Source organism: Artemia sp. Qi Xiang Cuo, chromosome 13 (assembly GCF_049724085.1).
Source record: "Artemia sp. Qi Xiang Cuo chromosome 13, ASM4972408v1, whole genome shotgun sequence".
In the NCBI taxonomy this organism is placed as follows: Eukaryota; Metazoa; Arthropoda; class Branchiopoda; order Anostraca; family Artemiidae; genus Artemia; species Artemia sp. Qi Xiang Cuo.
This window is the reverse complement of record NC_142806.1, coordinates 59,560,877-59,632,965: the sequence shown is the minus strand read 5'-3', so window position 1 is coordinate 59,632,965 and position 72,089 is coordinate 59,560,877. Positions and strand designations below refer to the sequence as shown.

Sequence of the window (72,089 nt, the reverse complement as noted above, 5' to 3'; positions counted from 1 at the left end):
CTGATACTTAGATGTTGTCAATTTTATCCGATATACCCGACAAATGATGTTGATAATGCATTTATTCACTCTGATACTTAGATTTTGTCAATTATATTTGATGTATCTGACAAAAGGTGTTGATAAAAACAAAATTATTCACTCTGACACTAAGATTTTGTTGATTTTATCCAACATATCCGACAAAGGATGCTGATATAGCATTTATTCACTCTGATACTTAGATTTTGTCAACTATATTCGTTGTATGTGACAAAAGATGTTAATAAAAAAAATTATTCACTCTGACGCTTAGCTTTTGTCAATTCTATCCCAAGTATTCGAGAAATGGATGTTGATATAGAATTTAATCAATCTGATACTTAGATTTTGTCAATTTTATCCAATATACCCGACAAATGATGTTGATAAAGCATTTATTCACTCTGATACTTAGATTTAGTAAAGTTTATCAGATGTATCTGAGAAAGGGATGTTGATATGGAATTTAATCACTCTGATACTTAGATTTTAATCACTCTGATACTTAGATTTTGTCAATTTTATCCGACTTACCCGATAAAGGATGTTTATAAAGTATTTATTCACTCTGATATTTACATTTTGTCAATTTTATTCGATGTATCTGACAAAGGATGTTGATGGAAGCGAATTCAATCGATAAAAAATGTTAATAAAGAATTTGTTCAATTTTTTCCATAATTTCCTGAATTGAATTTCTGTATTGTGTATCCAAGAGGTGAATTCAAGAAAGAGCTTGTTACTTACGTACTTACAATTTTTCATAATGACATATCCAACAACTGATGTTAATAAAGAATTTATTCATTCTGATACCTAGAATTTGTCAATATTATCCCATGTGTCTGACAATAGATGTATGCAAATTCCTCTTCTTACATCTCCGATGTTTTAATAGACATCTAAACGTTTGATATGATAGCTTACTCTAAAAATAATGAACACATAACAATGTAATGCATAATATAGTTCTAATGAAATAATCCTATATAGAATATTAATACAAAAATATATTACGATACATTATTAATATCAATGATCAACTTTGGACATTTTGAATCTGTTCCATAAAATAGTTCACCATGTTCTCTCTTGATATTGTAGCTATTGTCTTCTCTTAGTTCGTAATCAGTAGAATAATCATTATTCCATTTTGAGTCATACACAACTTTTACTGGCGTGTCATCGACAGGCTCAATATGCTTTTTGTCTTTGATATTATTTGGTTCATTGACTGTTTGATCAATGGCAGTAACGTTTGCTGGTACTTTGTTTTTCATCGATTCATCTTTATATTCCATGGTGATATATTCTGCCAATGCCCTTTTTATTTTTCTGGCAATTTCACTCTCTATTATTACATTATTTTTACACAGGTAAAAGTTTCGGCACGTAGACAAGATACGGTTTATGATATTAGTAGAAGAGTAGGTCTTTCTTTTTTTTATCTTCCGTTGAATGCTATTACCCCAAAGCTGACGATAGGATGTATCAGTAGGTAATGTGTTACCTGCAACAGAAGCAAGGAGTTGTCCTCTATCATCAACGAATATTTTATTGTTGGCATTCTCTTTAAGTTCAATCATCTCTGGAGATCTCAATCTCGCATATCCTCCAACATAAGAGTTGAATTTTTTTCGGTACTCCAAAGAAATTTAATTCCTTACTGCCATGACAATCCATGCATACAATTCCAATAGTACTACCACTTGTACTTGTTTCATAGTTTAAATACTTCTCCTTGTTGGCATTCAATGCTACAATAACATTGTCGTGTGAACACACTTTATTAAAATGCTCCATCTTCACTTTTTTTTAAAGATATGACTTATGTGTTTATCGTTCCACTGCGTAAAAAATACTGATTTAATACAGGCAATAAACTAGATAGTGTCGATAATCGGCCATAAAGTACCAGCGGGAAAGCTGCATCATGTCTTTGATCAAGCATAGAGTACAATTGTTAGAGCCGTAAGCATATTTTATGTCATTTTAAGATACGTAAAAAAAGTTGAATAATTTCGGTCAAAAAAAAAAATTTTCCAATTAAAAAAAAAGTGCTACTACAAACATTATTTTTATAATAGTAAAGGACATGAATAACATGTCTATACCATTTTCATTTTGAGTTTGGAAAATATTAAATGTGATTTTTTTGTTTTAAGTATGTTTCATCTCATTTGAAGACATGTTAAAAAAAGTTGAAAAAAATATATCATGTTAAAAAAAATAATAAAAAAAAGAAAAAAAAAACTTAAAAAAAAGGGGAGGAGAGGCAAAAAATCTGGGTAGGGAGGGGGTGCCCTTAGATTTTGGGTATCGAGTACCGTTGGGGGGTTGATGTCTCTGATAGTTTGGGTCATTGATGATTATGATCCATGATGGTTCATACTTACATACGCCTTACTACTTGATTTGCAAGGATTTCTAAGATTTGTTCTGAATTTCATTATTAACATTCTTTTCTTGCCATCTACATCTCTCTTAGTATCAACTTTTTAGTATACTATAACGTTAGACTCTATTTTAAACTGACAACACTGTTCAAACGCCACTTGTGTATTATACTGAACACATCGAAGAAGTAAAGCTATGTCAAGTCACAAGGCCATTTTATCATTGTTAACCATTTTTATAGATTGATATTGTTCCAAATTTATAATAATTAAGTTATGAGTTAACAACCCCGAGGGGTTACCTTAAGTGATAATCAGTTTAACCCTTTTTTCTCCACCTTCATACGATCCAATTTGCAAATCCTATCTAGCTCTGTTTTTTCCCTATTATTCAATTAATATCGTTCGTATAGTCCAATTCGCAAATGCTATACCCTTTTTTTGCAATTAGAGTTAGCTTTAGCAGCGACACATTCCTGTCAAATTAGTCTTGACTAAAGGGAATTGTCCAAAAAATTAGAAACCAGTCTGATAGCTCATGCTTCAAAGAAATGGAACAGTGGATAACGCAAGGGTGATTGACAGATTTTTCTAAAAAATTACTTCTAAATACGTAATTGGACAATTTCTAGTTTTTGGTTTAGAAAAAAAATGTTATGAAGAAAGTGTTTCAAAAACCCGTCTGGCTGCATTTTACAATCTCAACTTTAGTTTCAAAACGTGTTTGATCACTTTATAGGTATATAATATAAAAGGTTTGGTCGCTTTTTGCAATGTGCTCGTCAAACTGCTTTGTATATTCTTGTGCTCGTGAAACTGCACTATACATTCTTATTCTTGTGATACTGTGTATATGGTTACTACTAATGTTAAAATTACGATGCAAGCATAAATAATATTTTATTTATTTATTTATTAATCCACATAAAGGTAAGCTAAAAAGCTTGTCGCATAAATATATCATAGGAATTAGACAAGCACACATATTTAACAGATCTAATTTTGATCGTTAAGTATTTTGAAAACTACACTTTATGAGTAATTGCCAAAATTTGGAGAATTTAAGGAATAGTTATTTTGGTGAGGACGCACCACTATTGCAGTTGCAGTTGCTATAAATGGAACCAACACCTGAACTAATTTGTCAAAAATGAAAATGAAGAGACAAGACACAGGCGGTTAGAAGATATGCGAAAACGACAATTAGGGCGTGTTAAAACGAAAATGAAGAGCAAAGACACACGCGGTTAGAAGACATACGACACCGAACAAGTGAGGGAGTCAAAAATGAAAATAAAGAGCAGCGATTCAATGAAAATCAAACAGGACAGCGAGAATAAAAACGTGTCAAAATTGAAAATGATAGCGATGATGATCGGGTTTGGGATTTTGACATGGATAAGGTCATCAATACCTACCATACCTTTGTTATAAAAAAAAATGTTCGGGGAAATGTATTTCATAATGACGAAAGATAAGCCGAGATGTAACGAAGCAAACAAATTGATAATGATAGCAATGATGATTCAGTTTTGGATTTTGACATGGATAAGGTCATCAATACCTACCATACCTTTGAGAATCAAAAATATAGACTCGATATATCGTTGGAAGAAAAAGAACTTTTTGTCCCCCTCCCCCCTGAACAATTAAAACAGAAACAGGTTCTGCGATATGTCTTTCATAATGACAAATAACAAGACAAGGCAAAAGAAGAAGTTTTCTTCCCACCACCTGAACAATTAATAGAAACAAAGGTGGTCGTCAGTGCCTTCCTTACCTTGTAAAATCAGAAACCTGGAGTAGATAAATCGTTGGAAGAAAAAGAAGTTTTTGTTCGGCGATATGTCTTTCCCAATGACAAAAGACAAGCCGAAGCTAAATTTAAAGGTCCAATAAAAAAAAATAATATAATTATACAAAGGCACCACTTCTAATTTAAGGTCCATTTGGGCGTCATGTCATCAAGAAAAGGCTAAAATTATCTGCGTTTAGAAGACAAGCGACAGGGAAAATAAATATATAGAAACCAGCCGCGTGCCGAGTTCGGATTAGCATTGAGAGCGTGTTCTTAATTATTATTATTTCACTCGAATAGATTGCCTCTTTTCATCTAACTTTATGTATCAGTCCTGGTTTAACTTCCATAAAGTATGGATGCTAGAAATATTTTTAAAAAATATTTAATTTCATTGGTCGTATTTTAAAGGAAGTTCCTTTTATTTTTTCATTTGTTGTTTTATTGAGGACGACTCAGTGTCTTACGAAAAAATTCCCTTTTGTTCTACTTGTTGTTTGTCTTAATGGTCAAAAAGGTACGCACATATGGCTGGAAATCAAAGTATCTTCTTCATCTTCATGGTCTCGCATCTACTTACGTTTGGTTTGCATTAATGAATGTATTGCGACAGTTATTTCAACTTATATTAATTTTCCATGAGTGAAAAAAAAGAAAAAGGAGATTTAAATGAATCTTGGCTTAATGGGATTTTTGTAGCTTGTTATTCTGTGTGATTGTTTTCATGTTTTCCTTCTTTTCTGTTGAATTCTAGTTTTACAAAAAAAAATCTTGTTCTGCTCATTTTTTCTTTCTGCAGCTAACAAGTCAGATGGCCTCCGAGTTTGGTGAGTCCAAACAACTGCATCGCTGCTCTTTAATTGGAATCTGTTCCGGCAGCCTTCTTACTCCTCTCATACTTGGAATAATCTGATGTGCTGCTTTCTGCTTATTAGCCTATCATTCCAGATTGATTTTGGTAAGTTTTATGTTTATGATGATTTGATGATAAGTGTTAAATAAGGTAACATCTGACCAGCTCCGAGATTTTGAGAAAAATCAACTTGACCTAAATGAATTATTTAAATCGGTGGGATCAGCTGGTGATGAATATTCTAATCTTTTTGTCCAGCCTTTTCCTCCCAGAAAATATATAAATAATGACCAAATACCTCCATTTAATCGGTCACAATCATCCCGTAGCGCGTTTTGGAGTTGTCGCGTAGTGCTTAGTAGTTTTGATTTTCTTTCCAGTTTCCTTTCTAGTAATCGCATTGGAATTCTAGGACTATGTGAGACATTTCTTAGTGATAGTAATAGTTCTTTAGTTGGTATTAATTTAAAAAAAATATTTTCCACAAAATAATTTTTTCAAAGAAAAGTAAAGAACTCCATTAAACAAAAAATGAGCAAAAATAAAATCAAATAATCTACCAACCGTGAAACTACCCCAAATCAGCATCGATAAATAAATGAAACCCAAAACGAACAGAAATTGCAATAATTAACCGATTCAAACTCAAAACGAGCAGAAATTAACATGAGTTGGTCACAAAACCCCTATGCCTTCCCAAGGACAGAACAAAATTTGCACTTTACTTAAAAAATATAAATATTTTTACTTTTATAACTTAAATAAATCAAATAGTATTAACATTTTGATTACTAAATGTAAGTATATCTATATTAAACTGATAATACACATTCATTTGTATTTTTTCAGTAAAGTGCAAATTTTGTTCTGGCCTTGGGAAGGCATAGGGGTTTTATGACCAACTTATGTTAATTTCTGCTCGTTTTGAGTTTGAATCGGTTAATTATTGCAATTTCTGTTCGTTTTGGGTTTCATTTATTAGCCCCCCGACGGCCGTCGTTTCCCCAAACAGATCCAATCAAAATTTTGAGATAGTCATTTTGTTCAGCGTAGCTGATTTCCAGATAGAAAACATGCTTTTGAGGAGGACACTTCCCAACAACCTTCTGGGCAAGGGTTTTAAGTTATGCCTTGAGGACATACAAGAACGATGTTGGCACAATGTACTATTTATTATTTTTCCTTTAGAGCTGGGCACTTCATATGGAACGGGTCGTCGGAGAAACTTTAAAAGGGGCTAATTCGATTGGAAATTGAGAGCTATAGGGCCCTTTTTAATATTCTAAATTGACTGGAGGGCAACCAGCCCCCCCCCCTCTACGCCCATCATTCCCCCAAACACATCCAATCAAAATTTTGAGATAGACATTTTGTTCCGCGTAGTTGATTTCCAAATAGAAAATATGCTTTTGAGGAGGACACTCCCCCAGAACCCTCAGGGCAAGGGTTTTAAGTTATGCCCTGGGGACATATAAGGTTTTTATAGAAGGCGTTGTCGTAGAAACTTCAAAAAAGGGTCTTTCGATTGGAAATTCAAAGGGCTACTGCCCTTTTTAATAGTCGGAATTGATTGTAGGGCTACTAGCCCCCCCCCCACGCCCATCATTTCCCCAAACACATCCAATCAAAATTTTGAGATAGCCATTTTGTTAAGCATAGTTGATTTCCAGATATAAAATATGTTTTTGAGGAGGATACTCCCCCTCAGCCCTCAGGGCAAGGGTTTGAAGTTGTGCCCTGGGGGCATATAAGGTTTTTAAAAAAGGTGTTGTCCTAGAAACTTCAAAAAAGCTCATTCGATAGGAAATTCAAAGGACTAGTGTCCTTTTTAATAGTCGAAAGTGATTGGAGGGCAACTAGCCCTCCCCCCACGCCCATCATTCCCCCAAACACATCAGCGTAGCTTATATCCAGATAGAAAATATATTTTTGAGGAGAACACTCCCCCACAACTCTCAGGGCAAGGATTATAAGTTATGCCCTGGGGGCATATAAGGTTTTTATTGAAATCTTTGTCGTAAAAACTTGAAAAAGGGATCATTCTATTTGAAATTCAAAGGGATAGTACCATTTTTAATAGTCGAAAGTGATTTGAGGGCAAGTAACCCCCCTTTCACGCCTACCTTTTCCCCAAACACATCCAATCAAAATTTTTAGATAGCCATTTTTTTCAACGTAGTTGAAAGTTTTGGAAATTAGGTCTTTAAGGATGACAACCCCTCCCCCCACAGCCCTCAGGGCAAGGGTCGTAAGTTATGCCCTGGCGCATATAAAGTTTTTATTGAAAGCGTGTTGGTAGAAACTTCAAAAGGGCTCATTCAATTGGAAATTGAAAGGGCTGGTGCCTTTTTTAATAGTTGAGAGGGATTGGATAGCGACTAACGCCCCTCTGACGCCCACCATACACATCCAATCAAAATTTTTAGATATCCATTTTGTTCAACGTAGTTGAACGTTCTGGAAATTAGGTCTTTTAGGATGATAAGCCCTCAGAGCCCTCAGTGCAAGGGTTGTAAGTTATGCCCTGGGGGCATATAAGGTTTGTATAGAAAGTTGCTGCATAAATCATAGGCAGCACGATCGCGCTGCCTAAGTAAAGAACGGGGACACTCGAGAACGAGACAAGAAACGGGGACTAATAAAGAGGAGGACACTCCCCCACATTCCTCAGGGCAAGGGTTTTAAGTTATGCCCTGGGGGGATATGAGAACGATGTTGGCGCAATGCATTATTAATTAATTTTTTTTACAGCATGGCACTTCGTATCGAAGAAGTTGTCGTAGAAACTTCGAAATGCGCTCATTCAATTGGAAATTGGAGCGGCTTATGCTCTTTTAATAGTCGAAAGTGATTGGAAGGCGACTATATGAAAATTTTATATGCCCCCGGGGCAAAACTTACAACCCTTGCCCTGAGGGCTGTGTCCTCCTCAAAAATATAATTTCTATATAGAAATCAACTACGCTGAACAAAATGGCTATCTCAAAATTTTGATTGGATGTGTCTGGGGAAATGGTGGACGTGGAAGGAGTGTTAGTTGCCTCCCAATCATTTTCGACTATTAAAAAGGGCACTAACCACTCCAATTTCCAATCGAATGAGCCCTTTTTGAAGTCTCTGCGACAGCTCCTTCAATACGAAGTCCCTGGTCTAAGACCTAGAAACAAAAAAAAAAAAAAAAAATAATAATACATTGTGCAAAATCGTTCTTTACTTAAACAGCGCTAATGCGCTGCCTATGATCAGGATCTGCATGTTCATGAAATCATTGATTTCAGTGATTTATACCTAGAGACTGAGTTTGAATTCTTGATTGTTGAGATTATGTCTGGTAAAGAGAAACTACTGTAATGCCTGTTTTTTCGACCTCCGGGATCAAGCGTCTCGAGTTTTACTGGTAAGTTGAATCATTTTACGTAACGGCTGAATTTTAGGAACCAGAAAATAGTATTTATGGGAAATTTTAACATAGACTTAGAACCGGTGAATTCTGAGTCCCATGTCTCAATATCTCAGCCTATGCATTTACTGACTACTTGTTTTTCTGCGGGTTTAGTCCCAACAGCAAGAATACCATACGTATTGGTGGGCAGTCTGCTTCAGTTATAGATGACATATTTACAAATATTAATCTACATTCTAGTTACATTGTCTTAATTGATGCTTCGGATTACTTTATCCTATTTGGTGAATTTTTTTATTAACCGTGGAAAACCAAATACGAATGTAAAAGTAAAAAGGACTATTGATGATAAATCTATAAAAAAAAAGCCTTGAGAGCCACATTAGCTTGTACCGATTGGAACTCAGTTTATGAAGAAACAGACTCAGACGCAATGGCTGCTCTATTTGCTGAGAAATTCTCATCTGCTCTTGACTCCGTCTGCCCTTTTTCGAAAAGGCGCTCTGGTAGGTATGCGACATTAAAAATGCCATGGATCACGCAAGGATTACTTACCTGTACTGAGCACAAAATTATGCTGTTCAAGCAATATATTGATAATCCTGATAAATTGGAGTAGTATCCATCTTTTGAATTCTATAGAAGCTATAGCAATTTGAAATATCATATGGAATTCTATGGAAGCTCTACACCTTTTCAAAGAGAGTCAGTACTCCCTTATCATATAGAATTTGTGTGAAGCAATAGCAAATTGAAATATCATATGGATTTTGGGTGAATCTATAGCAATTTGAAATATCATATGGAATTTGCGTGAAGATATAGCAATTTGAATATCACATGGAATTTGTGTGAATATACAGAAATTTGAAATATCACATGGAATTTGGGTGAAGCTATAGCAATTTGAAATATCATATGGAATTTGGGTGAAGCTATAGCAATTTGAAATATCATATGGAATTTGCTTGAAGCTATATACTTTGCGTACGCCCCCCGTACCAGACAGGTTTTTCTGGTAGTCCTATTTTACAGGTCATTACACCTTTGCAAAGAGGAACGAGTATAACTTGATTGGTGATTAGGATTTGAATAAAAGGAATAGTTTTCTTTACAATTCATATTAGGAAGAGAATTTAATTCAAAGAGAATAGTTTTTATTTGCAAGGATATTAGTGGAGAAAAAAATGAGTGGTGCATTTCCATTATTGGAGATTAATGATTGAACCGACAGCAGAAGCAGCAATGATATGCGAATACCTAATGTGGCTGTGGAAATAACTGCCGGCTGTAGAATATGTCTTGAATGGAACACTATGTATGCTAGATACATGATATCATTAACGAAATTTAAGCAGGAGGAACAGCTGTGTTTTGCTGGAAAAGGAAAAATTCTCCATATAAATAAACTTCGGTCAGCATTAGATGTCCTATCGAAATATATTGATGAGAACAAAATGCATCAGTGAATATTATTATTGTAATTATGATCAATGAAACTGTTTCTAAATCAATGGTATTTTTTTTTTCTATAGTATACTAGCGTATGTTTTCTAGATTAGAAAAAAGAAATTATGTTTAGTCTGAAGTTGATTGTGAGAGAGTTAGGACTAAAAAAAAATGGATAGATTCGAGAAAAATCAAATCATGAGGAATCTAGTTCTTATGGAAAAACATTTTATTCTAGATGATGAATTTCTGGAATTGTCTATTCAAAGGAAGATATTTTCTCGAGGAATGCTTGTCGATACAATGAAAACTGATTCTCCATCATTAGACTATTGTATGAAGCTTCTACATCGTGGTCCAAATGCATTTACACAATTTATTGATATATTGATCATGACACGACAAAATTATATTGTGGATATGCTTTTAAACATTAGTTTAGAAATTTAGGACTTTTTTTCATAAGAAAAATGGTGCTCAAGGATGATTTACTCCTCTCTCTCTCTCTCTCAGATAATTTTGTTTGTTGCTAGCTCAGTTTCATTCTGGCAGTGAGAGCGTCAATACATGACAAAATGTTCCATACGTGTCCATTATTTATGTACACACACTGCAGCTGGTCATCATTTGAGAACTGCAAAATGATTTATGATTATGATGAAAATTTTATATTATGCAACCCATGTAAATTGCATAGAGGATACGCTTTACAAATTAAAGGATTTACGTACTGTCTTGAAGAGGTGTGTGACTCTCAACCTAGAGGTTACCTATGCTCCAATTGTCTGTATGATAAATGTAATCAGTGGGAAAATACAAATCCACGTATGATTGTAAAGAATTTTGACCGTTATTTTGTTTTATTGCTACGAGATTGGTATCGTCGTGGTTTTAGATTTTTCTGGGAGGAGGAACCGGGTCAACAATTCAACTGTTGGAACAACAAAAGAATATGGTTTCTACGCCATCGTTGTGAAAACACTGGGTGTTATGATTATAAACCCACTGATTTTTATTTGGCTGTAACGGAATGTGATTCGACACTTGAGGACACTGTTTGTGAAATTGCTTCAAATAGGCAAATTGAAACATGTGAAATCTATAGAATGAATGAGAATAGTATCATTGACTATACAAAGAGATATGACAAGAGTGAAGTCACACTCTACTGTAGAAAATGTGACCCTGACATTGCAGTACATCAGGATCAGCACACTGCGAATTCACATAATCTACCTGCACTAGTTGTTGTCGACAAATACCTAGTAGTAGTGGATGAAATATAAAGAGTAGAAAAGTCATTTTATCATGTATATAAGTTTTTTTTTTATTAATAAACAATTTCACATACACCTTTATAACATTTTATTCTTAGGGCACTAAAATCAATATTAAATACACTTGTAAGTATATTCTCCACTTGAAAGTCGTTCAATTGAGGTAAGTCAACGTAGATGTTGAGAAACTGCTTGTAGGTGTAACCACGACTTGTGAACATGAAAAAGAGTAGTGCATGAAAGCCACATGTCTTAGTCGTTAAATCCTGTACTCTTCGTTGATTTTGAATAATGGTTTTCCCACTGCTTTCCATAGAATTTATACTATAGGCCAAGAGGGTCAAAAAATTCAATATTCTTTGCTGTTTTAAAGATGCATAGCCAATGACCGGTCTTCAAAGTCGATAGACTGATATTAACAATGATAAGGGTGTTGTTAACATTTGGGATTTTTTCAATGAAGTCCGAGGGTATGCAATAGTACTTTTACTGGGACATGTATGGATCCATATTAAATACGTTTATTATTTGGTTTGTGTTCATGGTGCTAGGTCTAGTAGAACACTGCCGTTAGGTGTGATTTCCCAATAGGTTTCAAATTGACTCAGTGATATTAGCGTGATACTCTCAGTTTGAGCATTGGCAAATGTACACTCTAAACGTACATTCCCTGTTCGTACTATGGTCATATCCTGTGTGCCTGACAAATCCAAAACAATTACCCCATGATTTTTTGAAAACATTGAATCGGTTATTCCATTTTCAAATAATTGAGAGTCATGATCTAGGGATTGCATAGCCAACTCGTACAGAGTTCTATAGGATTTTTTGTCAAATGATAGAGTGTACAGTGGAATACCATTCACTTTGCACACTAGGCTAGATAGATCGAAAAAATTAAAATCATGGGGGGATTCAGTACAAGATCCAACAGCACTCCCACTCTTTAAAAAGGCCAAAGCCAATTTTGATGGGATCTCTCCATTGATAAATTATGAATCTCAAAAGCCACGAGAACCAGTGACAATATGACGTTGATTGGTGATCGTTTTGAAAACAAGAAGTTTAATGTTGTTACCATTGGCTCTTAGCTTTTCCACTGCCACTGCAACAGAGCTCATAACCTGTTGTTTTCGGACGTGGAGAATTGCCGCTGTGATACTAACATTTGCATCGGGTGCTGCAGGAAGTGTTTTTCTCAAAATGAAATTCGATGGGGCCAGCGGTAGCTTTATGTCAATCTTAACATTGGGGGGTGACCATTGGGATATATTGAATATCTCATGATTTAATTTTCCTATCAAATGACACTCCTGGTCACTGCATTGGTCAATACACTGTCAATATCTATACCTGATCGATATTCAAAGCCCAATGACTGTCCTCTCATCTCCTTGTATACCATTGGCTTCATAATCCTAAATTGCATTTAACTGTTATAATTGGACAAATGGTTGCTAATACTCTCCGATACTCTATTAGTGAATAATGTAAGTTGTGTGACTAGGCTGTTTAAACTGCAGTTCTTATCGGATACACCCACACCGGCAGGTGGCGGTGGCCTATCTGACTTTTTCTTCACCACGACATTTAAATCAATAAATGTTGATGACAAATCAATGAAATAGTCTTCATTGGAAAATATTTGAAAGTGTATATTTTCCGAGAGGGGTTGTTGAGGGTGAAATTGTTCATAGTAGCGATACTTGACACTAACATCAACATTTTTAGCATTGAATAGATTCAATGAGGAACTGATTGATGGATATGATTTCTTGTGGGGGAGATAAGTCATCTTAAGAGAAGAAATCCTTCTTTGATCTAACAATCTTTTTCTTTTTCTTCTTCTGCTGCTTATTGACCTTCGTTGTTTTATTTCTCAAAGTCCTTGTTGATGTCCTTTGCTTCCTGCCTGGGAGGAGACTGATGAGTGAATGACGCGAACGCATCCTTTTCAATCCCTCCCATTTTGTCGAGATTTTAATTGTTCACCAACGGCTCTTGCTGAAGATCTAATATTTTCTTTAACACTCTCCTTGAAATTCTTGCCCGACCCCCAGTCCTCTAGTGTGGAGGCTGCAAAATTCGATGCAGCAGATACAAGATATTTTCTGGCAAGGGGTAGTGCAGAACGAAATGGCCTAGCAAATCAGCTACCAAGACCATAGCCAGACATTGTAGTACGCCCCTTGTAGTAGTCCAATCCATTGCCTATTTGACGTGGACTCAAAGCACCAAGATAACACTCGATATCGGGACAGACAAATGGAATTCTTCTATTGTTCATTTTTTAGGTTATTGTACCGTCGTCGTAGTTGACAATGGGTCGAAAATGACATGTAATCACTGCTAAGCCTTTTGAAATTGCTAGAGAATCAACTAATTCAGTTCTTAGTGTTAACTGACAGAGTTCCAAATAGGAAGTGTTTACGGGAATATACTGAAGATGCTTTATATTGTAGTGGTGAATGTGTTCTTGATTGATTTTTTGTTCAAGAGCTCGTAGGAGGGGAACATTTGAATTACCAACCCGAGATATTTCCGCAAATGAAGCGTAAAGAAATATACAAGTGTCCATAGAGAAGGCAGTTGGGTAGTCAGAAAAAATGAAATTAGTGTTTCCAGCACTTCTGCCATTGATTATATTGAGCTTAAAGTCAAGAACATCCTTTAAGTTATCATTAAGAATAATCTTCTCATTGGCAATAGGTGAACTAATGTAGATCATTCCCTCCTCCTTTGAATAGTTGAAATGAAAAGCTCCTTTTTTACGAGCAGAAATTCTTTTATTGATAGTACGACATAAATCATTCATGCAGGTGAGCTCCTCGTAGGGTAATTCAATATATGGATAATCCATCCAATTGATTTTTTTAATTTGTTCTTGATCACCTGGTGATGGCGGCCAATCATAGGGTCTAATTTTTCTTTCTTATTTATGATCCTTTCTCAGGATGTCATAGGTATTTTTGAGGATACAGTCGACAAGAGCCAATTCATATCCACCGTCAAGTTGGATGGCAGATGAAAGTTATGTACAAAAATCACATGTCATATCCAAGTCATTGTGGAGAGGATCAGAAACGTTGGACATGAAAGTTGAATAGAAATCTTGGGGCATTGTCAATATCTTCAACACCGATCCAAGAATAAAAATCAGACTTGTATCTTAGCCATCAAACACGTAACTGTTCCTTACCCCCGCGAGTACGTGTCTTTAATATCTTTTCAATTTGATAGATTTCACTAGCATTTTTAACTTTTTGCAATTCATAGTCATAAAAGCCGCCGAGAATCTCTTCAATCCTTGGTGTCTCGTAGACGATAATTTATTGCCTTGGTGTATATGATTTTGGCCGCTATGAAAAGGTAAGTGGACAAAAAGACAGTAACCTTTTAAAAAACATTACTTGTTCTATGAATTCTGACCGTATCGCAAAACTGGACTTTATTTTTCTTTTTCTTGATCTTTGATTCATTGGAATATTGTTTAAGAAAAGTGTTAATTTTATTATGATCCGAATGATGAACCTCCGTTGGTGTAGAGTTGGACAATGATCGATGAGGTTTTTGATTATAAATCAAATTGATTTTATGTTAACCATGTATAGAAGCTTGTGTATTTTTTAATATGCACTATGTAAAAAGAATAATTCGAAAAGATTTTATCAATCTATTAGCCATTGGGAACTTCATTTGACTACGCCTATTATGGTCCCGCGTACGCAATTTGTATACTAAATTCGTAATATGAAAATTAACAAATTCACTACAACACTCCGGTTGATTTTTTTTTATACAGATACTGTTCGAGAATAATTTCAACGGCCTGAACAACTTCAACACCTCTCTTTGATCGCAATGGACTTGCATATGCATAGCGACTAAAAACACTGATTGCAAGTAGAATGTACGTGTACGGTGTATTGTGACGTCTTTGAAGCTCATCTAGTCAGGAGATCTGCTTGCATTATATGCAATGGGAAAAAGGCTTTAGTTGTTCGATATTGATTAGCACGAAATCTATGATTTCTATGCAGCTTGTAACTTGGTTCATTTTGTAGATAGTCTTATACATTTTTAGTGTGAACACAAGGGACATTGGAAAGAGTGGTGGGGGAACTTAAACTCCCCGCCTCACCAATATTTTCATTAACACCTTTCAGAACTTCAGCCATTTTGAACGTAAAAACGTTGTGTAACGTCCGCTACCCTTTTGTATACTGGCTGCTGCTGGTGGGGACGTTGACTTGATACGTCTTCGCTTTTGTCTAGCTATCAGTGGTGTGCTAGTATTTTCCAAAATTGATTTAAAATCTTCTTCTTCTTCTTCTTCAAGTTCATATTTAAATGTTGATGATGATGATGGACGTTCATTTAATTTTTTTAGAATTTGTCTATTGCTAATAAGACTTTTGGAGAAGTTTAATGTATTTAGAAATTCGTATAGACGAGTGTCAAATTTAAATTGTCCTCTAAGATTTTTAACCATATCTTAAATTAAACCAAGTAGATTATAGCTCTTGCTCTGAATTATAATCCTTTACACTTTTCTTTCAGTTTCAATTTGACCTTTTTCCATGAGATAGGTTAGGAGTCGTTTACATTGTTCACCATATTATTGGGGGCATAGATTTAAAAAATTAAATAAAAATTAAAACAATTAAACCTTATTTTATTTTGCTCCAGCAGCAGCAGCAGCAGTAGATTCTTGAGAAGATGATTCTTTTTTGGGATCAGCAGCAGCAGTGGGCTTTGATTGATATTGTTTGTCCACTCGGCGAAGTGCATCTTGAAGTAAAATCAGTTTTTTATCATCCTCAATAGTTTCATTGTCGAGGAATTTACTCAGATTGTCCACAAAGTGTTCGATGGGTGAGAAAGCGAGTTCTATTGGAGTCAATTTATAGGGTTTTGCCATTCTCACTAGAGAAAACCGTTTACAAGTCCTGCAATTACCGGCAGTATCAGCGTGAAAAAGCGGCTATCTTTTTTATAAAGATGCTTCCATTTAATATTCTTTCCTTTCTTTTTAGAGGCAAATGCGCGTAAACTGAAGCAATGTTGCTTTGCCTGTAGCTTGACATCTCCTGGAAGCAGTCCATGGACCTCAGTCAATTCTAAACACTGTTAATACATAAGACTTATTGAATCAGGGTTATTACAGATTTTGAGTACTGCTTTTCTAAGCGGAGGTTTTGAAGTGCTTTGAACTGAAAACAAATGTCTATTTTCATGTAGTTTCTTCAGTGTCATGATGGCGACTAATAGGTCTTTTTAGTGTTCACAGGGAGATATACTGTAATCTCATTGTCGAAAATATCTATGACTACACGCATATCCTCGGATGTATTTTGATTAAGATCCAATAGGATGTAGCCGTGGGGTTTATTAGTTGCCTTATTGTTTGCTGAGAGCAGAAATTTAGGGTCTCCTGGATAGATTTGTTTATTGAGGGTTATTAGCGAGCTAGAATCACGAACAACTCTGTAGATGATATAATAAGTACAGTTCAAAGCAAGTGTTCGCATACATTTGCTCTGATGAAAGAGATTGTGTAGAACCAGCGTAACGGAAATCTGTTCATGATGAGAGCGAACAGTGAACAATTGCAGCATTTGCTGGGACCATTGTTCAATAGATTCAGCCAGATTATCAATGATCAATCGATAGCTGGTTTCAATAACTTTTAAATCATCAACTTCCTGTATGAATTGTATCTGCGTCAGTCTCATGGCGGCAGCAATAGCTTGTATTCTATCTCATGCCCCTAGCAATGTACAACAGCGCAAGTGTATTTTTTTTGGCTTTTCGGCAAACATTTCATCACAATTTTTTATTATTTCATTTAAGAATGTTGTTTTGCCCGACATTGAGGGCCCAGACAGAAACGATCTGAATGGTGTTTTAAATTGATACATGTTCCTTTCAACAGTTCACCTGGCCAACTAACTGTAGACCCTAATTGTCTTATGACTAAATAATTTTTCCCTACTACTACTACTCTGTTCTACAAGAAGAAGAAGAAGAAGAGGACAAAGACAAACATAAATAAATAATCATATTTTTTCTTTTATTATATGCTCATAAAAAATCAAAAATAAATTGAAGAAAAAAAATACACTTTTTTAAATTTATTCATAATAAAAAATACAACATTTACATGGGGATACACAGAGAAAAAACACTTTTTTTTTGTTTATTTATAGAGAAAAAAATACAACATTAAATTAGAGAGAGAGCACTTGAAAAAAAAAATACACTTTTTTAAATTTATTTATAATAAAAAAAAACAACATTTACATGGGTACACACACACAGAGAAAAAACACTTTTTTTTTGTTTATTTATAGAGAAAAAAAACATTAAATTAGAGAGATGGCACTTGAAAGAAAAAAATCTGCTCTAAGTCCAAAAAACAAAGATAACTTTGGTGACGGAGCGCCCCCCCCCCCGCGCTGGCGGCGCCCCCCCCCCCCCCAGGGCCGCGAGGCCACCCCCCCCCCCCCCCCCAAAGGCCGCGAGGCCCCCCCCAAAGGTTTTTAGGAAATAATTTACAGGACTTTATTTAAACCGAGACTTTCTCTGTGGGCAATACATTCGATCCGGTCTGATGTTAAATAGTGACCAAGGGGGAGGGTGGTCACACCATCTTGACAAACATAAACCTTGTCGGAAATGGTACTCATGGCTATTTTTTCTACATTTACAGTAAAGTTCCTGTAGTTCAACGAACGAATTGCCAACAATTTGGCTCGTGGAATTGTATTGTTAGCAATACAATTCCTATAACTGTTCATTTCGATATTCTTGTTCACATAGCGCGTGGGTACTCCTTTGCAACGTTTCTTGATTTCCTCGTCGTATGTCTGTATAAAGTACACATTCAGACCTACAAACATACCACGGGAAATCATGACGCTTCCTGTTTCATATTTAAACTAATAAATCTGATTTAGTGCCCGACATTTCACGAGCTCAGGGTAAAGACCACTACTCTCAATGGTGTAGTCCATTCGTGAACAGATAATTTCGCCGTGAGCCATATTATAAATTAGAGTTGGTGTTTTTACTTTGAGCAGTAGAGAATCCGTGTCACCGTAGCAGACCTCTACTTGCCCCTTTTCCGGCAACCGTACCGTAGCCACATTGTAGTAGAATTCCAACATGAGCTTTTTTGAGATCTCCAAGATAGCACTGCCTGCAACAATATTTTTATTCAAGACAATGCGTCTTTTGTTCCTATTCAAAAGTACCATGTCCGGGCCAATAATTGTAAAGGAAGTGTGATTGGGATCGGCAATAATTCGAGCACATTGTTCTGGATCGGTCACTACGTCACAACAATTCCTATTGCGAACACTCTCACACATTTTGCCGAAAGCCGAATTCAAAATGAGTTTATAAATTTCTTTTTCTGCTTTCGTCTAGGCTTCAGAACATTTGCTGACAAAAGTGTTAACAAATGTTTTCAAATAGGGTTTTTGACTAAACTCGAGTCCTCGGTGAACCTTTGTGACGTTGAAACCGTTGTTGCACATCCATTTTAACGCTACATGATGTAAAACTATTTTTTTTTTCTTCAGAAGTTCATCAATAAGTTTTTGTTTTGAATGTGACGAATGCAATCCGTCCACCTCGACTAAACGCCTATTGCGAGGACTCAAAGAGTCCTTAGTCACAGGTCTATTGATACATGGGAAAACAAAATCCTTTACTGAATCGTGAAGCTCGACTGGTTCTCAGCCCATTCTCCTCAACACTGTTAATGTTGGGGAAATGGAGAGCTTGAGGGTCATTGAGACATTTATATTCACAGCAATGTAGTGAATAATTGGACATAGCTGAGGGATAGAGAGGTTTGATTTCGAGGAAAACTGCATTCGTTTTTGTCCCTGTCTTCTCTCCTGTTGTATCAGTTTCCAAGATAAAGTCTCCGTGAAAAACAAAACCCCCCCTCATTGACCTCTCGATGAACAGATGCTGATCAATGTCAGTGATTAGCCCAATTTTTTCCCCACTGATTTTCAGAATGAGGTCCATCACTAGATGAGGCGAAGGAAAATAATACCCCAAATCAAGATTAAATTCCTCATAGATCTTATCCGTATTTTTACACATAATGTCTAACAGAGTTAACCCGTCACTCGACAAATACATCTTGCAGTAGTAATAGCCATTTTTACACCCTCCCACTGCCCAAACTTTTTTTAGTAAAACTGTGTTTCTCGGGGATACAACTACGATCGTGAAGACTCGTAAAACAATTTACTATAGAAATTACCTCCTTTGGTACCTATTAACATTGTAACGTGAGGAACACAAAGAGATATTTTCGTGACTGATTACCCCTAGTAAAAATAAGATGGACATTGTTTCTAGAGATGAAAAGCAGCACGATTAACACCCTCATTTTTCTGCGCCTGTTTAAAATCGCTAAATGATGTGGGAAAAAAATTGTAGGACTCTAAAAAGCGAAATTTATTCGTGTACTCAACGCCGTCTTCTACAAGTTTCCACATAAATTCCAAAACAAGCTACTTATCCGATGATTTAGGTATGATTTTGTACGTAATGCTGTCTATCACCCATGCATCATCTACTGTTCCATTTCTTTGAAGATGAGCCAATGCTGTAGCACATACTTCAGATCATAGTTAGATTTATGTCTAAAAACCGGAAGAAAAAGTTGTTGTTTAATTTTTAAATTACACAAATTGTGAGCCCACCCACGAAAGTTACTTTTTCCCGTTGAATTGGGGTCAATAAGGTGATTGTGGTCCTGCACCGCATCTTTTGGGACAAGGGCCCCCCTACACACCCAGCAAATTGTCCCCTTTTCCAACGCCAGTTGCTCTTTATCCGACAATGTCATTGGATAATTGGTATGACGTAATCGTGAAATTGCCTTGTTTGCCGTTTTTATTAAAGAAACCAATAACTTTTCCATACTGCCCTCCTCGTCCATAGACAAAAAAAACACTTCCATTTTCATTTTATTGATGGCGTTGCGACGGGCATGTGCGTAGGAACAGGCAACTAGTTTGTGTTCCTTGACTATATTTGGCCTTGATGAGTTCGATACCTCAACCAGTCTTGTTTCACAGTCCGAAGACATTTTACCAGATTGTAGGAGGTAATTTTGAAAATTTTTAAACCGTAAAATGTCTTTGCCTTCTGCAGGCAGGTCTATTCTCTGATTTCCTTGAAGTTTGCAATGGTTCATGTGATCTGAAAACTTCCACTCAGATGTAAATGGGGACATGCACCTGGAGCACTAGAAACTTTCCCATATTTTTTGCCTTGAGATAGGGGTCGACTTATCGCTCTAACGGGGAAAAATGACCATAAGAATTTACATCATTGGGAGGTTGGTAAATAACCCATACAAAATTGTTAACATTATTCACCATCGGTGTCCTCACTGAATACAAAACTCCTTTTTTATTTGGTTTTTTTCTCCCATCTATAAATTCTCTGTCATACCGGAGAACACCCAACCCCCCCCACACAAATTACATTTGGTTCTATAAAATTCGTATTTATTTAAATGCACACCGCAAAATTACCAATAAAAAAAACAAAATTAAATTAGAAAAATTTTTACCAACCGTTAGTTCCAGTTATTCAATAATTTTAATTGTTGATTCATCTTTTAATGTCTTATGGGCTGCTGCTAAAAACTCATATTTAAAACATTGCAGTCCAGTGTCAAATCTGAAACCCTGAACTCCTTTGGTAGCCGTAAAATCTGGGTGGCATTTTATTTTGTTACCTTGTCCTCCGCTTAATATAAAGTTTTTTTTAAATCTACTGAGATTCAGATCCATGCGTTCGTGTATAAAATGTTGGACCCACTCCCCATATAATTAATTTTATCAAATTTTTAATTTTGTTTATTTACCCTTTTTAAAATGTTGTATTAAAATTCGTTTAGACCTGGTTAGAATGTCTGGTTGCCTTTCGAAAAATGAAAATTAAAAACGTCTCCAGATGTCCCCTTTTGTAAATAAACTTTTTGATTCACCGATGCTTTAATTCCCCCTCGACCTCCCAAATTCTGAATCTGAATCTCAATAAGTGCTCGAATTCTGTCGATATAGCTATGGAGAACTTTCACAGGGTCATTTAAAATAATGCTCGCGTTTTCCTCGGGGGAGCTAAAATCTACCCTGTATGTTTGCAAATGGCTTAGAGCAGATTCTAACAGATAAAAATCAGGCAATTCCAGGGACATTGCACTCTTTTTATGTCCTGACCATGTTTCTTCAGGACTCAATTCACTAATAGTAAAGTTGCTGTTAAAAATGTCCCCAGAAAAATGAGCTGCTGTTGTATTACTACTACTATCTATACTATTAAGTGGAATGGTGGAGGAGGGTGACAGGGAACTTTCAATAACACCACCACCATTCCTAGTCTGTTCAATCACATTGGGGGGATGTGGCATGAGGTCTCCTAGTACATATTCCAAGTTGTTGGGGGACAATTGATCGATCTAGCCTGTACTGTCCTCTGATGGAATTTTGTTATGAGGACCCGGTTCAGATTTACTTGTAACATCACCTAAATGTTCACGCATAAAATTATCTGCCCATTTCGGATCCTCAAGCATGTCAATATCGCAGGTTAAGTCTTCCAGGCTAGCCATTACCCCCAAAACATCGTTAAGCAACCCTCTATGCCACTTCAAATTCTCTAGAACCAGTGTAGGTTAATCCCTGAACTCTGCTGGCGGTGAAGGAATTGTTTCTGTAAATACACTTGCTTCATCACTCAAGGGTGTCACTGGTAGTGCTATATTTTCAATCTGTAGAAAAAAAAGTTTTTATTTTTTATGTAAAATAACCATTTTTTTTTTATAGTTAATAAACTTTGTCAATTAAAATGTTGGATGGTCCTTTTTAGAGCCCCCCCCCCAACCCCTCCCGGGGCGGACCCTTGGGACCTGGGGACTTCCGTCGTGGGAGGTGGCTCGATACCCTTTCGAATTGGGGGTATCGGACTTCACAACCCTGTTCAAATAGAACAGCCTCAAATTCTTTCTCGAAAACACCTAAGGGTTTCAATGAAATGAGGTCACCCACAAATAATGTTTCTTGACAACACTGTGATGACATATTTGGAAATTACTAAAAACCTTCTTCCTATGTGTTAATATATCTTATCGGAAATACACATCCTGTCACAAGAAGCCCACTTAGAATTCAAATTATAGCTATCGAGCGGAATAAAATTCAAATTTAGCGATGGGAGATCTGATAAGGAGCGGATGCACGCAAAAGTTTACTGCAAAACATACTCCAGTTTATGAATGCATGTCAACTGTGAAATAGCAAATCGTTTTTTTTTTTCAAATAGTTAGTTTTTGTTTAAAAGGAATATTGGAATTATTGCATTAGAATGTATCGTTTTTATAATTTAAGATGTAAGGTTTTTTGTTTTTTTTTATAGAAATGCGTGATAAGCATTAATTTATATACCGCAAATTTGGTTAATTAAAAAAAATGAAATATTTTAGAAAAAAATGTTAAGTTTTAATCATCAAAAGTTATGCACCTGAGAAAATTTACCTTATTTTTGAAAATAGGGATAGAAAAAATTATGTATATACTTACAAATTCTGACTGGGTTTCTACATCTGAACTCTTTGGCAAAACATTAATGGAGTCAAGCTCATGATCTTCAGTAGGCTAAGCTGAGGCATTATGAAAAGCAGTCCATTCTCTCTTAAACTTCCTTCCAGCTTGGATGCAGCTAACACTGGGGCTAGAGGGCTCTGTCACTATAATTAGGGTACTTTTTGGATGGTCCAGATTACTTGTAATTCTACCGGCGTATTTGATACCAGAAGTTTTTGCATCTTTAAATACTGTACATTCTATGCATCTTTATTTATTGTAAGGATGTGTGTTATTGCATGTATACGCTTCCTTTAAAAAAAGGCAAAATTTAGCATGTAACAAAAATGAATTTTTTGTTTTTACAATAATTAATTTTATTTTATTCATCTAAATTATTTTAAAAAACATATTGATTTAAAAATCAGAGGTTTTCAATTACTTTTTTGAGCAATTGAATCTTAATTCGACAAAAACCGGGTTTGCCATAAAATTTTTACAAAACTTCACTTGAGTCTTTTTTTTTCTGCTTTGAAAAAGTGGTACCATGCTTATCTTTCTGCTAAGAAGCTGGCAGGGGGAATGTGACTATTTTGGTCCTTGGGTCATAAACATTAAGAATCCACGGATTATTCTGATTTAAACAGGGTGCAATATGTGCTTATTTTTTGCATTAAAAAACTGGTGTTAAAATAGGGGGAGCTGGAAATTTTTTTTTTCAATTAAATAAATATTTATATTTTCCTTTATTATCAAAATAAAATACTCATTGTTACAAATTTAGATTTTTTAGAATGATTTTCAGCTCTTAAACTAAGGTAAGCAGCATAGATTCTAAATTGTTTTGGTTCTTCTTCTAAAGACTAAAAGCGCCATTAGACTACTATGATCTAAAATATCACTAAAATACATTTTCCAGCAGTACATGGTAACGAACTATAAGTAAGGAACAAATCAGGTTAATAGTAGCCGAAACTCTAAAAAGGCCCACTGATCTTGATAAAAATCGCACCGTAAATTTCAGCCTATAAGAGAACTATGTAAAGGTTTCAGCTCCTAAACAATAGGCTTCTAAGAACATAAGTACCCTTAATTCTAGTGTCTGTCTTAAGTAGTCAAAACTTTTTAAAAGAGGTAACCACACAGTGTAAGGAAAGAATTTCTTCCTTAACTTAATTACAAGACAATTTCTTTTTATTATAATAATGAGAAAATTTTACTCACCAGAAATTGCTTAGAATTATCCATTTTCTATGTAAATGTTCACAAAAAATGTCAGTAGTGTTAAGTTGAATAAACTATTCAAAACTGTTGAAGAATCTAATTTGAAACCTGAATATATACAAAAAATAATTGGCAGCTAAAAAAGACACACCGGTTTTTCCGACACGGATTTAACCTAAAAAAAAACTTGTATATCATGAAATAGAAATTCAGTTAATTGTGTCAGAAAAACTTGAACCAAAACAGATTATACCCAACCTGTTTGGTACGGGGGTCCCTTAGAAATGGTACCTCTTACCAAAATAGCATAGGAAAGCCCCAAATGACATAGGAAGGAACGTAAAGGACCAGAACCTTGCTATATGTCCCGTAGAAATGATACCTCTTACCAAAATAGCATAGGAAAGCCCCAAATGACGTAGGAAGGAACGTAAAGGACCAGAACCTTGCTATATGTCCCGTAGAAATGGTACCTCTTACCAAAATAGCATAGGAAAGCCCCAAATGACGTAGGAAGGAACGTAAAGGACCAGAACCTTGCTATATGTCCCGTAGAAATGGTACCTCTTACCAAAATAGCATAGGAAAGCCCCAAATGACATAGGAAGGAACGTAAAGGACCAGAACCTTGCTATATGTCCCGTAGAATCCAGAAGGCGCATTCTACTAATTTGGTACCGAACTGTAAAGCAATAAAAGCACTTCGACATCCCTGCTTAGGGAAGCTAAACAGGCACATTGCCATGAACAGTTTCAAGAAGCTGAAGGATCACCAAAGAAGACATGGGCTCTAATAAATGAATGCCTAAATAAGCAAAAAACCAACGCATTTCCTAAGACCATGATGAATCCATCTGAAACACTTTCAACATTGCAACAAGCTCAACGAATGTTTTGCAGGTTTTGGAGAAGCAACCGTAGAGAAAGCTCATGACCGGTAAACTACCTGCAGAGATAATTACAAAAATACCTATCATCGCGATCTAGCTCCTCTATGTTACTGTCACCTGTCTTTGAAGACAAACTCCTGAAGATTTTGCAAGCCATGAAAAACGGTCACTCCGAAGGTCCAGATGGGTCATCAACTTACCTCATCAAGAAAATCATGGGTTTCTATGTCAGCATTATCGCCCATGTCATCAATTCTTGCTTTAAGGACAGAATCTTTCACACTGTTTTCAAGTCGGCGAGGGTTATACCCCTCCACAAAGGTAGCGACCCCAAGCAGCCTTCGAACTACCACCCTATCTCCATTCTCTCTGGTTTTTCGAAAATTATGGAGCGTTGTATCTACAACAGAGTGATGAGAAAGCATTTGATACAATTTGTCATCTGATTCTTCTGGGTAAGCTTGACAAATGCGGAATAAGAGGCAATACTCTCTTACTCATCCAGTCTTACCTTACTGGTAGGAATCAATTTGTGGATGGAGGTATGGTAAGATTGGTAGAAACCACATGTTCAGGAAAGGAAGGAGTACCGCAAAGTTCAATTCTTTGACCATTTCTGTTTCTCATCTATGTCAATGACCTTATGGACGCAATCGCAGGTGACGGACTTGTTCTACTATTCGCAGTTGAGGCAGTTAATTCCATTACAAGTACATATGAACCGTCGGTCAGAAAAAACATCTGTCGTAGTCTAATGAAGCTATTGCAGTGGTTTGCTGACATCCGCATTGTTTTACATTCATCGAAGACCCATTTTATCATCTTTTCTCGACTTTCTCATGCCCTGCTGTCGCTTTCTCAGATATCTGTCAATGTCAATGGAGAAATTATTACCATGACTAGAAAGGAATCTTGTAATTACCTAGGTCTTATAGTTGACGAAAATTTATCTTGATAGACTAAGGATTCAGCTAGCAAGTAATGTAGGGTTACTGCGGTATCTAAAATTTTACCTCTCTTTCCCTACCGGTGTTGGTGTTTATTTATATTATGTTTTTTATTTGATTTGGAATGTGGGCTGTGAGTTGAATATGGTGTCTTATTTTCTTTTTTAATGATGTGTATTTTTACTGTTTATTATTATTTATTTTTCATTACTTTTATAATATTTTTTTTTTCTTCTAAGGGTGCCGGTTTTCGAGTATAACTCACTTTGTAGACACCTTCTTTAAATATTTTTTTTTTCTGTTGTATAACGTATTACAGTGAGTGAAATTGGTTTAAAATTAAAAGAACTTGAACTTGAACTAATAATGTAGATCTCTAAAGTACAGAGATCTATGAATTCGCAGAGACTCGCACAGCAATTCAATCATTCAGCAATTTAAGGGAAATTGGAACTTCTTGGGAGGGTATAAAGAGGAAAGCTTTGAATAGATTTGGACGGAGGACAAGCACAAGCAGCAAGTGGCTTTGGTATTCAAGTGGCTTCAACAAGTGTATTCAATTGGCTTTGGTAGAGCTACAAGTTACTAGTAATAGTAGGTAAATCCTTTTTCAGCTTTCATTCAAAATTACCCTCATAAATTCTATCTTGCACCGCCAAAAGGGTTGCACACCCATAGTTATAAATACATGCTCTCAAGTAACTAGGTTTTATCATAGGGCCAAGAGAGTATATTTAACATAAAATCTTAAAATTTCAAAGAGACATTTTCGACATAATGAATCCGCAACAAGTGTATACATGCAGACACATTTCACCATAATAATATACTTTTTGGAGTATTCAAGGTACATAATCATCTAATATTACGGAGAAGAATATATATTTCATACGCGGAAGTAGAATAAATCATAATAAAAAGAATAGAACTAAATAGTAAAATAGAACATTTTTATTTTTCTACAAAAATATAACAAAGCTCATCAACTTTACAACAAGGAAAGGGACATGAAAGTGAACAGCTACAACCAAAATATAATCTACAAGTGCAACAAATAATAAAATTTATTGAATCTCTATACAAGGAATCCCTGTCGCTTTCAGACTTTCTTTAGATTACAGCAAAATTTTGCTATATAATTAAAAACAAACTAATTCAATGTTTCTATGCTCTCATTGCAAATATACGCTTATATACCTTATATATACCTTATATACCAAATATACGCTTATATAATTTCTATGCTTATATACGCAAAGACTGAACTCGAAAGGTCACTGGCAAACCAACTACATTAGCTACAAGCCTGTAAGCACAGTGGGACTCGTATCCCCTCAAATATCAATAATTTCTAATTTCCCCAATAATATCTTACTTTTCCCATAGACTTGGTTTTATTTTTGGCATTTTTTTTTTAAATCTTAAGACTCAAAATTTTAACACTCACAGATCAGTGCCTTTTTTGCAGGGGTGAAGGCATTTCTTTTGTAGTAATCAAGTAATCATTATGTTTACTCCAATAATAAACCCGTCAAAAAAAATCGTTGATTTTACAACCCCAGTCTGCAAACCAGATGGTCACAGATTGAGCCACGTGGACTGTTTGATTGAGCCAGATGGTCACAGATTGAGCCACGTTCAGCAACAAATAAGACTGTTTAATTTTAGCAGTTTTAAATGCAAGCCGAATAGAACAATTCCAGGACTTATCTGGTTTAGAGCTAGAATCCAGAACCATTTTAGCCTTCTTTCCAGTTTGGCGTTTCCCTCTCCCTTAAACCTCGATTTTCAAGGTTTTTGTGATCATTTTTTATGCATAAACGACGCTCTCAGATCCTCAGTAGTAAATGTTTTCTAAGTTTCAAAAAATAAAAAAAAGACAAAAATTTCAAGTTACGATTTCCAAAGCCTACTAGTCATAACACAACATTTCAGTACAAGAATTTTTGTCAATAAAGAAGATGTTTTCCCACGACAATCTTTATTCCTAAATACACAATAGCCATGACCATCATTATTCCAAAAAAAGGTGAGAGAGAATCCACATGCAACCTTATAATCGTAGATATCTAATAGATTGTTTCTTGTAATCTCATTGCCTTATAACTTAATTGACTATAAAAAAAAAATATGTTTAAATATGTTTGAAAAATTTTAAGTAACCAATAAAATTCTCCCTTAGTAGTCGAAGTCAGACTATTGACATATGACTCACCTTGCAGTTTCATATTTACGCAAAAATTGAAAAGAAAAAGAAAAACTTTCAAGTCATGATTTTCACAGTCAACTGGACATGCGCACAGTAAACCGTCTTTTACATATTTTTCAGCAAAATATTGGTTTCAATAAAAAAAAAAATGTTTTCCACAACCATTTTGGTTTCTGGACACACAATAGCCATACCCATTGTATCTTCCATAAAAAAGGAGCGAGTGAATCCATGTGTAATCTTAGATTCGTGTCGAATTGATTTTTTTTAAATATTTAAGAAAGTATAAATATTAAATTAAGCATATTAGAGATTTTAGATTTTGAGCATTTTAGGGAATTTAGAAAAAAGGAAGATATGGATTTTCAGAAATTGTTAGAAATTAGACCAGCATTTACCGGGATCTTGGCATAAGGAAACATTAGGAAAGCACAACACACGATGAAAATACAATAAGCGATTTCTTTTGATTGATGACGATCATAATTTTTCGTGGAAGTGTGATTACTAATCACTGCGAATGATCGTTATTGATCACTATGGAGTATCAGACAAAATTATAAGGAAAAAAGGCATACAATTTTGTCTGAAAAAAAAACTGAAAATATAGCAGGATTAATGAAACGGATTATAATAATCCAGAATATACTTATTCAATGTATTATCAATATTTCATTTCTAATGTATGTATGTGAAATCTGATATTAATATCATTTTTCAGTTTACATCATTATCAATAAACAAAAATCATATTCAGTATTAAGATATCATGAATATAAATAATCCAGTTTATATGTAAGTATCTAAAATACATTGTTGTTCAGTGTCTATATGTCAACAAAAATTCAAAAAACAACGTTCATTTAAATCAAGCAAAATGTTTATGCTCGAATTTTCAAACGTTTACAAAGCACACCAAAAAGTAGGTCAACTACCGCCCCCCTCCCAGCAAGTACCAAATAAACCACATAATTTCTCCTACCTTTAAAAGAATCAATATTAAAATACGGATTAAAATCCTGAATGAAGACCATATGTTGTATCGAACAGCCAGTGCTTATAGGTAAAAGGACAGTTGTTTGGGACTATTTAGGACAAATACAAAAAGGACTATTTGTTTACTATTAATAGGAAAGGGGATATAGTTTAATACGGGGTGCAGTACATGGGGTAGAGGGGATAGAGTCCCACTCTCAAAATCCTGAATGAAGACCAGATGTTGATTCGAACAGTCAGTGCTTATAGGTAAAAGGGCAGATTGAACTGTTAGCGTTTATTTTACTATTTGTTTACTACTAATAGTAAAGGGGATATAATACAATACGGGGTATAGTAGAGGGGGTAGAGGGGATAGAGTCCCACTCTCAAATGGAGTAATGGTTGGTTCAGAGTTTCTTTGTGATGGTAAAGTATCTAATCTCAAACTAAAATGAGTAAAAATTGTCGTCTGTAAGGGGATATTCGTACTTTGAAAACAAAAATTTAACTTGATCTTTACTGTAACCGACGACAAAAATCAGATTTCAAATTCTTAATCCAAAAGTAAAATATATGTGCATTCAAATGTCTAACATGTCCACGAAATTTTGCTTTAAATAAATGTGCCTTAAGCTAAGTAAATTAGCACAAAATAAGTCGCAAGATTTACATCGTGGGGAAAAGTCCCCTCCGAAGTAATTTATTAAATTATTGCTTTTCTTTCATATAAAAAAATAGCATAAACAACATAGTGGTAATCATAGTACCCAAAGTTAATACAGCACTGGGATTACAAATGTTTTATTTGAATTCCTGTATAATAAAGTAATTTGTTCTGTTGTGGCCCAGAATTCGATCTCAGCTGCCACATGGCCGATAGAAGGCCCTTTTTGGTCGAAAAGTGTCGGTAACCAATAAATAAATGATATACTAGTTCATGAATATCCTATTAGGGCACTCACTAGGGGAGAAGACAGTACTGACTGACCCCAGGGTATACATTACTTCTAGACCCATTCCCCACGAGCAAGTTTATAAGAGCGTTTTTTTCATCGCCAGAACTTAGACCAAACCCAAGACCATATAATTTTCAGACCTTAGAGCACCAAAACAGTGTGATTGTGTTCCAGGAATCACAAACACCGGACACCAGAACAATTCTGGATGCTCAGATTTCAGCCTTCTGAAAAACATCGCATTCAGACATGACAAAAATAACATAACATGCCAGACGGCGAAGTAAGGCTCTGACATTTGAGTGCTTCATGGGCGCTTCAAAGGTTTCCAGAGGATTTATTTAAGGATGTTGAAGGAAGAACGCTTGACATACCGTACATCAAGTATTAACCGTCACGGAAGACGTAGTTTCATCCCACATTCTAGAGCTTTATCGAAAAAAAAGGTTTAAATGACTAGCCCATGTTTCAGGGATGAGAAAGGATTGTTCTTTTTGCCCACTCATCTAGGGCAAAATAAAAAGTAGTTCTCTCCAAATGGAACGGGAAGAGGTTATAAGAAAGGATTTAAAGGAAGCCGGCACCTTATGGGAGGGAGTAAAGAGTGAGACTTTAAACAGATTGGGGCGGAGGAGGAGCCTACGCAGCATTGATGGCCTCATGCATCTTGGTGCTGAAAGGAGTCACTGTAAGTAGTAGTTGTAATCCCCAATGATTAATGAATTTCATGAAACAAAATGCTTCAAAAGTGATTTTGGGTTATGATTTACAATTTGAAGTAATGAAAAATGGAGTTAATATGTATCTATTTTCTTAGTTAAGTCCGATATATGTCGCTTGGAGGTTTAAGTCGAAAATGTTTCCGCTACCCCGCCCACCAGCTTCCTGAATATTCAAAACACACAATGAATAGAACTAAAAAAAATACTAAATATCATCAGATATAGATAAGTAGGCAGCATATACTGGCAGGAAACAAAGGCACTCAAACCTTTACAGCCTTATAATTAAACTGAATACAAAGGACTTTTGGAATGCTTGAAAGGAGAATGAAAAGGGGACAACCAGAGTATTGAATAACGTCCAAAAACGTTTGACATATTTTTCCATCGTCTTTGTCTTGTCCATTTTGCCTCCTCTCGTTTCAGTTGTTCAATACCCTAGAAATAGTTATTACATATAATAGAAAAAAATAGGAGAGTCATTTGAGGGATGGAAAATGATCCGTCCTTGGCTTCCGAAAATTACTAGATAGTTTTGGATCTAAATATAAAAAAATCCTTAATTAAACCATTTGGGCTACAAGCACAATTGCCAAGAGCTACTACAGAACTGAGGCAATAATTAAAACAAAACTATAATCAAAGATGAAGAGGAAAAAACTAAATATAAGAAATCATTTAGAGGCAATAAACAAGATCTCAAATACAACATACCTACAACCAGGGGGTGGGAGCGATCCGGGGTTTCCTTCCATAAACTAAATTCTAAGGATAGGTATGGTGGGGTTCTAAATAGGAATTTGGATCTTGTTTTTATGCTGCCAATAAGGCGCGAGGATTCAAAACATGTATTTTTTTATGAATGTGTTCATACATACCTTTCGGATACTGAGAATTAGCTACATGGTTTCCACTTGAATTGACAGAGTTCAAATTGAAGTTTTGACTTCATTTGTGGGATTATGAACTTTCCTTATTTGAAATAATTAATCCATCTGAAACTCGGTTAAACCAACACGCATAAGTTAAACTTTTGCCTGGCTGATTATAACTGTATATAATTTGTAAACAAAGAATCGTAAGGAAAGTAGCCATGGTGTCCTTGTCAAATATATTCGTTCAGACATGTTGAAATTAGAGATGGTTTAATGGTTTTCATTGAAATGGTGTTTGGACCAGTTTTGCTCCGGTTAAAGTTATGCCATAGTCAGCATGTATTGGCCATCTTCTGGTTCATTTATTGAGTTTATGGGACGTTTTGAGGAACAGTAAGAAAACTACCGGTTTCATCACCTTGTTTCATTATCAGTCACCTTAAATGTGAACCTACTTAATCCAGGTACCAGTGTAGAACCTCTGTTGAACCTTTTTAATTCTTTTGGTCCTGTGCCTCCCGTGCTATGCAGGACGAGTCTGGGGAGCTTACGGTTATACAATTTCCCACGGAACATCCAAATTCCAGGTGAGAGACGAAAAACGGCTGGTCCAGTTGTAAGATCAACATACATGCTGGCGATGACTTATTTATAATATTCAGCGATTACACAAGCTTCAAATGAATCTTTTATTATTTTTAGAAGGGTAGACATATGTTGGGTTGTCGGTCAAATGAGTTGGGTTGACGGAGTTCATCATTTACGAGCTGTCTCGTATACGTGGACTACAAAGGAGTGAGGTTATAACTGCAGGTAGATTAGCTGTACATTCAAGTCATTCTCTGAAGAACCTTGGTGTAGCATATGGAACTAATATAAAAACGGTCAAACAATGATAGTTAGCAGTGTTATAAAGGATAAGTTACATTAAAGTGACATTCAGTCTAAATGGTAAAGTTTTGTCACGTCTTTGTTCAACAGTTGCATTACCAATTATTTATTACGTTTACAATTATTATGTTTCAGATGCTTTACCAGTTATTTATTATGTTCATTATTATATTTTCGTTCATTATGTTTAGTTGCTCTTCCACTTATTTATTATAGAATGCATTATCTAATACAGAGAAACTAAATATTAGATCTGCTTTTTTAAAGTGTCATAAGTTTCTCCTCCAACCCCCTCTTTACACCAGAAATATATACTCTGGGAGTGAATATAAATTATGCAATATTTTAATTTAACTCGCCGAGCTCGAAGATCATGCTCGCATAAAAGTTCGAAGTGGTCTTTCTGATTGTGTATGCACATACTTGATCTAAGTGTAGGTACCGAATGTTCGATTGTTATTTTGAAGTTGATTATATTATTATTGATTATATTATTATGAAGTTGATTTGCTCCACCCATCTGTTGTATGACGGGCTATAGGTAAATTCATTCCTTCACTCATATTAGCACCCGAATTACTTCTTCTTCTGCAAACTGTTTGGATAAGATTTTTTTCTGATATACCGTAGTTGATTCCCAGAGTTTTAGCTAGTGATACTTCACATCGATCGCTTTGGGATTTAGTTGTTTTACTTAATTCATGCCATGAAAACAAGTCCGATTCTAGCCTTATTTTTAATGATAACATTAAAATGATATTGATGCTTGTATTTTGATAATTTTTGATTATAATATTGATAGTATTGAAATTTCAATCTGGTTCATATTGAAGCATAAATGGGGGCTAGGGTCAATTGATTGGAGTCATTTACTTCCCAATGATCGAAAATATTATGATTAATTTTTACTGTTTTATGAAAAAATTTCAAATGCGTAGAATGAGTATAGCACTATTTATAGAGTTAATCGTAAGGCCTCTCCAGTTGAAGCTTGGGTAACAGCTATCCTGTTAAGATAGACTAATAAAAGGGGCTATTTATCTACATTGCTTGTTAGGAAGCCAAATAAGTTGAATCAGCGCGTTTATAAAGATTATCTTAATTCACTTAGTTATTCACTCTGTAAAACAAAACAAAATTACTACTTTAATAAATTTCCATAAGTCTCCAATGACCCAGCAAAAAACATGGGAAACGACAAATGATGTTCCTACTAAATATTACTAAAATTTCTAAAATTATGAAATTTTCATAAAATTCATGCTAAAATTATACCTGATGAGATTTTGACTAGTCAGGGGAATGCAATTTAAAATAGGCTTTAAAAATATTTAGGGACCCCTTTTTAAGCCCTGGCCCTGCAGTTATAAATGGAATTAAAGAGGAGATGGATGATTCTTCTTCTTATGATTATGTTGGAAATGATAATTGGTATGTTTCATCTAATTTAACCCCAGTAACTGCTAAAGAAGTACGAACTGTTTCATATAATACTAGCTTACCGTCGCGCGTTACAAAAAAAGCATCCAAAATTTATTTATATGCATGTTTGTTACGTTTTTACGAGTTGGACAAGAAATAAGGGGGGAGGGTCAAACACACCCCCTAGATACGGCCTTGAATTCAGGTATTATCTGGTAAGTCGATTAAAGACTCTGTACAAAATGTTTGTGAACAAATTAAAATTATATCTAGCAGATGGCCTTAGGTAGTTTAAATATTAGCATTCATATAATACAATCATCAATAATACAAGGTGAACGGAAGAAAAACAATTAACAAAAATTATATAAGAATAAAGAACAATCAAAACTTTCAAAACACTAGATATTTCAAACCTCTTCAGCCCGGCCTCGATAAAAAAAAAGCATCACTACTTAAACTGGAAAAAAAAATTAGACTTCTTAAAACAGAAGAGGAAAGAAAAAAGCTTTATCTGATATTTTTGTAATTTCGAGAAGAGTAGGAGACAGAATTTTTATATATTTCAAAAATTAGTTATTTATTTAAATTCAGATATTTTATTGTAATATTACTAAGTTTATTGCATATTTAAGTTGTTTTTATAGTTCTATTTAATAAAGACTAAAGTTCTAATAAAGTTCTATAATAAAGTTCTAAGAAAGACTAATAATAAATATAATGAAGTCAAATAGACTAATAAAGTTCTACTTAATATAGTACACTTTAATGAAGATTAATTAATATTTTTTAAAATTAAATTAACACCGATATTTTAATTAACAAATAACTATGCATAGATTTCTCCCTCTTTCATTAGCTTCAATTTGCAGAAAATGTGTCAGAACCGGGATAACAAGCATATCTTAAGATAACAAACGGGGTTAGGCACAGAGAAACACAGAGACTACTTGTGAAAAACCTTGTGGCTACTTAAAAACTTTCGTTCTATACATTGGCTATCGCACAAGAGACCAAATCAGGTGGGATTCTTATCAAGGGGAGGCCAGGGTTGTTTATTGTACCTATATGGAAATCGATATCTTCATTGCACGTGCATTACTAACCTAGGTGGGTTAAGATACGGAATGTACTGATGTGCAGACACATAGAGACACACTAAATTTCACTATTGTGATCTTCTTTTTCTTTTTTTCTTATAGTTTTTTTTTCAATCCACATGGTATTCAATTAAAAGAGGACGCAGTATGGGTCTCTCATTAAGTAGGTGCGCCCTTTCTTTTTTGGCCCAGTTAAAATTGGTCGACCAAGCCTAACCGGTTGGGACGACTGTCCAATAGGTTGAACATTTAAAACAGAAGAAGGCGAGGAAACATGCTTTCGAGGAAAAAATCAGTGTAATCGATATATTTTGTCTGTACTTAAGTTGATATACTTAAAATACTCTTGGTTGTTTTTAGTGGCTTATGTCTTAAAATTTCACAAAGGAGAACCAATCAGCTTTAAAAAGGCAGAGATATTTGTCTCTCCAGAAATTCAATTCCCTTTAAGAACAATGTTATTGGCTGGCGAAAGTACGTCACAGATGTAAGCCAATTAAATTAAAACATGCAATTAACCATGTAATTATAGGAAAGCGATCGCTTTTGTTCTCTTTGGTGTAGAAATCGTCTAAGTAGAGCTTTTTAACGTTTCCCACATATGAAATTGATCAATCCCTATTTTAGCCATGGATTATTGAAATGCATTGTTCAACAAGATATTCTTAAAATAATAACGTACATCTTACTCATATTATTGTACAAGATTATTGTACATCATATTGTACATATTGACTCATATTGTACATATTGACTCATATTGTACATCATGATGTACATGATGTATAAACAGGAAATGGCAAAGAAGAAATGGTAAAGTGCTGTCCAAAGATAAATTGTTTATGTTTCATAATTTAAATTAATCAGTTAATTTACCTATGAATTAATTAATAAAAGCTCATTAATTTACCTATTTATTGAGTTTTACTTATTTTATTCCCTTTTTTTTAGTAAGGATACTTCGAATAGGGTGTCTCAGAAAATCTGATCATAAAATTAAAATAGCTTTTACACTTGTTGATCAGTTTGAACAGAGAGACGAAAATGTGAAAACAAGAAAGGCACAGAAAAGGATCAAAAAGAGAGAGAGAGGGAGAAAGATCGAAAGATTTTTCACTGAGTTAATGTAAAAAAAAAAGAAAAATGTCTTACTGTTTCATCATTCCAAATAGCATGAATTTAAGAGGCAAACTTGTTCTATTTCTTTGGAAAGCAATAGGAAAGCAATCTCTTTTATTCTATTAGGTTTGGAATATTTTGTTGTAGAGTTTTTAAACTTTTCCAAATAATGAAACTAATTTTGTCTTCTTTTTTTGATACGTCACTTTGTTTATAAAGTCCCAGAGAATTTGACCACCAAATTGTAATAGCTTTTGCACTTGTTGGTCGGTCTGAACGGAAAGAAGAAAATAGGAATACAAGGAAGGCATAGAAAGGAATGAAAAAAGGGAGAAAGAGAGAAAGACAGAGGACGAGAGATTTTCACTGGCCTTAATCCCCCCCCAAAAAAAAAATGTCTTACTGTTTCATCATTCCAAATAGCATGAATTTGAGAGGCAAACATGATCATCGTAAAAATGGCAAATAACACTCCTTCAAACAAAAGAAATAAAACAAGAACTATTGTAGCCGCAGGCGAAAAGGGCGAGCACTGCTGAAAATCAGTTTTAGCACAACGAAAAAATGACGTTCCAGCCAAAATTAACGAATAAATGCACATGGTTGCAATGTATAACTGAAAAAGAAACAAAAACGAAAGTATAATTTAAAATGCATTGAAAAAGGACACGCCGAACACACGCACGTCAGTTGCTTCTGACGAGTACATATGTTGAATCATGAACATTATGATTGAATAAATATATACTATCATTAATAATTGAATGTTCGATTTAATTGATTGTGTATATAAAACATAATTAATTGTGTAACTGAATTTGAAATTAGTAAAAAATTTGTGACCGAGCTTCAGGTTCAGTGGAAATTAACCATGCGCCAAGACAGGATTTGACACGGTATTGATAGGAATCAGGAACTGCTGGTATCAGTGACACTGCAGCTGGTACATTCACCATCCCAGAATTTTTCAGTTTCCCAAATTGCTACTGCTACTACTACTAACAACTCACTGCAGCATTAAGCCGTGTGAGGCCAACACAGCTACCCACACTCCTCCTCCATCCAAATCTATTCAAAGCCTCCCTCTTTACACCCTCTCAAAAAGTTATTATTTCCCTTAAATCTTTTTTTACGACATCCGCCCATCCTATTCGGGGGAGACCTGCTTTTCGTTTGGTCCTAGACAGTTGGCCGACCAGGAAAATCTTTGGCAAGCTGTCATCCTTCATTTGCAGAATGTGTCCTAGCTATTTCTTCCTTTCTCATTTTAGTACTAGAAAGCGGGATTGACCCACATCTTTCGTAGAGCTTACTGTTTGAGATACGATCAGTCAGTCGGGCACCCAAAACATTCCGTAGGCAATTTCTCTGGGTAATATCTAGCAAGTTTTCCTCTTTTTTGGAGCATAAGGGGGTCCAGGGTTGTTCCCAACCCCTTCTGTCACATTTTTCTTTTTTTATTTATTAAATTCGCGGCGCCTGTCTTTTATAGAGGTTTTAGATGACTGTTGAACCTTCTTTTAAAAGAGTCAACAGAAAAACTTTTAGGAATAACGTCCACTTTAGGTACAATTTAACGAAGGAGTCCTATATTCAACAAGCGCAGGCTTTGCCTTAAGTCACGGGAAACTTTAAATATGGTCCCTGTCGGAATTGCAATGTTGTCGTTGCATCACTTGCACTGATTAGCTTCACTAGAATACCAGTCAATGGGAATATCTGTCAAAAACTTCTGAAGCCTGAAGTTTTTATATTTGGAATAGGCAACTAGTAGAATCAATCCTCATTGAGCCTTCTTTGAACTCCTTTAATAGTCGCAATCATTACAAAAGGATTATGTCTAGTATTACCAGCACATCTTCACTATTAGGGGGGGGGGCTAATGACGTTGCTATGAAAAAAGTAGGCAGTTTAAAATGTATTGGGTCAGGTATTTTTTTTTTTTTTTTATTATTTTCCTTTTAAGGCAAATTATTTGATACGAGCATGATCTGCTAAACTACCGTGTTATTATATTGCATCACACCGTTATTGTATAACCAATAAATGTAAGCATCGTTTGACGATCACCATGAAAGCGAACTTTTATATATACGATTGATAATCACCATGAAAGCGAATTTTCATATATACAAGGCGAGTTTTTTAATTAGGGTCCGTTTGAACATAAGCACATAAAGAAATATTATGTTTAAAAAGTAAATTTATTTTTAGAAAGTGCATATTTTACTCTAATCTTCGACAGTTACCATTTTTTTTTAAACACTTATCATACCTCTCAACTGATTTTAAAGTAGTCTTTATAAGAGCTTGCCATCGGCTCCAATAACCAAGAGTTCACTGCTGTTTTTACGTCGTCATCTTTTTAACGGTTGCCACTGAGATGGGCAACCGGTTGAACTGGAGACTACACATGGGTTTCAAATATCACGCCCAAATCGAGGCAACAGAACAAGGAATAGAAGCACATACACTCCTCTGAAAATTTGAAGGACGAACAACTTCTCTCCCAGCACAAAATCATGGCGTAGGTGTTTGGGAATAGGCATGATGTTTTCTTGGTCGACTTCATGCAACGGAGGAACCACTATCAATGCAGAAGCATACTGCCAAAACTCAGAAAGCTCCAGAGCGATAAAAAAAAAAAAAAAAAAAAAAAAAAAAAAAAAAAAAAAACTCGGTATGCTCACAAAGGAAATTGTTCTTCTTCATGACAATGCAAGGCCTCACACTGCAGGTTAGACCCGTAGTTTGTTGGACAGTTTTGGCTGGGAAGTTTTAGATCACCCACAATACAGCCCTGATCTTGCGCCGAGTGATTACCATCCGTTTCCCCACCTTAAGCAACGCCTCAGTTGCAAACGTTACAATGATGGTTATGACGTAAAAATGGAAGTGAATTCCTGGTCGGCGAAACAGATGACAAGTTTTTATACAGATGTTACTTCACAAATAGGTGGGATGCGTGATAAGTACTACAAAAACCTTGGCAACTATATTTACAAACAGAGGAAAGCTCGTACTCTTTGAGAATAAATTTACTTTTCTTTAAATAATCATGCGTTGTCTACTTAGGATTAAACGGACCTTAATTAAAAAACACACCTCGTATATATTTTCGCTGAGTTTAATGTATCCACAGCAAAAAATAAATCAAGACATAGGCCTACTGTAAAAATCAAAAAAAAAATTTTGTTGTATGATTCTAAGATATACACAGCAAAAAAAAATCAATATATACCACTAAAAGCACAAGCTTTTTGTACTTTTATTTGTTAATATTAAGAGAATGCTCTACCTAAAAGGATTAGCCTTTTTCATCCATTATATACTTTTTTAGTTGGTGTGGCCATACTATTAGAATTGAATGGGTAGGCTTGCCATAACTTGTAGAGCTTGGATAAGAAATCTGAATAAACGAAACAAAACTAAAAACGCCGAACCATACTTTTCTGGAAATTCTAAGAAAAACCATTTAAATTCTCCCGTTTTGTGCCAGACATAGACTTGTTCAGTTTCGATTCAACCTACATCTCCAGAAAGTGTGAATTTTGTTTTTTCAATTAAACGGAGTAGAAACCATTAAAATGTTCTAGCTAATATACCTGCTAGAAAACCGCTAAAAATCAGCTCAAAGGAAGTATCGTTGGGGCAATTTGGCCGCTCTGAGAGTTTCCTATGTTGCCGCCCAATTTGATTGATAAGCTCACCAGCAAAAACGACGTGAAATTTCACTGTTTTTTCAGTAAAAATCCACAGTCAAGCCACAAGTCTCAATGGGTCAGTGGCGGTTCTGGTCTCTCTTGCGCCCGGGGCAAAATCTTGATTAGCATCCCTCCCCTATCTCCCACAAAAATTTTCAGAACAAATTTTAACAAAATTTGTATTTATTAACAGAATTGTTTTCAATCTATTCATTAATTAATTATTTACTTTTTAATCATGTTTTTAAATTTATTATTTAGATTATTTAATTAGGATTATTTTTAATTATTTTAATTAAGTATTTGATTAATAATTACACCATCTACTTTATCTTAATGAAAATAAATTTCAAAATTACAAAATTGTTATAACCGTTAGATTATTTATTTGAAATTTTACGCCCCTAAAATTTCTGCTCTGCCCCCTCGGCCCCTCCCCTAAAACCACCTCTGCGGTAGGTCTCGATAGTGTCTCGATGATCTTGCTAGTCCTCTGGGGGGATTCGCTAATGAGACTCCTGTCTTTGTGACGACCAGCCGAGGCTGAGGCTCGCAAAATGATTGTAAGTTTGCGTATGGCTTTAAAGTATAGGAAGTGACGAATAAAAATGAATACATACCGTAAAAAGCACAAAATATTTTTGATTATCTTCACCCACACAGTTATTCACCCAGGGACAGTGATGGTCCATTTTCCTTATGCACCTACAAGTTAAAACAATAAAAATGAATGAAAATAAAGAAAAAAAGAATATATATATATATATATATAATATATATATATATATATACATATATATATACATATATATATATATATATATGTATATATATATGTATATATAAAGCACATATATATATACATATATATATATATATATATATATATATATATATATATATATATATATATATATATATATATATATATATATATATATATATATATATATATATATATATATATATATATATATATATATATATATATATATATATATATATATATATATATATATATATATATATATATATATATATATATATATATATATATATATATATATATATATATATATATATATATATATATATATACATATATATATATATATATATATATATATATATATATATATATATATATATATATATATATATATATATATATATATATATATATATATATATATATATATATATATAATATATATATATATATATTATATATAACATATTCATCAACATACGTTCTGATTGCACTAAGTATAGATAGATGTGACGCTCATTTCTCATCCAATGAACTTTTCAGGGGGATGTAAGTATAAATTCGTCTTATTTTATAAAATATTTTATTCAGATGAAAAACTTACTATTTGCAGGCACTCCTCCCTTTAAATTGCTAATTTTGTTAGCTTTGGATGTATTCAGTCAATTTTTTAATACTGTTTATTGTAATATATATATATATATATATATATATATATATATATATATATATATATATATATATATATATATATATATATATATATATATATATATATATATATATATATATATATATAAAACCTATCCCTATTTGGAACTCTTATTTGTTTCGAGGTTAAACTGATTCAAGTATAGCTTTGATAAGTTGATTTCATAAACCGATTTTAAGGTCATACAAACATTTCTTATGGTGACAGTCAATGGGATACACTGAATTCCCTCGCTCAGTATTATAATGGATGTGTTGTATGAACTATCTACCCTATACTGAGAGGTAAAGTTAGAAGGTGATTAAAAAATATGATTGAATTGTAAAGCAAAGGAAATTAAAGGGAAAATTACCTTTTACACACCGAGCACGATGATGTGCTCTATCAGGTTTAATGCAGGAGCATTTGGGACATCTATAAATTGTTTGGCCTTCTTTGAAGCCCATTTTCTCCACATACTCTTGAGTCATACAATCGACAGATACAGCACTATTCTTTGGTATTGCTCCCTAAAAGAAAGGAATAGGACTGTTTTCTCTTTTACCTAGGTATAAGATAGAAATAAACTTTTGAACAATGTTCAATAGGACGAAAAAATTAATTTCAGTCTTGAAGCAACTTTACGTTCAATTATTGAATTGAACTTGGAAGAAAAGAAGGATAAAAGAAAACAAAATACGCAAATTTTATTTGGAAAACTCTACCTGAGTAACAGCATAAAGAGTTCAGAAATAAACTATGAAGCAAAGAAGTAGTACTATGCCTTAGGGCAGTCACATTTTTTAAATAACATCAAAACCAATTTGGAGCTAGCATCAAAACAGGGTTTCTAAAGCTACAGTTCTATTTTTAATGTGATCTAAGTGCCAATGATGAAGGCAAGCTTTTATCAGCTTTGATTTTGTAAAACTTGAAAGGCGTTATCATATAATTCATGCCCTCTTCTGCAAAGAGACATGTAATGACCTTATGGACCATGTAGGTCATAAAAAGCATTCTGATAAAGCTGAATTTATTAGAAATAAATAGTGTGCTGTGAAGATAACTTTGGTAGGAGGGGTAGTTGCCTAAATTGACTTTTTGAATTTTGAAACAGCAAAAAATATCTAGTAGCCCCTCTCCCCCCTAGTTTTCGGACCAGTATGCACCTATAGGTATCAAGCGGCTACAAGTTATCTTTTATACCCCTTGTTTTTTCCTTTTGGTCTTAAGACATAGACAATGCAAATCTACCAGAAATCATCACTAGCAAGACCTGTTACCCAAACCTCGTCACTCAGTTTTTACTACAGATCATATTCCTTACCATAAATAGGAAGAAATACACAAAACCTGAAACCGTTTGTATACAGCCAAAAGCATAACTTAATTAGGATTACAGTTTCGAAAACCTGTTTAACAAAGAACTAAAAAGCATACCAAGAATATCCGAAATTGGTGAATGTCGACATTCACCAGTGAATGTCCGAAATATATTTGGATTTAGGATTTAGTCAGATATGATCAACTTTTTCAGTCTAATGCAAGGTTAGGCTAAGTTAGGTTTTTAACCCATTTCTGATATCTATAACCAAATGTTACCTAACCTAAATTGACATAGCCTAACACAACTTTAACTTTTATCATAATAGGTAGCGAAGACTAAAAAAGCTGACTTGCAAAGCTAATTTTAATTTGGTTCTAAATATCAGAAATGGGTTAAAAACCTAACCTAAGCGAACCTAATCTAACCTAACCTTTGATCATCAAACCTTGCATTAAATTGAAAAGGCTGACTGGCAAATCTAAGCTAATTGATTCCAAGTAGAAAAACAGGAGTTTCGGACATTCACTGGTGAATGTCAACATTAACAGGATTTCTGCATCTCGGATATATACCAATATATATATATATATATATATATATATATATATATATATATATATATATATATATATATATATATATATATATATATATACATATATATATATATATATATATATATATATATATATATATATATATATATATATATATATATATATATATATATATATATATATATATATATATATATATATATATATATATATATATATATATATATATACATATATATATGTATATATATAATATATATATATATATATATATATATATATATATATATATATATATATATATATATATATATATATATATATATATATATATATATATATATATATATATATATATATATATAAATATATATATATACATATATATACTGTGAAACTCGAACCCCAACTGAAATTTATAACTTTAAGAAATCAAAAATTAAAAAAGATTTTAAGGAATAATTATCAGCATATGTATATTAAACTGGCAATGCACATTTTTTTCAGTTCATTTGAATTTTTTTCAGTAAAGCACAAATTATATTCTGGTTTTTGGAAAGCATAGGGTTTAGAACCCTACTCAGATTAATTTCTGCTCGATTTGAGTATGACTTTTTTTAATTTCTGTTTGTTTTGGGTTACATAGGTTGCATTAAGACATGGCTAATTGTAGACAGAGAAAAGCCAAGACAAATAGTCCAAGTAATTGAGATGCAAATGTTTAAATGGCTGGGGCACGGGTAAATGGCAGGAGTATGCATATATATATATATATATATATATATATATATATATATATATATATATATATATATATATATATATATATATATATATATATATATATATATATATATATATATATATATATATATATATATATATATAATACTCTATTATTTCTAATATAGATCCAAAAAACCAAGTAGGCCTATGGTTTTTACTGCTTCTCTTGGTATGGCTCTAGGGATATGATTAGGCTATGTATGTCCTAAACTGTAGAGTAAGATGAAAATCCCACATTGGTACCACAACGTGGGGAGGGGGGAGAGGAGGTTCAAACATCTGCTGAAATACCTTTTAGTGTGTTATTACCACAGACCTCATATTGTCTTACAACATGGTCTGGATATATAAAGGATCTTACCAAAGTGTAATTGTATTTTCTAAAAATACAAGTGCAATGTATATCAAATTTTCAAAATATAATTACCTAAATACTATATAAAATCTAAATACTTCATTTAGTTGTTTTACAAAAACCTTTCTTCAAATTGATGATCATTTTGGGTCAGACATTGACAAACATGAAAAGCAATTGAGTTGCAAAGATTAAGAAATATTTCATATGGGCATTCAGTGACTTCTATCAATGCAGCAACTGCTACAGATTTCACAGCATAAAAAGGTAGAGAGGAAAACAGATAAAAAAGAAAAATGAAATTCATCAGTGGAAAAAAATAACCAATATCATTTAACCTTATTCTACAAAACCACAGTCAAACTGTGAAACCCTTTTTTTTACACTGAGCTAAAAATTAATTATCTATTTTCGCCAAAGGGACAAAAAGTTATATTTTTGCGCATTTTGTCTTACTTTTGAATTTTTCTACAGTGGAACTAGAAAACTGAATTTTTTCAGGGTCTTAACCCACTGTTTCTAAAATTACACAATATTTCTCAAGCTAATAGCTTTTGATGTTTAAACTTAAAATTTAATAAATTTACATAACTAAAAACAGCATAAAAAGCACTTTTTTTGACACATACATTCTTGATCACTAAAAGCAATCTTAATACACCCAGAATTAATAATTTGGGCAGCTTCAACAACCCCAGAACACTTCTTGTACAGAAATAGGTTAAACAAGTTGCCAATCTTTTTCACAATTCCCTAAGACCTCTTTTCCATAATCCTCACATCCAATCTATGCAATGTTTCAGCAAAAGTTTCAGTTTCTATCAACAAGTGCCACGTTTTATTTATGACGGGTTACAATAAACTGTTTAATCCTGTAAACTTGTTTAAAATTAACCTAGTTTTGCAGTTTCAAAGTATTTTTATTCTTTTCACTTTTTGACAATTTAACCAGAAACTACCTCAGAACTTTTTTTTTGTAGGAGGCTACAACCAAACCTTGGACTCCTCTCTTCATGTAATGTGCTGACATACATAACAAAAACATACAAACAGGTATATCTGCACATAAAAGAAATATAGTTTCCCCTACAAACATGAAGGAGGAAGTATGTTTTCCATATACTAATGGAAATTGGTTTTAAGTTATTCTGCCAATATCAATTTAGAAGGCCACCCCCCTCCCCCAATGTCCTCAAAAATACAGGGATAAAATTAAAATTGTAGTACTTCAGAGTGAAAGGGGAATCCAAAAAAAATTGGTTATGTTCAAACATACTGATTTGGTTAAATGACTTCAAAGATAACTTACTGGATCAGTGAGCATAGTCCTTATATGAGACACAGTAGCTAAAAGTCCAAGCAGAACAGTCATCAACAAGTTAAATATACCATAAAAGGTTGACAAATGAGGAAATAAAATCACAGCTACCACTACAAATTCTGCATACAAAATAAGAAAAAACGTGAAAACAGCACAAATGATACCACAAGCATCCTGAAGAAAACAAAGTGTTAATTAATTTTCTAATTAATACCACTTACAGTAAAATGACAACTTTTTCTATAAGGCTATAAAAACAAGATAAAAACAATGAGATAAAAACAAGATCTTTGGATAACCAGGAATCCCCATTATCTACTGAAAAACAAACAAGGACCTGGTCCCATGGAAATAATCAAATCCATACAAATGCTTAGCTAAAATAAACAACCCTATTTTAAACAAATAAACAAAAGTCATCTAAAATCATTCTAAATTATAAAATTATTTCATTACAGAAGACATCCACGCTATTGCAAATGAGATTTTTAATTCAGCTGTTTTGATTGTGGTGAAAAACAGATTGTAGTAAAAAAAGCAGTTAGTGGGGAGCAACTCAACCCAAAAGTAATGGGGAAACTCTAAAAAACGGAATTCTGATAACAGCAGATACATCAAAAGAATTGACATTTTATGCTGATTCCAAATATATCCTAATTCACTAAGTTGAATATTACCTAACACTCAAGCTACAAGCCTGAGAAAATTTGCCTGATTGTAAAAAAGGAGGGAAACGTCCCCAAAGAGTCAAGGAATCTGTGGCAAAATCTCACCACCAGATTCAACAAATCAGAGGGGTGATTGTATTGAACCAATGGTCCTACAAGATTGGGAGATGGCTCATTAGAACAGAAATCAAGAGATATATTGTTTTTTTAAGTGACCAAAACAATTAGGGGGCAAATAGCCCCCTCCCACGCCTCTTTTCCCCCTATGTCATCCAGTCAAAATTTGAGATAACCATTTTCTTCAGCATAGCCTAGTTGAAAGATCCAATAACTATGCCTTTGGGAAATGGGGGAGGGGGGAGCGAATTTCCATGGGGAGGGAAATTTCTGGGGTGAACTTTTCAGGAGAAGTTTTACATGGGTGGGGGGATTTTCCAGGGTTTATATACAAAATTCTTTTTATTTGTCTTATTTTGTCGCTTTGACAACTCAATTTTACATGCAGAGATTTTCTGTGGAAAATTTTCAGCAGGATTGGAACTGTCTAAAGGATTTTTCTGTGGAGAGGGAGGGGGGATTTCTGCAGGAGAAATTTTCCATGGGCGATTTCTCCACAGGATAAACTTTCCACTAGAGGGGGGGGGATTTCTGGGAATACTTTTTACAGAGGGAGGGATTTTCGGCTTGATTTGAAAAACAATCAGAAATTACATAGCAAACAAGTCTTAAATAAAAGTAGGCTAATTTCCTGGGCAGAATTGTCTGCAGGTAATTTTCAGCAAGGATGGCATTGTCCAGAGAGAATTTTCGGGGACAAGGATTTTATGCGGGAGGACTTTTCCATGAAGGAATTTTCAGTGGGTGGAAAAATTTTCCAAGGAGTGAGTTTGTGATACACAAATTCTTTCTTGTTTTAGTACAAATGGCAGTATACTGTCAGTATAGATGATAAAATGTGAAAATGAATAGTTTCGATTCCTTTTCTGGTGTTTACTTCACAAATAAATTATAAATAATTTTCATATATAATATTCACAAACAAAATTATCAGTTTATGAATATTCATAACAAAAAGTGATAATGACAATGAAACAAAAAGGAAAAAAGAATTACACATTTGGATTCCTCATTCAATGCATAATCCAAATCTACCAATCACTAGGCTAGTTCAGAAAAGGAATTTTCCACCAGCATTACTGGTAAGTTAGCCAGATTTTAATATTAAAATTCCGAACATTATACTAACCAAACTAAAACATCAACAAAATGATCTTATCCTTATTTTCTTTTAGGCTTAGTTTTAAACAAATCATATGTACTTTTGTTAGAAATTTTCAGTTTTTCTTTTCTGAAGCCCCTTGAAGCAGCATTAATGTTCATAACTAAAGTACTTTTGTAAGAAGTCTTTTTTAAGTACTAAAAACCTTTAGTTTGCAGAGGAAGGCATTGAGGAGAGGGCAGCCCCCCTCATATACAAAATAATTTCTGTTTATTTTAAGTATTGATGTTGCTCCTTACTTGCAGTTGAAAAAACTTATTTTTTCCTTTTATTTACTATATAGGCCTAAATAAGACAATCAACATCATGCTCAGTATTTCCACCAATCTCTCCAAAATCTGAAAACATGACAGTCAGCAAAGGATTGCTCATGGCATTATCATCTTCAGGAAAGATGATTATTAATATTATCAATATGATCCAACTACTTGGTTTTCTATATGGATCTTTACAATTTTTCTTTTCTTTGATTTATTTTCAACTATGAAGACATAAAAACTGGAAAAATGCACAAGTAGCTACTTTGGATGTAAATCCTCATAAGGCCATAACTATTCAAAATTACTTGATTTTTTTTTTTATGTATTCTTTGGCTATGCTTACTTCAGACTTCTCCAGATTTGCAGTCATCAGGAGCTGTTTTTTTCTGTTTAAGTACCTGAGTTTTCTGTACCTGAGTTTCCTGAGTTTTAAGTACCTGAGTTGAACAGACCTTGTGTACTAATTACAAGAAGTGGATAACCAAAAGAAACTGGAATAAAGCAGACTGGCCCCTATATCTATCAACTCTTGCTCTTCTTTTTTCTACAATTAAAGTTCCATTTAATTTACTCTGCACCAGTGTTATATCCCCACAAGCTTAATTTCAGCTCAATATATATTACAGCTAGATTGTTTCCTGCCTGAAAAAAGATGAAGATGTGGCTGTCCCGCTTTGTTGTTTTAAGCTTAAGACTAGAGGTTCAATATTCTAGAGGTTCTATAGAGTTCTATAGAGGTTCTATAGAGGTTCTAGACTAGAGGTTCAATAGAGTTTTCTGCATCATAGTTCTTTTTCAAACATACTTTTTTTCAATCCTACAAACCAAATGAACATCCAACTAAATTTTATCTCATTTTGCACCATGCCAAAAAAAGAAAAAAAACGAGCAGAATTTGTACTCAAAACCTCCTGTAAACAAATAAAGGCATATGTCAAAATGCCAGGATGTACCAGGGAATTCAAGTAATCATTCATATAACCAGAAATCGTTTGGCTATGAACCTATTATAGGATTTGGTTAGATAAATTCAAATTAACACCGTTGTAATAAGCCAACCTAAGAATTTTCGTTTCTTCTTCCTTTTTTCAGCTACTTCACTGCTTCTCTTACTATACAATAGGCTTAAAAGATCAGTAGTTCCTTTCATTTGGCTTAAGAGTAGGATCTAAAGCACTTTCTTCACTATGGGGTGTTAAACATGCCATAAGTAACATACTAACAGAATAATAAATTTTTAAAAATATATCCATTCAATTTCTGATTGATTTGACCTTGAAAAAGAACAAGTATGAGACTTGAACTCAAGGTCTCATTTTGTATTCACACATTATTCTAGAAAAGTATAGCAATCCAATACCAAAAGTCACAACTCTAATTTAATAGAAATAAGCCCAACTTTCCACTGTATCTATCCTTAAGTGATCAATCAAATCCATAGTCAGGCCATAGAGTCCCCTTATGAAGAACTGTATAAAAAGTATTGAACCAGCCTCATAGCTCCACCCATTGCTGAGATGATACAAAAAATTACTGCTATTGTGCCAAATGGCGCTTGGATTGTTCATGTGAGTGGCATGATTGTGCACAAATCATTAGAAAGCACTAGATGTTAGCAATAGCTTTCAAATGAGCCCTTAAAAAACTCTACAACAATCCAGTTGTCTGCTAAGGGCTTAAGAATAATAAAAAAAATAATAAAGAGAGATGCAATAGTGCTACTCATTTAGGTTTTAAAGATGAGGGGGAGGGGGCTGTAAGCTCCTGGTGAAGGATTTTTTGAGATGATGATAACAATTGTACAAAGGAGCCATTGATATCAATGGCTCCTTTCTGAAACAAAAAGCTTCATTTTTTTAATGTTTGGTCAAATGAGCCCTCTGAAGTTTCTAATAAACACCTCTTCTGTGCAAAAATAAGCAGTTTATGAATATTACAAGTAGGCTATGCATTTATATAAAGTGCATTAATACTTACTTAGGTCCCAGCTACCACTGATGGATGTTTTGGGGCCACTCCTCCTGCTAGGTTATGTGCAAGGAAGGCTTGGTATATTGTTCTATCTGGTGTGGTAGTGATAACTGGGCTATCTTGATGTTATCAAAGTTCTCTATCCCTTGTTTTTGCGGTTTGCCTTGTGGACAAAGTACAAGAAGTAATTCCTTCAAGGCCAATTTTTGGCAGCTCAGGTTTATTCACTTGACATGGCCAAACCAGCAGAGTTGTTGTTTCTTGATGTTGTTGAGAACAATTTCAGTAAACTGGAGCCTTTGGTGTGTTTTCAAATTAGTGATGGAGTCAGTGTATTTGATTCTAGCAATTCAATGGAGGCATTTCATCTTGAAAGCTAGAAGTTTTCTTTTGTCTTGGTTTTCACTGTCCATATTTTGCATCCACAATGACAATCAGAATTACTAAACTGTTGAATCAACACATTTTTAAAGCATTTGATGGAGAGATGGTTATTTTTTGGTAGATTTTCTAATTAACTTACTAATTGGATAGCTAAGAAATAGATATGCCTTTATAACCAGAATCAAAATATATCATTCATTGCATTGAAAATGAACTTTACCTCTACCCCTAATGTGTAAATATATACCCTGATATGTATATATGCAATAAATCTTCTATTATATGACAAACTGTTAAATCAATATGAAGAAAAGAATGACTTACAGAGAATTCTGTACAACTCAGGGTATATATTTGCATATTGGTATATATAATAATAATTAATAATTTATTTTTGACCCACTAACATTATAAAAAGTGGAGTAACAAAAGAAAATAAAAGGAAAAGGCATACAAAACAAAACACATGCAAAACAATATCAATATAAAGACCTACAAATACAAATCAGAACAATTGCACAAGAGGAATAAAAGGACCCAACCGCTTGCAGGCCTCATCTTTTAACTTGGAGTCCAACTTATTATATGATGCCAATATATCAGTTGCATTAAACATTCGAATAACCTTATGGTATCTATACCAACAAGGCAAATACAAAAGATATTTACAATAACGTAAATACAAAACTCTAATATCCTGTATATCACTAGTATTAAAAAATGGGCTCAAACGTGATAGAAAAAGAATGGAATGGTCGCAATATGTTGAATAGAGTTTATCCAATGCCTTACAAGAATGTCAGCCACGATTTGGGACAATTTTAGCATAACCTGCTTTAAGCTTATTCTTAATATCTGCAAGCGCACTAGCATGGATAGATGAAATAGAAGAGCAGATACTAATCCCGCTCCAACACAATGCAGGAACCAGCTAAACGGAAAAAGAACTACAACTCAAATCACTACTTGGATTTTTACCATTGAAAACTAAATACTCACATTTTTCAGCATTAAGCACAAGGCCAATTTTTTTCAAAAAGCTTAGAAACAAACTGGGTAGACTTAGCTATGGTGAATTTTGAATGGCTAATAAGTAATAAATCATCTACATAAGCAATATAAGATAAATTAGTTAGACCCATAAAACACAACGGAAAAATACAAGAAAGCACAGGGTATAAAGAAGCATTAAAAAGGTATGGTGACAGAAGTCCTCCCTGCCTTAGTCCAGACCAAATAGGAATATTACCAAAAAAGATCTCTCCTGACCAAAGTTGGACACATGAATTTGCATACCAAAATCGAAGGACACATATAAAAGATGAATTCACTAAAAGCTGGGTAATGTTGCTCACTCCAAGCAACATTCTAATGATGTAGGCCTTAGTAAAACCAAATATCTCAGGCACAAAGCGGGAGGAAAGAAGGTTGTGATATTTAGCTGCTGTTTATTTGATCACTTTTCCGATCCACAAGCTATGACAAGACCGCCCAATCAATTGCAAATAGTTTTGGCACAAAAACTGAAAAAGTTTATAATCAACAAGAGTTTAAGTTTGTTACGTAAGTGAATTCGTAAGTTACGTATATTTATTACTAATAAAAACGTTCGTAAATAAAATTAAACAACTTTCGAGAAAGCCATTTAACCAAAAAAATTAAAATTAATATGCACAGTTTGTTTTAATTATTCATGTGTGGTGAGCCAAAATCAAAACCTGTATTAATTCAAAAACGTTCAAAAATTAAATAAAAAAAAAGGTTTTCTAACTGAAAGTAAGGAGTGACATTAAAACTTAAAACGGACAGAAATTATTCCGTATATGAAAGGGGCTGTCCCCTCCTCAACACCTTGCTTGTGACAAACCAAGTCAAAAGCTTTTGAAATATATAACGCATATAAATGAACTTCAGATCCATCTTTTTATGCTTGAATTAAAAAAGAAGTAGGAATTCGATGTACATGTTGGCATCCTATATCTGGTTTAAACCCAAATTGATTTGACACATAATCAACTTTTGGAAGAATATCAGGAAGCAGGATATATTCAAAAACTTTGCACAGCAAGCAGGCTACCATAATAGGTCTATATGATGCACAATTAGTTGGATCTTTCCAACATTTAAGAATTGAAATGACACTCCCGCACAAAAAAGAATCAGGCATCAAAGACGTACACAGACAAATTTGAAATAATAACTGCATATGATAAATCAATTCTTTTGAATCAATATGAAGGTGAAAAACACTAATACCATCAATATCACATGATTTAGATTTTAAATTCTTAACACAACAAATCACTCAGTCAGCAGAAACGGGAGGTACACGGCATTGGTAAATTCTTGCAGGAAATACATAAGAACAGAGGCTAGCAAACTGAGAGTGAACCACATAATTCATAATATTAAAAATCTTATTATAATGATTAATCCAAGAGGCATTAGGGATCCAATCAGCATTAGTAGGTGAATCAAATTTTGTAACATTAATCACTTGTTTCCACTGGCTAGAGGTCTTTGGAATTTTCACACCATTGTACCTTACTTTACAAAGATAACATTTAAACTCCAACTTCGTTTTCTGTTTAATGTCAAAAAGGTGACCCCTTAAAGGGCGGTCACATGCTACCCAAATTCTAAGCCACAATTTTGCATGATTTTTCACAATTTTTAAATCAGGGTCAGATTTCTATATTGAACCTCTAGTCTTAAGCTTAAAATAACAAAGCGGGACAGCCACTTCTTCATCTTTTTTCAGGCAGGAAACAATCTGGCTGTAATATATATTGAGCTGAAATTGAGCTTGTGGGGATATAACACTGGTGCAGAGTAAATTAAATGGAACTTTAATTGTAGACAAAAGAAGAGCAAGGGTTGATAGATATAGAGGCCAGTCTGCTTTATTCCAGTCTCTTTTGGTTATCCACTTCTTGTAATTAGTACATAAGGTCTGTTCAGCCCAAGTTGTATTGATGGTGACAGTGGCTGAAAGGGACAGATGGTCATAATCACATTCATCCTGGTCAATGTGAATATTGCTAATAGAAACACCAGAAGAAACAACACAGTGATCAATATCAGACAATGAACCGCTATTACGTATGTATGAATGGGATGCATCTTTATCCTAAACCCAATAGCCATTAGGTAGCAAATCCAAAAATAAAACAGTCCATGCTGAGGTAGAGTTTATATCACAGTTCATATTGCCTAACAGGATACAATCCAATCCATTACTCTCAACACTAACAAGAAGGGTCTTTAGCAATGCGCATACTTTAGTATACTGTGTTAGAGAGGAAAAGGATCTTTGGTTGCAAGGGAGGTATACATTAATAAGAACTAGGTTAGCAAAACGGATTACAATGAAACAAACACATTCACAATAATACACAGGGGATAGCAGGACTAATTTATGTTTTAATAGGCAGGCCAGGCTGCCTGAAGGTCTCCTGTAAGCTTTTTGGGCACTTCTAGCAAAAACCAAGTGTTCTTTACTCCTGGGAAGGGAGTTCAAATTCACCAAGGGCAAGAGATGTTCCTGTAGAAACAAAATGTCAAAATTAGATAGTTTCAGGTTCAAACAATCATCCTTATACTTCATTCCGTTAATGTTGAATGAGCATAAAGAGAATTCAATTTTAATAGTCATTTTCTTAGCTGACTAGAACGTTTAGCTACAGCATTATAAAGGATTTGGCATTTTAGAGAAAATGAAACATGATTGCCATGACAATTAGGACATTTAGGGGTAGCCTGGCATGGGGAATTGCATGACAATTCATGCTCTTCTGCACAGTGGGAGCAACATTTAGGGTTATTACAAGAGGCCTTCAGGTGATTAGGCAATTGGCAATTATAACAGCACCTTGGTGGACAATGGAACTCATGAACACAGAAAATCTCATAACCAACTTTCATGCCAAGCTTCAGTGCATTAGCAAGAGCAATTGCATTTTCAGAAAACACTTTAGCAGCAAAAGAATTGTGAATTCGTTTTGCATCCTTAATATTGCCACAGCCAATTAGCATGCCCCACATCAAAGGCATTTAATAAACCTTTCACAATACCAATATATTTTGTTTCATTTACTTTGACACCACATTTGCTCATTACAGAGGGAACAGAATCACAAAAATCCTTAGCAGCAGTCTGATTGATCCATACTACCAATTTATTGCCAGAGGGGCTTTATGCTATGAATACATTCATGACCAGGTATAAGGTCAATCACTTCACGGTGTTTTGCAGAATTATTAAGGTGAGATGGAACTTTTGAAATGACAATAATGGCATGCGTATCAGTGATTGGGTCACTAAGAGGAGGAAAATTTAGATCATAAGACACAATCTTCTCATGGAATTGCTTGAGTTTGGAGTCAATGTTTAGAAGCCTTGATGCGAGGCTTGAATACACAATGGCTGGAATGACAGGAACCTTGGTAGGCAAAATAATCATGTGAGTAGGCAAAATAAATCATCAGACTTGCTTTTCTGAAAGGTCTCAATTATATCCTTTATGTGACAGTAAGTAACTAGATCACCTTTGCATTGAGGCACACGTTTGCCCACAAACACTTGAGACCATAGGTCAGTTTTAGCTATCATAATAGACTTTTCATCAAAAAAGTCAGCTGCATGATTGGCAATAATTTCATTCATGAAATTCCACTCCTTCATGAAAATTTGACTGTACAAAGTTTAGCAGTGCAGAATGCACAAGCTCCATCATAATCATGAATATATTCAATATATACCACACTCATCCTTTTAAGTAATAAATAAGTTCAAGTCTAAGCTAGTTAGATTTGATTAGCACCCATCTCTATTCAATTATTGCATAAATATTCACCTACAATTTACTGTCCCAAGGGAATTTGAAATAGCCTGCAAAATGGTAATCTACTTATAAAAATAAATCCAAAATGAAAGTACACAGGGAAATTTCACAGCTTGAGTAAGGTTATATAAAAAAAAAAATATGGTGTTAACACAACGAAGTCTGAATACCAGCTTCTGTACAACTCAGGGTATAGGCTATTGCCTTTCTGTACAAAATTCCTTTGTGTTCTTTCAATATGCAAATATATACCCTCAGGTACATAGACAACTCAGGGTATATATTTGCATATTGGTATATATATTTGCATTTCTGTACAACTCAGGGTATATATTTGCATATTGAAAGAACACAGATGAATTTTGTGTTTAGATTCAGGATGCAATTCTGATTCTAAAGATATTTCAATTTTTTAGCTAACTCATTAGTGAGTTAATTGCAAAATTTACTGACTTTTCCAGAGGTTGGCTAGATTTGGAAGCTAGAGCTAGCAAGTAAAAGTCAATATTTCATATCAGAGTTATGGCAGTTATCAGATGAGAGTAGGCTACCAAAGAGCAGGAAGTGATCAACTGTTCTGACCTCTCTCCTGCCTATGGTAAGAGATATAGTGCATTACTTCAAAAAGACATCCAGTTAGGATTTTGTTGTAAATTTGAATGGTGATTCATCAGTAAAAGTAACACCAACAAAATATAAAGTTCCATAGTTTTCATTATTTCTACAACTTGAAATGAGCCTAATCACCAGTGTGACTCTTGGGTTTCAAGTTCTTGCTTAGTATTTTTGGTAAAGTTGGAGTTACTTAGCTTGGAATTAGGTAAACATACTACTTGACACTTTCTGAATATAATAATCACTTAAATGGAAATTCATTTTTAATTCCTTTATGGGCCTTAAAGATGATACATTTTCCTTCTTTTTTTGCTATAGAAAAGGGTTAAAATATTGGTTAACTTATTCTATTTTGTTAAGTTACACAATTCATAGGCATTGATTCATCATGATCTAATTAAATAAACAATTTTTGTTTTTTGAAAATTACTGTGTTTATATTAAGCAGTCAGTGTTACTCTTGATCAATCTTATGTAGGGTAAAAGACCTCTTTTTGGGAGAGAGCACTTCTCTTTGGCATTCTGGAAAAATTGTAATAGCTATCTGGTCCTCCTTTATTTTACTATAGCTTGATACAATCTAAGGGCAGCAAGAAGAGTTCTCCCTTGCTAGAAATATTTCCACCAATAATTTTTCACCTTCAATTAAATATCTGGTCTTTATTTTGACAAGAAATTGAAAAGAAAAAATTATATTTATTATTTGTGATTTGTAGAATAAATTTCAAGCAATAAAAGTTACATTTCTAAAATCAGAAGAAAATCAGCTTTCTGTTAATATGTAAAAAAAAACAATCTGAAACACTGAAAGGATATATACCTCAAAATAGGATAATTGGTATTTCCAAAAAGAGGTCCCTGTAGGCAAGTCAATAACTAATAATTTCATGTGTTTGATCTAAAATAATTTCAATAGTAACCATATTGATGCATAGCTTAGATTTTTAGCTATTCATTGATACATACAATTCTTCTCAATTTCTCTTTGGTAACAAGATGTGAGGGTTTAAGTTTTCCATAATTTTGCTCAATTGGACACAGGTTTTTTACCCTAGTCTATCCATAAATTGAATCAACGGTGATGAAATCAAGAATCAGAAAACACATAAGAAATACATAATTCAGGCTATATATTTTCACTTTATACGGATTGGGTGTAAAGTTCAGTGGAGCTACAGTTGAGATGTGTTAGCTATAGTTATTCTGTATATAACCAGGGGTGTTGTTTAGGGGTGGCAAGGGGGCAGTTGCCCCCCCCCCCAATAATGTGGAGAAAAAAATGTTATACATCTATGCCCTTTGACTATCCAGATATGGACTCCTCTTGCCCCTCCAATAAAAATGCTAGAGATTTGCCCCTGTATATAGCCTAATCAGGTAAGAATTGTTGTTTTAAAGGTAAATATTTATCAAATCATATTATTGAGTTATGACTAAAGTGAATATACCACTCAATGCCTTTTGGTATTTGTTTAGCCTTGTGACACCTGATAAAGAGACATGTTAAGAAAACAATTCTTACTTTAAAATATGTATAATGATCCTAGTTCTTATATTATCCAACGGGAGAACCTTTATCATCAAGTCTTTCCTCTAAAAATCCTCAAAAGAGAAAAAGTTTCCAAATATCACCACATTGAAAATTCAATGCTTAATTCTTTTTAAATTGCTGCCTAATAAGTTCTTTTATAGATAGCGTTCATGCCGGTCTTTTTAATATTTTTTTTTTAAAGAGCAGTGGCGAAGGGCGAATAGCAGTGGCAAAAATCAAAATGTTGTATTTTTGGCGAAAAACCAAAAATACAAAATATGCACAGCATTGAAAAGAAATGAAATAATATAAAAAATCCGTTGATTTTGAATTGAAGTTATCAGGTTAGGTTAGGTTACAAAAGATGCACAGAATTTCTATAATTTCAATTTACCACTACTTTTTCTTTAAACACATTTTTTTGACACATGTGCTAAATGCTATCTATAAAACAACTTATTTGGTGGCAGTTTACAGCAGCAATTTCAAAAGACTTAAGCATTGAATTTTCAATGTTGTGATATTTGGAAACTTTTTCTCTTTTGAGGATTTTTAGAGAAAAGATTTGATGATAAAGGTTCTCCCGTTGGATAATATAAGAACTAGGATCATTATACATATTTTAAAGTAAGAATTGTTTTCTTAACATGTCTCCTTATCAGTTGACAGAAGGCTAAATAATTACCCCTTTTTTATGCTTTTTAAGAATATAACACTCATTTCTATTGTAAATTATTTTCAGCCCCCCCCCCCCTATATTTACCAATTCAAGGGTTATAATTATCACAGAGGGGGGTGGGGGCAAATTTTGTTTATGATGTAAAAGGTAGGTCAGTTTAAACTTTACCCCCACCCCCCAAATGTAGAAATATATACCCTGAATTGTTATATATAGGGGGGGGGGGGCTAAAATTTATTTCCAATAGAAATGATTATGCCTATTATATTTGTAATCAGCATAAAAAAAGGCATCAAATAGTATATTAACTTTAGTTGTTAGCCTATTCAATAATATGATTTGGTATATAGGCTATTTACCATTTTAAACCCTTTTATATAGCCAAAAATAAGAGAAAATGTATCATCTTTAAGGATACAATAAGGACTTAAAAATGAATTTCCAAGTAGGCTACAGTAATTATCATATTTGATAAGAGCTTAAAAAAGGCTTCAAGTGGTATGTTTACCTAATTTGTAGCTCAATAATAGAAATATTCCCAAATTCACTGTATTTTTGGTTCAACTAATAAGATGAAAAGCCAAATTATTGAAAAATGCAACAATTAAATATAATTCTTATATCTGTCAATTAGATGGTGGGGGGGGGGGTGATAGTAACAGAAGCACTTAATATACTTGGAAAAAGGGCAAAGGATAAATCAAGTGGCGTGCCCACCTTAATTCTGTCTAAGTAGTGTATAGTTATTTATGTACTAATATAGTCAAGTAGACTAGAAAATTAAGCTCAACCAAATTGTGACTGCACAATAGAGTCTCAGGTTGCCTACCTTTATAAACCATTTCCCTCTTTGATTGTTTTCATTCAACATTCCTTGTCTTTCAGCTTAAGATTAGTCTCCAAGGTGATGTTTATTATTTTAGGCTGTAAAAATGTTTAATTTTTTGTTTTTTTTTGCTTTTTTCTATTCAGTTTAAGCTATTGCAGTGTTTTGAGTTTGTCTATTAAAAAATGCTATTCGATAGCCATAAAGTATCTAAAAATCCTTTTTTACCGACGGAAACCCCCTCAAAAGTTCCTGCCGTATTGTGCAGGCATTTAAAAGTTCTCAATTTAAGAAGGCCTAAGGGTTGTGAGCCCTACTCATATTAATTTCTGCTTGTTTGTGAGTTTGAATCGGTTATTTATTGTAATTAATTGAAAAAACTTTGAAACACAACACGTTTTTCAAAGAAAAGTAAAAAACTCCATTAAGCCAAAAATGAGCAGAAATGAAGTCAAATAATCTTCCAAGCGTAAAACTACCACAAATCACCATCAATGAATAAATGAAACTCAAAACGCCAAGAATTATAATAGATAGCCAAATCAAATTCAAAACGACCAGAAATTAATAACCTGAGTAGGGCTGATAACCATGCCTTCTTGCAATAGGAACATAATTTGGGCTACACTAAAAAAAAACAAAAAACGAATGACCGTGGATTGTCTGTTCAATTGACAAATACTGATATTTATTCCTTAAAGTTTTGACGACTTTTTATTTATGAAAGTAAAAGAACCGAAAACATTAAAACGTATTTTGTTTTCAGTAAGCGCAAAAAATGTCCTGGTCTTGAGAAGGCATGGAAAATAAAGTTCCAACATGAACACCTTTCTCAATAACATGTACTATATGTAAGCAATGAACGAATAGCCAAACTTACAGGCCTTAACCTGAGGACTGTGGGGAGGTTGGCATCCCCAAAGACATAATTACTGGACCTTTCAATAATTCTGAAAAAAAATCGTTCTCTTAACGTTTTGATTGGATGTGTTTTGGGGACTGACAGGATTTTGGAGGGATGCTGGTTGTCCTCTTCTCACTTTTGACTCTTAAAAGGGCACTAGATCTTTGGACTTCCAAATGAATGAGCCCCATCCGATCCAAAGTTTTTACGACCATCCGTTTTATAAGAACCTTGCATGCTCAGGGTTTAACTTACAATCCTTGCACCTGGGCTCTGGAGGGTTGTGTTGACCTTGGAGCCATTGTTATATGCTCTTTGAAATATTTTGAACAAAATGGCTATCTCACAATTTTGATTGGATGCGTCGGGGGAAAGTAAGTTGTTACGGAGGGGTAGGGGCTAGTTCGGGTTTTCAAAGACATAATTTCCAGACTTTTTCAACTACGTTGAACAAAATGGATCTCTCAAAATTTTGATTAGATGTGTTTTGGGAATTGATGGGAGTGTGAGAGGGGGATAGAATTGTGCCGTCCAATCACTTTTGAGTAATAGAAAGAGTACTAGGTCTTTCAATTTCCAATCGAATGAGCCTTTTTAGAAGTTTCTATGACAACAAATGGCCATCTAAAAATTTCTATCAGATGCATTTTGGGAAAATATGAGGTGGGAGGGTATCCACCCTTCGATCACTCTCAATGTTAAAAAGGACACTAGAACTTCTGATTACCAATCTAATGAGCCCCTCCGAAGTTTATAGGATCACCTTTTCTATATAAACCTTATATGTCCCTAGGACATAACTTAAAACCCTTACCCTAAGGACATAATTTCTGAACAAAATGGCTGTCTCAAAACTCGGATTGGATGTGTTTGAGAAAATGGCGGGCGTTGGAGGGGAGTTAGTTGCCCTCCAATTACTTTTGAATATTAAAAAGGGCACTAGTCATTTCAATTTCCAATCAAGTGAGCTCATTTAGGAGTTTCTACGATAAAAAAAGGCCAATTATCAGATACATTTAGGGAAAATACGAGGTGTGGGGGGTATCCACCCTCCGATCACTCTAAACCTTAAAAACTGTACTAGAACTTCTGATTACCAATCCAATAAGCCCTCTCCAAAGTTTATGCGATCAAATCCTTTCTATGTATGCCTAATATACCCCCAGGGCATAACTTACAACCCTTGCCCTGAGGCTATGGGGGTTGTCGTCCTCAAAGACATAATTTTCGAACCTTTGAATGAAATTGAGCAAAATGGCTATCTCAAAATATTGATTGGATGTGTTTGGGGAAATATTGGGCTTGGAAGGAAGGATGAGTTTCCCTCCAATCATGTTCGACTATTAAAATTGACGCTAGCCCTTTCAATTTCCAATCGAATGAGCTCTTTTTGAAGTTTTTACGACAACAAAAGGTCATCTCAAAATTTCTATCAAATGTATTTTGGGATAAAACGAGGTGTTTGTAAGTTATGCCCGCAGGGCCTAACTTACAACCCTTGCCCTGAGGGCTCGATGGGGGGGGGGGTAATCTTAAAAGACATGATTTCCTGACCTTTCATTTACGTTGAACGAAATGGCTATTTCAAAATTTTGATTGAATGTGTTTGGGGAAATGGTGGGCATGGGAGTTGCCGTCCAATCACTTTCAACTATTAAAAAGGGCACTAGCCCTTTCAATTTCCAATCGAATGAGCCATTTTCAAAGTTTATACGACAACTCCTTCGATACTAAGTGCCCTGGTCTAAAATCCCCGCCCTATATATATATATATATATATATATATATATATATATATATATATATATATATATATATATATATATATATAAATATATATATATATATATATATATATATATATATATATATATATATATATATATATATATATATATATATATATATATATATATATATATATATATATATATATATATATATATATATATATATATATATATATATATATATATATATATATATATATATATATATATATATATATATATATATATATATATATATATATATATATATATATATATATATATATATATAAATCATATATATATATATATATATATATATATACCGTTACGTTATTTTTACCGTTAGATGTACCTTTTTTTAAAATCTAATTTAGCTTTAACTACGGTATAATTTTTATTCTGGTAGCTTTCCGCTACTCCTTCCCTGCTGAAAAAAATGAATTTTAAATGTTTTTAATTTTATAAATTTAATAAATCAAAAATTATTAAGATTTTAAGCAATAAATATCAGCATATGTATATTAAATTGACAATGCAAATTCAAAATAGTTCCAAATTAATATACACAGTCATTCTTGAGTTATACCCTTTTGTTAATCCATATAAACATAAGTGTTTTTATTTAGTTCAGCACTACCCTTTCACATTTCCTGAAAAACTCACCTTGATGCCCTTCGTATTTTTTGAAAGTAATTTACTGCCCTTGTCCTGAGTGCTGAGGGGTGGTTGACATCGCCAAACGCATAGTTACTGAACCTTTCAACAATGCTGAAAAAAATAGATGTCTCAAAACTTTGTTTGGAAGTTTGTTTTGGGAAATGATGTGCGGGGGGGGGGCTGGTTGCTCTCAAATCACCTTTGTCTATAAATTTCTTCCATAAGAACTGTACATGTCATTGGGGCATAACTTTCAACCCTTACCCCCAAGGCTCTGATGGTTTGTATCAACCCCAAATGCCTTGTTTTATGATCTTTGGACTATTGTGAATAAAATGGCTATCTCAAAGTTTCTATGGTATGCATTTTGGGAAAACTTGAGGTATGGGGGGGGTAGCTGCCCTCTGAATACTTTGAATCTCAAAAAGGGTACTAAAACTGCTGGTTATCAATCCAATTAGCGCCCTCTAAAGTATATACGACCACCCTTTCTGTAAAAACCTTAAATACCCCCAGAGCATAGGGGGTTGTCATCCTCAAAGACATTATTCCTGGACTCTTTAACTATGCTGAACAAAATTACTCCCTCAAGATTTTGATTGAATGTTTCTAGGGAAATGATGGACGTGGGGGGGACGCTCTGGTTGCTCGCAAATTACTTTAGACTTCTAAAAAGGGCACTGTAACTACCAATTCAAATCAAATGAGTCCCATCGGAAGTTTATACAACCACCCATTCCATAAAAAACTTATATATCCCCAGGGAATAGCTTACAATCCTTGTCCCAGGGAACTGGGGGGGGGGGGCTATGTAAACCCTGGAGGCATTGTTACATGTTCTTTGGACTATTTTGAACAAAATGGCTATCGCACATTTTGAATCAGATGCGTTTGATGAAAAAAGGGGTATTCGGGGGGAAGCCTAGTTACCCTCCATCATTTTTGACCGTTAAAAGGGAACTAGAACCTCTAATTTTCAAACTAATTAGCCTCTTCTAAAGTTTATACAACCATCCCTTCCATGAAAACCTTAAATTACCCCAGGACAGAACTTAAAACACTTGTCCCCAGGCTCCAGGGTTTTCTTCAACCCCTAAAGCCTTGTTATATGATCTTTGGACTATTTTGAATAAAATGGATATCTAAAAATTTCTATTAGATTAATTTCGGAAAAACATGACGTGGGGGATATCTGCCCTTCGATCACTTTGGCTCTTAAAAAGGTCACTAGAGCTTCTGATGTCTAATCCAATGAGCCCCCTCTGAAAGTTTATACAACCCTCCTTTTTATAAAAACCTTATATGCCCATAGGGCATAACTTAAAACCCTTGCTTTGAGGGGTATGGGGAAGTTGTCAGCCTCAAAGACATAATTTCTAGAATTTTCAACTACGTTAAACAAAACGGTTATCTCAAAATTTTGATGTTTGGAGAAATGATGAGTTTAGGGGGGAGCTGGTTACCCTCAAATCACTTTTGACTATTCAAAAGAGAGCTAGACCTCTCAATTTCCAATCAAATGAACCCCTTTTGAGGTTTCTATGACAAATTGTTCTAAATGAAGGGCCCTGGTGTAAAAAAAAAAAAATCATTGTGCCAACAACCTCTGTTGGCACACCTTGTCGTGCCAACAGTGAATGTGAGATTTTTTTTATTCCAAATGAAAAAAAATAGTAAGAAACTACATTCAGCCATTAGGCAACTATCAAAAACAACCTTAACTGTACCAGCTTGCACATCTGACGAAGCTGCAAAGTGGTCCAAGCTAGAATTTCATGAGGACGTATGAGCACGTGCAAAATCAGACATTTTGTCCGAACATTAAAAAAATCAAACAATATATAGGGTTGCACATGGTGACACTTGAAAATATGGATGTCATTGTACAAGATCGAAGTTATGGTTAGTGGTTGTTCACACCATCTTAGGTGTAGTGGTAGCAGTGATCAGTTCTAGGCAAAGAGTATATAGAATAATTTTATATTATATTTTATATCTCTATTTGTTCTAGGCTTCTCCGTCCATTGGAAGCGCTGTGTCTGAGCAAAACTCAAATGCAAAAGGATTTCTGAGCAAAACTCAAATGCAAAAGGATTTCAACACGTCCTTGCCCAGTGCTGTGGGAAATACTTTTAAAATGTAGTTAACTACAAATAAAATTACAAATACCATGAAGTAATTAATTAGTAATTGGAAATATCTTGTCAGAGAAGCAATTTGTACTTAATTACATAATACATATTTAAGATACAAATTATTCTAGCTACAAAGCACCTTTTCTCAAAGCTTACTGTTTGTGACGAAAATTCTTACAAAATTCTTTATCAAATTCGGGAGTTTGCTTTTAACAAAAATAGTTTTTCAAATTTAACTCCAAGCTGACTCTGCTTTGCAGTGAAAACCGAATCCCAAACACAAAAAAGTACTACTGGAGCACATGATGGCTAGACAATATTTAACTTTTGAAAACTCTTGCAACGTCTGGATATTCTTTCAAGAACTCAATCGAACGGTTTTTATCTTCCATGATCCTCAGTAACTGATTTCTTATGTTACAGCCAAATGAAGAATCTATGCTTGTTCCAACACCATCACCGTCGAAAGTAAGAGTCATCAGAATCAATCAACGTCACTTTGCTGTGTTCGGCATCACAATCAGTTAACTGATCATCAGCTCTGGCTGCCAAAATATGTTTCATTTCGCCACAAATTGCATCATTGATTCGATCACGGATATATCCCGGTATCCGTTTACCCTTGAAACCAGATGGTGTCAACTAGCAATTGCTAGCTCCTGAAAACTAGGTTCACTTAGCTGCATTGTAAAAGCGTGTGCAAACTGGTTCGCTAAGCCATCCAAGGTTTCTTGGACACAGAAGCTTGTGCGTACTTTATAGTGTTTTTGTTTCATGTCATTCATTTTCTTTCTTAGTGCAATCAACATGGGCAACAGCATTACCAGAAGACAGTTTTTGTCCCCCTGTAGTATGTCAAGTGCCCTGAGCACAGGCTCAGGAAACTCAAACTCAATCACATTCAGCTTTGGTAGATTTAGTTTGGTGTAAACCTGCCCAGTCTGGTCCCGCACTTCGACAATCATTTTCACAGTGTCATGTCAAGAATTCCACTGAGTCAAGCCTTGTACATGGGTTTTGAAAGCTTTTTTCTCCACAGTCACAAGTGGCTTCATTTCTTCGATTATGTTGTCCACTATGAGATCATCAATTTGCCTCTGATAAAGTTTACTTGGCTTTTTCTCAAAGAAATCTCTGCTTGGAGTTCTTTTTTAGAAAGCTGTTCTCTGACTTCAGAATCCAAACTGCTGTAATCTTCAGGCTGGCTTGGAGGTTTGACACCCTCACTTGACATAACCATTAAGAGTGTCTTTGAAAACACGCATTTTCTTCCATTTTTTTTTTGTATTAAAAAAAAAGTTCATAAGCCAGTAATAGACAAACACGCGAGAAAATGAAACATTTTCAAACACCTGCACGTACCTGACAAAGCTTAAACAATTTTAAAAAAGCTTAAATTTTCTTTAAACACGATCTATCGCAAAGCGTGCTTTTTATGGGATACGAATCTACTTTTCATTACTGACCAGCTAAAAAAGTAAAGAAAAAAAAAAAGAAAGAAATAGCCTCAACAGAGCAAGATATGTCATAAAAAACTTAGCAACAATATCTTTTATTCTGTTCAAGATATCTGGACAGCAATAAAGAACATCTGAACAGCTGTATTTTTTTCATTCATTATTTATCAAATATTTAAATTATTCTGTTACAAAAACAAGGCAAATTAGTATAGCAGTAAGGAAGTAGGTGTCTAAAACCTGCTCTCCAGGCTTACATGCACATTTGCTACACATCTTAACTTGAAAATTATGAACCAAGATTTGGGATAACTTTTAATAAAAGATTTAGCCCAAATCTCATTACAGTTTGCGTATCCACGTTTTAGTCTGAGTCTTCTAAAGTTACTCTGTTGCATACTGCATCCAAAGATTATTATTCAGGTTATTATCTGAATTAAAATTTGCTTCTCAAACCTTGTTTTTAATGTTGAAGCAAGAAGTTTAAAATTGTTTAATTAAACTTTCAGCAGTAGGAGAGAATTAAATTTAAAAAAAACATTTTTTTTCAACTGAAAGTAAGGGGTAATATTTAAACTTAGAACAAACATAAATTATTATGTATACTATCGGGTTTGCTCCCTCCTCAACACCTCGCTCTTTATGCTAAAGTTTTTCAGCATTTAAAAAAAAGCTAATTATTGATCTAATTAAAAGAGCCTTGTGTTTAGAAATAGACATAGGCATTTTTATTTTACCAAAAAAAAACTTTCAACAAACATCAGAAATAACTAGACAACCACATTAAGATTAAAAAAATCCTCTTGGTGGCTGTATCTTCTAACCGCCCTTTAATCAAAAATAAATAAAAACAATAATAATTATTAATAAATTCTTATTAAAAACAAAAAATCAAGAAAACAATTTAAATTGTCACACTCCAACCATCCTCCCCCTCCTTCCCCCTCCCCCTCCCCCCATCCCCTCTTCCTACACCCTTCCCTCTTCCTCCCCCAAAAATCCAAAAATCATTCTCCTTTTTAAACAAAAAAACTCTTTAACGTTTTCTTAAATGAAACTAAGTTATCGGCCGCTCTAATACTATCAGGGAGACCATTCCATACCGAAACACCTATGTTCCGTAAAGCAAAACTTGACCTTGTTGAATTTCGGATATCACTGACCAAATGGTCAACATTTCGTGTAGAATATTCATGGTAGAGAGAATTGTGGGAAATTACATTCTAAAAGTACTCAGGAGATAACATATTCAGACATTGATAGACAAACACTGATAACTGATAATCACGCTGCTGCCCAACATTGAGAATACCAAATTTTCTGTAGGATTGGGCAGTGCTTTCACAATGGCACATCTCTCCGAGTACTCTGATTGCCTTATTCTGAACAATTTGTATCCTTTTATAGTTTCCGATGAAATTACTGGCCCATACCGAGCATCCGTAACCAATATAAGGGTCTACAATAGCGCTGTAAATGAGCTTGAGGGTTGACAGAAGAAAAGTATGCATCAGTTTTCTCAGTATCCCGAGTCCTCTGGCAGCTTTAGCTGATACTATCTCACTGTGTTTTTTCCAGCTGAGATTGCAGTCGATATAAAAACCCAAGTAACGGAGGTCATATACTTGTTGAATAACCTCAGAGGCATATACAACTACCGAATCCGGCGGGGAAAGAGTCCAAGTTCTGCTAAAAATCCTGAAACTGGTTTTCTTTACATTAACAACGAGGCAACACACTCACAAATACGCAGAAACACTGAAGTGCATGGTTAGCTTTTTCAACAGCTTCTTGAACAGACTTTGCAAAAACAGTTATACCTGTATCATCAGCAAATGAAGTAACAACACCATCACTTATATAATACCGCAATGTATCTACGTAAACTAGGAACAAGAGAGGTCCCAGAACGGAACCCTGCGGCACAAAACAAGTAACAGGCATCAATTCTCTGACAATATCTTTGTGCACAACACTTATAGACCTACCGAAAAGATAAGATTCAAACCAACTTAGAGCACTATTTTTAATTCCAAGACTTTTTAACCGCTTCAAAAGTACATTAAAATTAACTGTATCGAACGCTTTCTTCAAATCAATAAATACCGTTAAAGAAACTAAATTTCTTTCAAATCCATAATTCAAATTATCTTAAAGGTGATGCATTGCGTGCAACGTTGAGTGAGGCCTTCTGAAACCGAATTGACTATCACTAACAAATCCAAAAGAATCTAAATAAGAATAAACTTGGGAATAAATAACTTTTTCAAAAATCTTAGAAAATAAAGGTAAAATCGATATTGGTCTATAGTTTGACAACTCATTCTTGTCACCTCCTTTGTGAAGTACAATCACTTTAGCTTGTTTTAACGCACGTGGTAAGTCACCTTTTCTCATTGATAGGTTCACTAGGTATAGAAGAACCGGTAGGAGGTAAGCACTTACAACTTTAAACGCCTTAAGGTTAAGTCCATCCATTCCAGCAGAGTTTGACTTTATCGACTTGACAGCCTTACTTACGTCATTCAGATTACACTCAACAAAACTAAAGGAGTGGGATTCACCTCGGTTCTCAAGGAACTCCTGTTCCAAATACTGGTCACTATTCTTTCCTGCCTCGCTAGAAATATAACTACCAATTCTAGAGAAATATTTCCCAAATTCATTTGTAATATCCTTCTCATTATGGACACTATGACCGTTAATTTCCACTTTTTCTGGGAAAGCTGAAGATTTGCCAGTACCGAGCACATTCTTTATAGTTTGCCACGTACCGTGCATTTCACCTTTGTGTTGTTCAAACTTATCAGAATAAAACTATTTCATTGGAGTTCTGCGAAGGGAATTTACTTTATTTCGAACCTTAGGAAACGATTCCCAACTACTATTAGACTCACAATTCAGGTATGCCTTAAACAGGTCATCCCTCACTTGCATTAGGTCAGTAATTTCATCGGTAATCCATGGCTTACGGGGGGTTCTCTTTCTTTTCTGCATCTCAAGAACAGGACAGCACCTATCATAGATTGGACCAAGAATATCCATAAATTTATCAAATGCTCGAGACGGATCATCATTAATATCCGTCACTTCTTGCCAAGACAGCACACTCACTTCATCCTTGAACTTCTTCAGATTCTCGGCCTTCATCTCCCGTGAGAGATATTTCTCCTTAGCTATTTTAGAATTCAAGATTGATCTGATCGTACAAAATGATGCGAGATGATCCGAACCTGGAGTAACTGACACGTCTGAATGGCATTGCGCAATGAGGTCAGACGAAACAAATATATTATCAATTCAAGTTGCCAAATGTCCTGTAATCCTTGTCGGAATAGTAACAGTTGGGTAGTAGCCATGACAAAGCATCAAGTTCAAAAATATAAATTAGGGCCGGTCAGCTTCAGCAGATCGAAGTTGGAATCACGAATAAAAACACACTCGCGATTTCTTCGAAGCACATTAGTCATAAACTGCTCAAAATCCCCCAAAAAATCATCCGGAGTAGCTCTAGGCGGCCGATAAACCGAAGATATCAAAATCTTTCTTTTATCAATCTGGGCTTCAATAGATAATAATTCCAGCTTAACTTCATTCCAATAACAAAAATTATTCAGAACTGTAAAATTAATACCATTCTTCACAAGAAACGCCAAACCTCCTCCCCTCATTACTGTCCTTGATTTGCCAACAATTTGATACCCTGGAAAAAAACGTGACGAGAGAAAATTCTCCAGAGTAAAAACAGATTCACAAATCCCAAGAATATCAATATTACCTTTAAAAATTTCAGGAAAATAATTAACATCATGGTGGTTAGAAGATACATGACAGTTCCACTGAGCAACTTTAAGCCCTGACATACTACGAATATCAAAATCAATAGCAGCTGAATACAGGTATTTACTTTGGCGAAGCGGAACAAAAAGATGGCCAGTTAGATCACTGGCTATAGGTACCGAAAGAAGATTCTCAATACGAAACGCTTTACTCTGTAGAAGTTCCAGTCGGGAGCTGGAATAATTTTTAGTCATACTGGCGACGGACATCTGAAGAAAAATAACAGAAATCTTACAATAAAAGGCGTTTTGCACTTATCGTTATGGAACACAATTTTAATAAAATATTTTAATACCGGTAAAGCGACAATTAGAAATCCTCGAGACAAAATTTTTACCAAAATATAAACGCGCGTTGCATGTGAGATAACAATACGTCATCAATACAAAATAAATTACGTTCAAGCGACTTCAAATGCGAAGGCTTAATACACGAAGCGATTAACATTATTTAACTTCACTGACAACAAATGATTATATGTCCCTGGTTGACGGAGGACAAAACCTATGAATGGAAAACTAATGCTAAACTGCAAAAATAAATGAAAACCCAATGATACGTAACTAAAATTACTACAAGCAGTAATAAACTTATGAAGATATGGTAACTAATAATATACACTAAAAATGACACACATATCAGAAGATTTTTTTCTAGCGACCAGAGCCTCCGGGGTGAAGAATCGCTAGTTTCACGAACGAAAATTCGACCTTGGTCGGACCAAACACACTTGTTCCCAAATTTATCTCTAGCCACATTTAAAATATCACGCTTCTTGCGCGTATGGTTTTCGTACAAAAAGATCACGCTTTTTGTAAGTTTAGGCTTAGCTTTGAAGATAGACTTTGCAATCTATTTGTTATGGAGTTTCACTATAACTGGCGCTACTCTGTCAGGTCTACTTTACCGGGTTGTTATTCAGGCTCAGTCTATGTACACTAATAATATCTGAGTCGGCAATATTTACAAGGCCCATTTTTTTCGTGGATCACACTCCGCATGGTACTGTTTATGTCGACCGTAGCGGGCTGCTTGACACCATGAAATAGAAGCGAGTCCATTTTCCCCTATTGTTCGAAATCGTCCAGTTTATTTCCAAACTATTTAAGGTTGCCCCTACTATCAGGGCTAAAATTTTGGTAGCGTGCTATTACTGAGGCGTGTTGGTAAGAATTGGTACTCAGAATTCAGTGACAACTGATATTTATTACAAAAAAAGATAAAAAGGAAAATATTCTAATTCTAATTATTTTGAATACTTCTAAACCTCTTCTAGGTCTGATGTCTATGGTCTCCTTGTTCAATCCACAAATGTTTACTGAAAAGAAAAGGACTAATTTAGTTTTAGGCTATCGAATGTTTCTAATTAAAAGAGTTACACTTGAATAGCTAGTCAAGGCTTGAGTTCTGGGGTATTAAAATCCTTTAGTTCAAACTATTGTTTCTTGGCTAAGCTAAGCTACGAATAACCCTACTTGATTTTCTTCCAATTTACATTAACCCAAACCAAGAGATCCTATTATTATTTCTTGTAAAAAAAAAGGGGTTTGTATTCCTTGGACCTTTAATAAGCTTTAACTTTAGCAGGGAAAACTATTCTAAAATAGCTAGACTCTCCACAGTTCAAACATTTCTTTGGGTGATTTTTATATTCTACTCTGTGGTTAAATCCAGGTTCTTTAGTGGAATTCCTGCCTCTGGAGTCTACTACCGCTGCTCCCAAGGACATATCCGAGAAGTCCCAGTATATTAAATCTATTGCTTCGAATCTTTTTGCAAGTGCTAATAATTCATCCTGGTCATCTGAGACCTTAGATTGTTCTAATACTCTTCTTCCAGTGGAAGGGAGCATACCACTTTTAAAAATATTAATAGTTATGTCATTTGCTCTTATACCAGGAGAATTTTTGTATAGTCTATTGCCTTTCCCCTGATCCGAGAGTAAAATTGGTGCACTAACTCAGATCACCTTTGTTTCTCGGAGAGCAGTTCTTGTAGTTTTTGTGCGGCTGGTTTTTCAAGGGTTCTCCTTCGTATAAACGTCTGAAGACTGCACAAGGGGGAAAGTAATGTTGTTGTCCGATAATTCCAATTTTCTGAATATAAGGTCTTTATAAAGTCAAGCTAAGTTCCAAGGAACTCTAGGCTGAAAACCTCTCTCTGAACCCACGGTTATTCGAAGCTTCTTCTACAAGTTTTTAATTTCTGGGAAGAAATTAATTTTAGCTTATTCTAACCTTAAAAATGCTATTTTTGTCCAAATGGCTCAAGCCTTGGGTAAGTGAAAATACTACCGAATTATAAACCCAAATCACCAACTTATAGTAAAATGTTAGACTTCAGCACTAGTTTTTATTCTTGTCTCCTACATACGTATTAAATTTATATTCAGGTGACAGAAATCTTTCAGAAATTTAATCTAATATCTCAAACTCTTATCTTCAAGGGGAATTCAGACAGACAGTGGTAGCCTACCTTAATTACAAAGTAAAACACTGACTCGTTATTAGTTCCAAAAAAATACCTTTTTTTCGAGGCAAAAACTACCTCGATTTGTCTCTCCTCCGTAAGTTATATTCATTTTGCTATTTGATCCGTTTAGTGAC

General features: G+C 34.3%; 1 protein-coding gene across 1 annotated transcript; it reads right to left on the bottom strand.

Annotated features, from left to right (window-relative positions):
- Positions 1–29,731: 29,731 nt before the first annotated feature.
- LOC148945484 (palmitoyltransferase ZDHHC3-like) lies at positions 29,732–58,856 on the bottom strand. The gene is given in 7 exon segments (XM_089098864.1): positions 29,732–31,182; positions 36,555–36,767; positions 40,476–40,560; positions 41,689–41,705; positions 41,708–41,845; positions 45,650–45,835; positions 58,722–58,856. Coding segments are annotated over 7 exon segments (834 nt in total). The 5' UTR covers positions 58,764–58,856; the 3' UTR covers positions 29,732–31,029.
- Between the last annotated feature and the right edge of the window lie 13,233 nt (positions 58,857–72,089).